Here is a 60948-nt window from a genome sequence, read left to right on the forward strand (position 1 = left end):
GCTGGAAACACTGTTGATAAGAGAGGGATGTTTTTTATTATTGCTCAGCACTGTTACACAGAACTGAGGCCTCCTTGCCCCACCCCACCAGTGAGGAGGCTGGGGGTGTACAGGGGAGAGGACACAGCCTGGACAGCTGACCCCAGATGACTGAAGACATGTCCCACACCATATGGTGTCATGTTCAGCATATAAATCTGGGGAAAGAAAGAGGAGGGATATGTTCGGAGTGATGGCATTTTTCTTAAGTCATCATCCTGGCTGATGGAGTCCTGCTTGCCAGGGGATAGCTCTACACTGCCCATGTGAAGTGGTGAATTAATTCCTAGGTTTGCTTTGCTTGTGCATGTGGCTTTTGCTTTACCTGTTGGACTGTCTTTATCTGAATGCTTGAATTGTCTTTTTTTCCTCTCCTGATTATCTTACCCAGCTCAGCAGGGATCATTAAGCAAGTGGCTGTGTGGGGCTTAGGCTGGGATTAAACCACAACAGGAACTTGGAGTTCCTCTAGGAACTCAAGCGTTGAAGTTGTAGTTTGGGGAAGGATGTTGTGATTCTGTACTGCTCTTGTGCTCTTGGAGCTCAATTCACTAAATATTTTAGGTAATCCCAAGAGCCTGTTTGGGTTATGGAAGCTAATTCCCAGGGATATCTGCAAATCCTGAGGAAGAGTTGTATCTCCTGCTCCTGAAATCACAGTCTGTGCTCAGCCCCTCAAGGAGGGCGTGCAAGAGTTCTGCAAGGAAATCTTCAGTTGCTTACATTATTCTTTATCCTGGTGAAATTATCTCTGGCCTGATCTTGGACTTTTTAATGTTTTAGTCTTTCTAGTTAATATAAAAAGCATAGAAAACTACTGATAAATTTTCTCTATAGATGGAATTAGTCTGTCTAATTAATTAGTTATAGCCAAAAGTACATTTTCAACACAGAGGTGGCAAGGTACAAAAATACAATTTATGAAACTATCCTGACTTTAATCTCTCCTGGATAACAGCATTTTAGTGATCCCTGCTGTATTACTCAGATTTTCTGGGGTTTTAACACTGATTACTTGTGGCTTTTAGCATACCCCTTCCTGTTCATCTGCACCCTATTCCTCTGTTCAGGAATCTTGTGTTCATGGTAGAACTTTTACCATGTATGAATAGTCTGTATTCCTTCTTTCATACTGAAGCAGTTCTCATGTGTGGGTAGCTCTTCTATGAAGAAGTCTTTGTAAATCTGTCCCCTGTGTTGTTAGGATCAATTCTGGATATAGTACAAGGGGAAAAAATGAGACTGGTAAAGATGGGTAAGGCAGATTGGAACCTTGCAGAGCTTTGAAGGATTTCTGGAAGTGAAGCTGTGAATGGCCTATCATTAATAACAAAGGAAATAAGCAAAGTAGTTTTGGGATCTTTTTTTCCCCCAGAGATTAAGCCTTCTGATAAATTTCTTCACATCAATTTCTGCATAGATTTCCAAACGCACAGAAAGATGATAAGGGAAAGCTCATGTCTTGCATAATGCTGCTATATGGCATAATGCCACAATTTTGGTCTCAGTGTTTCAGCTTGGGAACCTTTATCAAGTTAAACATAGGCTATTTTTATGGAGAGAAATTAAATATAGCTGGGATGACTGTCTTCAGTCTGTTGTCTCCCTATGGGAACAGGTTGCATTGTATTGTCATTTCATTGTCTTTGAGAATTTATTTTGTGCAATGTGAGTTTCAAGTTACACTGAGGGTTACACTCAGGTTACGCTTATTGTCTACTCCATCAGCCTTTGTTCTCTTCTGGTTTGAATAGAATTAGCTCCTAATTTTCAGTATTGGATACTTTTGCTTTTGCCTTTTCAAAAATTTAGTAGGAATCGGTGCTGTATGAACTACTTAAAATATCTAGACCTTCTTTTTCATATATAGAAGTCTTCCTTACTGAGGACTAGAAGTTTCAAACAGGACAATACATCTTAATGTAGGTTAGTATACAACTCTTTTATTGATAATATTAAAGTACTAAGGCTACTAGAGCTGTACTATTTTAATCATAGTTATAATAAATCATGGTACAATTTTCTAGTGGAGTGGAACTGTTTAATTGGTGTTTAAACTGAAATGGACAGTGATCATCATGCTATTTGTTTAACTGTGCTTATTTGCCAACGTTGCTACCACTGCTACTAGATGCTTTTTTATTTAGGTGTCTGAGACCTTAATTATAACCTCTCTTTTTGACTTTCCTACAATTAAATAATCTGTTATCATAATGTTTGCTCTTTCCTCTTGTGCTATGGTTGGAGGCTTGATAGCCTGAGCTGTCCCTGAAGTGCTACTGAATGGGTTCTCCTCCCTCAGCTGCTTTTCAGAAACAGCAGCTGCCCTCTTGCTACACCTACACATCTCTTTGTATGCCCATTTATTTTAACCATGGCAAGCAAACATGACAGCATTGGGATTTTTTTGCCTCTTTTTTTTTCCCCTGGTAATTGGATTTCTGGGTTCAAATAACTTACTTATCCAAGCAGAGTAAAAAAGAAAAAGAAACCAATTCTTTTGGGTATCACTACAGCACTCTAGCCATTAGCCAGCCTCTAAGCCTGTTTACCTGGAGGAAGTACCAGGTGGCAAGTATGACAAATTCTTTACTTTGATAATGAGATTCTCCAAATAAAACTTCAAGCATGCACCTGAATTTAAAATGGAAATAGAGAACCTCCAGCCCTAAGTATTAATCTGTTCAGAAACAGCACTGGTATGTGCCTTGATTTTTCATTGCTAATGTACTTTCTTTTGTACTTCTTTCTGCTGAACTCCTACGTGGACACTTCTTTATTTATATACAAGTTGAAAAAAGTACTGCATTAGGAAATCTCATTGGTTTTGCCTATGTTTTTCATAGGTGTAGTCCTGAACCCCTGTTTCTGTGGTGCATGCTATATTTCTGAAGCTATCATAACCTGAAGGGGAGGGTATCAAATAAAATGATGACCCAAGAAGATGCTGCAGCTTGATTTTGAACATGTGACAGAAATTCATAAAAGGAATAGTTTTTTTATTGTATTAATTAAGTTGCAGGGACTGTTAAGTTAAACTTAAAATAACCCTTTTAAAAGTTGTTGAGGATAATGAATTACCCAGGAGGAGTCAGAGCCTGCTGCTGCCAACTAAAGTGCTTGGAGACTTGAGATAGAAGTGAACGATAAGGAGCAGCTTTCATGCATTCAAATAAATTACATGTTGGGCTTGGCCTAATCCTGGCAGCAGAATGATCTCAGGGGTTTTCCCTACATTATCTTGGTCTATGATTATGCAAATATCCTTTTAATGTAGCGACTCCTTAACAGGAAATTAGTCTCATACTTGCTCATATGCTCTTGCAATCAACAGACACTTGCTTGCAAAATCCTAGTGTGTCTGAGATACAAAAGACACATTAACTGTTTTAAGTACCAAAATTTTGCAAACAGACAATAACAGGACATGCCCAGATATGCCAGGGATGTAGCAGATGAATCAGGAAAGAGATGTTTGCAACACAAAAATATTCCTGGGTTTGAAAGTTCAACCAGAATGCAAATGGTACTAAGTTTACATTTGGTTTCAATGATTGTAAGGAAAACACCAGAAGGAAGAAAGTCTTACAGAAAAGCAGGATTAAAACTGAATAAAGCACGGAAATGAGACAAAGCATAAAGACAAAAGAAATGGAATCATTCGTGTTAAGTGCCCAGCAACCTGCAGAGCCCAGGCAATGCGCAGTTGTCATTCACACATATTCCTTCTCACAGTGCTCTCAGGAACTGCCATGCAATGGGGACTGTCAAGGTAACCTGCTTTGTCTGGAGAACAGGAAATAAAAAATGGCATTATAAAACAGAGGTTTCATCTGGAAAGACAGAGAGCTGGTGTCCTTTGGGAAGGGAGAAATTGGAGTCACAAAAATTGTGCTGTGTTACTTTTGGTAGTCTTAATGCACATTCGAGTAAGCAGGACAGCTCAGTTCCTGATTTCTTGGGTTTGTAAATTCCTTCTAGGTGAAATCAAGTTATGTAACCTTTTTCTTAACTACAAGGTTCTAGCATGGGGAAAAAATACCAGTTAGGTATTTGATATCAAACAGGGACACAGCAGTGATTAAGTTGGCAGCTTGTACTCAAGGTGACCTTCTCTGGTTTTTTTCTTTCTTACTCCTGATGGAAATAAAGACAGCTACATCCTTAGAGTTAAGAGGGGAGCCTAACAAAATGAATCCCATAACTTTCCAATGGGATTTAGGGTAGTATCTATTCATTCAAGGTCTTTTGAAACTCCCATCAAAGTGAACTGTTTAAGGCATGACCTTAAGGTAACAGTTCAATCAGCCACAAAATCTAGACATCCAGCTCTTTGTTTTAAATATAAAACCTATTCTTTCTTCTATATCCAGTGTATTCTGTTTGTAATAACCAGAAATTACCATTAGAGAAATTGAAGCTAATCTGAGGCTCATTAAGGAGACAGAATTTATGCTTAACTACTTAAATAAATTCCTGTTGATCTGGTTTCTGGAGATTAACCTGTAATTTTATCTGTCATAGATGGGAGAAATTTGCTAGTCCAACAGCACAGTCTCTTAGAGTTAAAAACCCCAACAGACATATATAAGTACAGAGTGTGTTTGTCAGTGCTACTCAGAGTATGTAAATTTCCTATGAATTTCCACGATTGCCCATCCACACAAACATGCTCAATTTATTTTTTGGACTGAGCATTAGGCAGTCACTGGTTTTCTTTGACTGCTCCAGCAAAAACTAGCAGATGCTAGATTAAGTGTGCAGACTATAGAAAAATTTAAACATTTAATATTTGGAATTGCTTTTGATTCCAATAGATTAAAATCCCAGGAAATAGGCAATGGATGTGGTTCCACCAGAGGTTCCACCTCCAAAATAATTTTGCAATGGTTCACTCAGTATATGCTGAAACTCTGGCACTCATATTTAGCAGAAATACAAGCCCGTGCTAATCAAGTCAACCAAAAGCCAGATTTTATTTACCATCCATTATATGCAGTGAAACCTTTAGCACTACCAGAATAAATGCCTGAGAGCTCTTTTTCAGACTTAGGGACTTAAAAATTCACTCTTAAAAATCAGGTCAGGTAGCATTCTTCTGTAGTAACATTAAGCCTTTAACATTAAGCCGACTTGAAATTTAAGCAAACGTCCAGACCCATGAAGGGTCAGATTAGTTGGTAGCAAAGTGCAATCACAGGCTCCTCTACACACTGTTACAAAAATCTGTCTCAGCTCAGAGGGCTGTCCTTGAAAACTGCCTGGCTCTGTAAGGCACAACTTTCTATTGTACCTAGGAAAACAAAACAAAACCAAAGCCTGCAAGGGTTCACCTCCCCTTAGAACAAACCTGAAATACAAATATGAAGTGGCTTGAAAAATGAAGCATTTTTCAGAGGTTTTTTTAATTATTTTGAAATCAGGAAGGATTAATATCAAACTATATATTTTCTTCTACCCCTCAGTATGGGAGTAATCCATTCAGAGTGTTCCAGGGATCTTTTTTCCCATTTACCATCTTCTGTAAAATATCAAAAAACTGTTACGAACCTCTTTGCCAAAATATGCGGCAAAAAAACAATTTAGAGGAAGGCTACTGGTTTATTTGTAATGCTCCGCTAGTCAGTGGGTTTTTTTAATATTAATTTTTTAATTAAAATTTCAGAGTTGAAGAGGATGCCAATTGTTCAGGCATTACAGCATTTACAACAGAACATACATTGGCATCATAACTGCTTATGGTAAGTTAAGAGTTCTATCTCTTTAACATTTTGAGATCCTGTATTCTGCAGTTTTATTTCCTTCTTGGAAAGCAAGCAGGATGTTTGCTAGGAAGTTACTTTTATTGAGAAACGTTGGAACTTACTTAGCTTTTTGGATGAGCCATTTAAATGGGAATTATGTCATTCTGCCATGAGCCTATCTGTGATACTAAACCTAGATAATCAGCTTTGGTGGAGATCAAGTCTTTGCTGCAAACAGAAAAACACCTAGCTGGCTTAAAAGCCTAATATTCACATCAGGAAAAGAGACAGACTTAAAAATTATGTGAGTCAAGAAGCTTTGAATTGTATGAGACATTTTCCTATTTTTGTTCTACATCAGAGCTGTACTGCCAGAGATTTGTGAGCACTTCAGGAAACAGTAATCATTTCACAGGGTTATGAAGCCACCAGAGTTGTGAAGGCATTAATTTCTTTGATGAGGATTCATATGAGAAGACATGAGATGGGTGCATTTAACTTGTTTCCAAATCACTGAATGGGACTCTGAGCATCTAGGAATCCTGTATGAAAGAACTTAACTACTACTGTAGAAATGTGATTATTTACAGATTTTAGAAAGGCTACAGAGCAAATTGTAGCTGTATGAGAAAGTGAATATTGTAACTAGCACAACTCCAAAGGAATATATTTGGCAAAAAATACCTTTCCTCGCGTGTGTTCTTTGATGATTTGTCTTTACATATGCAAAACAAAAAAACATCAAATGTAAAATTTTCTTCATGCTTATAAAACATCAGTATCATGGAATGATACAATTATCACCTATTCTGAAATCATCATCTGAATACCACACAAAGTTATTTTTTGCAAAAATCAGACACTTTAAATAAATAATTAAAGGCCACAATGAATAGATGGCAACTAGATTTCAAGACTAATCGGATTGTCACATGAAGTGTTTTTATTAGTACATCCACAGGGAAGAAAAGTTAAGAGAATTAGACTCTGCTTTCCCTTAAGGTTCGGCTGCACCTCTCAAGTCTTGAACACACTTCAGAGATATTTTATGCTTAAGTGAAGTAGCCTGTCCGAAGTCACCCTCTGGTCTAAAAAATAGCATTTTCATACAAGTTCTTACTGCAATCCACATACATTCAGAAGATATGGAATCACTGCAAACTATTTGCCACTGACAAATGTCTAATAATGAAAAAAAATCAATAAACATATAGCAAACAACCTGTAGTTACTCAGTGATAACTATTATTTCACCATAACCAAGGTCCCACTAAGGGTTAAATGTTGCACACTGCAGGTACAGAGGTAAAAGAGGGAAGGGCAAACATGCCTAAGGTACACAAAACACTGACCTTAATTGTCATCCCCAGGAAAAGGGGGAAGTGGTGTCTGCCATCTCTGCCATCAGCCATGTCCTCTTGCCCTGGCTCTAGGTTCTCTTTGGGCCCACCTTTGACTTGATTCAGTGTTTTTATCAATGGCTTAGTAGGAAATAATTGAAACAATTTTTCCCCCACTCCCACAGTAGTTTTATTTTAGGCTGAAGAGTTAATTCACCTCATGGAAGCTCCAAAAAAGTGCCAGAGATGATGGAAGGGAAAGTGGTGTGAATGCACAGCCCCTAGCAGAAACCAGGGTCAGCTGGCACTTAGCCTGGCTCAGCTCACCCTTGGGACTGAGGTCTCAATACTCAATTAGAAAATTGGTCAACAGAGCTTACACTGATGCCACCAGGGGGCTATTCCAGAAGATTTTGAAAGAAGACTCTGTCATAATTATGTGAGATTGTGTTTTAATGAGCAGGTTGATTAAATCTACCTTGGGGTGGGGGCTAAGCAGAGGTCATACAAAGCTGTTATTCAAAGTGAAGGAATTTAAAAAGGTAAGACCCAGAGCAGTCCCTCAGTAACAAGTGCAAAATACATGCTATAAAATTTCCTTCTCATTATAATGACAATTAGGAGAGTTTAAAAATACATATGCTACAGGCTTAATTTAAAAAAAGAAAAAAAACTCCCGAAAACATAAACATGGTATGAAGGAATCAACAGTTCAAACAATGCTTTAAACTTTATTAACTTCTAATTAAGGGGTTGTCCTCACTTTTTTCTGGAAGAATAAAAGCTACAGTAACTTTCAGAATTGCAGACTTATTTCAAGTTAAATGATGTAGCATTAGGGCAGGATCAACAAGTGCAGGTTGTTAAAATATGATTTAAGGCACAAAACCAAAATGTGACATTAGTTCTCCAAAGTTTTTCAAAGTATTTTTGCATCTGAATTTTCATTCCTCCTACTGTGGCATTCAACAGGACTTGGAAATTGCAATGATTGTTCAGTAGTTGGGTTTTTTTAAACTCTCCTTTAATTCCTGGGTGCATTTAACAGTTAAAAGTTGCTGCTGACATTTGTCAATCAGCTGAGGATCAGCACCCCCTTCTGGCTTCAATAGTGTGGGGTGAAAGCTGGAACTCCCATCATCATGTAAGAAACCTGTACAGGAGAAATAAAGTAAAAGCAAAAATATTCTAAAACTTGTCACAATAAATAGGCAAAGGAATATTAATTACAGTAGCCCAACTTATCCAATTGCAGGGGCTGAGGAGTAATTTTAGAATGGCCCTTGTGGGCCATGAGATAGCTTTGTGCAGGAGTGGCAGCCAGCCTGTCTTCATCACTGTAGGCAGCAGCAGCACCCTGAATGCCAGCTAAGGCAGAGGCTCACTGACAGCACACCTCCTGCCCCACTGCTTTGGTCAAGAAATTCCTTTATAATCTCAGTACTGGTACCTTTAAATTTGTATTTTCCAACTCTGAAATGTTATGCTACCACTGCATTTTGCCATACCAAGCTGTACGTATGTGAGAATTGTTTCAGGTATCCTTCAGGTAGAGTGCCCTGATCATATTATCTTTGGGCTTTAACTTCAAAAATTTCTTATGAAAACTTTCAAAACTGATCATTGCTACAGTAGAAAACAGAAAGTCAATGTGATTTCCTACATGAGGTAAACAGGTAACACTAATCAGTGAAACTCAACCAGCCACACTGAAGGAAAAAACCAAACCCCCTAAAACCCCCAACCAACCTACCACATAAGTAATATCACTGAGATGGTCTGAAATCAAACCTGATCCTGCAAGCAGAACAAATGTGGGTGTTCAGACATCTCTGTCTACATCAGCTCACTAGGCTCTGGCCTTTTTAGTCCATTGGCTTTTCTGGAAATGCTTGATATTATTTTGTTTTAAAAAGAAATCACACTCCATGCTGTACATTGGCACTAAAGATCCACTGGACTTACCTAACTGTTAATACATATAAATTTTGCTGCATTGTGTGGAAAAGGAGCACTATTTCAGGCATAGAAACAACTGCAGTGATAATGGAGCAGACTGGGGGAAGATGAGCAATACTGAAGTTTCCTGAGTGGGAAAGCAGACTGAAGTGATGGTGTCATCTATAGTCTCTCCCTCCAAACAGATCATCTTTACAGATAAATTCACACCTGAGTATAAATGTTGTTGACATTTACAAGATCCCATTTTCTCCTGCTGGATGTTTTGAAGGATCTAGCCCGTGCTGCTTCATCTGCACTGCGATATCAAACAAGTAGTCATAACATTCACACCTAAAATAAATAGGGAAAAAATGCAATGTAAGTAAAGCTCAAGCCTTATCATGTTTTATGAAAATTAGTATTTTCCTTCCTTAAGATTTTATCACCAATGTGATAGTCTGACTGGACAGCTCTATTATTGTTTATTTCCAATGCTGTGGAATGGAAAGTGCCATTTTCCTACATAATACCGATTTGCTGCATTTCCATCAGCAGATGAGGTAAATTCCAAAAATAGGACTAGGGAGGGCTACACAAACAGTATTGGCAGGTGTCATATAAAAGCAAAGACTGCCTGTGTGTTTCATATGAGAAGGGATTTGTTGACTTGTCTGAAAGGAAAATGTTGGCAATCCTATCAGCCAGCCCTGATATAGAAGGAAAACCAAGCAATGGAATCATGGATGAATCCATTCCCAAAAGCTCCCTATGCATGCAGTGAGGCCTTAATATTCTGAATCATTATCCATGGACTGGAAATATACATGGCATTAAGCTCATTAAGATCTTGAGGCAAGAGACAGCATATTCCTGAACTGTACTCACATAGTTTTGGCTTTTTCCCATGTCTCTCCCCATACATAAACACCGTGACGTCTGACCAGCACAGCACAAGAGTCTGGGTACTTTTCCATTGCACGTGCCATTCTCTCCTTGAGATCCTTCTCTTCTGGTGTATTCTCAATAATAGGAACCACTAGTGTATCATCATATCTAGAAAAAAAAGACATCTTCATGTATTTAAAAAACCCCTGTGCTTGGATGTATGAAACTTTTCCCTAAGAAAGAAATTATCCTCTGACTGTGTAAAAAGTTTAATTCTCATCACTAGATTTTATTCTCTTCTCTTGTGAGTCATGCTGTAGCACAGGAATTCTCAGGAACATCTCTCACTCCCAAACACATATTATGCTGGCAATGCCTGAGCTACACTTGAGGCACAAAAAGAAAATAACACTTTAATCTATTAGGTGTAGCTGTTTATTCCCATATCACTTTGTAGTTGGGTCCCTTTACAACTTTTTCAAACTTTTCATCCTGTACTGGCATCATCTACAAGTTTTACCTCAGATTAAATTATTTAAAAGAATCATATCATATAGAAGGAAATGAAGCTGTTTGCTGGAGAGCAGAAAAAAATAATTTAGGTAGTCCAAAAAGCCCCTGGAAGATTGTCCTGCTAAGGCATATAAATAGAAAGTAAAGTCAACACATGAAAAATAAATTCTCTGTGATGGAGTCATTGGTGGGCTACATGTGATCTTAAGAGAGCCTGAGAAGCCCAGCTCCAAAGACAAGATGATGCACGTTACTCAGTGGAACTTGCCTAAGAGTTTCTTCTGAAGGAGGACTGGGATATTTTGGCATTGTTTGAACCTTAATTAACACTAGCAGAAACTTGTTTAAATAGTTTTAATAAGTCCCCAGTTCAGGTTCAGAGTTATCATTGAGATCACATAGATATTTCATGAGTAGTAGTAGTACTGAGATGCTAGTAGTACTTTCTTTTGTGAAACACAGAAAGAAAGCAGTGGTAAAAAACCCAACACCAACAGCTTATATTTGAAATCAAATATTCAGAAGATAAAGTCTCATCTCTTACGGTTCTCAATGCTGACACTTTCTCAAGGGAGGCTATAAAAACAGTGAATGAAGAAAGTGAGGTGGTATTTGAAGCTCTGACTCTTACAAATTTGGAATGCTAAAATTACACTTGGAGTGTTTGTTACTAATGAGGCCAATTGAGTTAATGGATTGGCTTCCTAGGTTCTGCTTTCTGCTTGAGCTTGGAAGCTGCTATAAATATCATAACTGATTCCTAACCAGGACTATAAGCTTTCTATCAAGAGCTAATACCTAAAAAATGTCAAGAAGACTCTGAATGAGCTAAATACTTGGGCTCTCTTTTTTTTAAAAAATTGAAATATAAGCAGCCTACGTTTAGTCAAACATGGATGTAAAATACCTTGTGACAGTCTGACTTTCAAACCTGTTTACTACTGATCTAATTCTCTTCTATGGAAATCAAAGGTAAAACCAGTGTGGCATCACTGGAGTCATATTTAGGCAAACATATACTTCTGATTATTCTATCTGTAGCATTTTCCTGGACAGCTCCCAGAAAAGATTTATGTAACTAGAAACAACATGCAATCCCTTTTTTGAAAAGTGCCATTTTGTATTTTGAATCCAAGGACCCATTTTTCCATTTTTTTTTGGGGAGGCTTGTGTGAGGCAAGCCAGTGGAATCAGTCTAGTGTGAATGAACACGCGCTTATGAGCCATATAACCTGGAGCTTTGATTTCTTGGATTTTTCTGGTAAATTAATAGAATGACACAGAAAACTTGGAGGCATGGAACCCAATAAATCCAATGTTTCCTGACTAACGTTTAGGAGTGCTTGAGAGCTCAAAATGCATATAAAAAATTGTTGTGGATTTAAAAAAAACAATGTTGTTAGACAATTGAGTACAAGGGTTTGCATTTTACCACATTAAAAATGCACATGCTAATGGTGACAAGAAAGTAAAGTTGGCAAGTCAACCAAAATGGAATAAAATATGCCTGGGCATAAAATCACATATGGCTTTCTCCCTTGCCAAAGGGCAACAGTTAGATACAAAAATTAACATCAAAAAGTGGAAAGAATTTAGCATTTCAATTTCTCATCTCCTTGTCACATGTTATATAAATGTTGTTTGCAGATCCCAATTCAACACTCTGTGGGTGGAGACCTCAAAACAAGCCATCACACATAATTTGGAATAACTCAGCACTTACCTCAGACCTCATCCTTGAAAAGTAATAACATTATCTTTAATGAGCTGTTTATTCTGAATTTTCTTTCAAACTCTGTCAAGTAAATCTGAAATCCTCTACTCTCTTAACATGCCCTAAACTAGCACAGGCAGTGATATGTGAAGTCCACCCAAATGGAGTTTGTACATGCTATCAATCCAACCTGGTGTTGGCTGGCTCCAGTTTCAGCTGAATGTTGTACAGATGTGGTAACATCTCAGGATGTAGCTCTTTATTTGGCTTCTTCCTGTAGCTCAACAGACCACAGCAGCCTTGGCAGTACAAGATCTTATCTCAGATCTCTTACACAGGCTTCAGATCTTACAGAAAGCCAGTGGTGACTCATTCATTCCAGAGGTCTTTTTACTTCTTATTCTTAATACTTTGTATTATACACTTTCAAGTATATAACTCAAATGACTTGTATTGATATTGCTGAAAACAAATGATCAAACACCACACCTCTATTCCTAAATCTAGAGAAGTACCTGTAATAGCCTCCTGAAGTACACTTCTGGATTCCTTTTATCATCTCCTGATGGGTAATAGAGAACTCACTCCCTGGGTAAAGAAGGGTAACCATAACAGCAGCCTTGGAATGTGTGTGGATCACTGCGCCTGCCCCTAGGAGCAGAAAAAGAAAATTTAGAATTAATTTAAAAATGTCTCTATTATGAAAATTTTATTCACATACTTGATTCATTTCCTTTGATTAGGCATCTTAGCAAATGCTGATCTGCTGTATGAGAGGAAAAAATATACAGCAACTTAAATGAAGGTATAAGGTAATTACTCATATAAGGGATAATTATGGATTGTCTTAGGACGCTTGTGTCAACTTTCAGTTTCTGACACATTCCAGGAGAGACACTGCTTGTACAAATTCAAGCAGAAACACTACTTGTACACTTCTTTACATACTACAATGACTGAGACACTCTTAATTTTATCAGAGTTCTGAGGTTATAAGGAAATCCCAAACTTATTTGTTAAATGAAAGTTTAAAGCCTTTTACTTTCTTTTTATGTTTTCCTCAATTATCTGCTGATTCTCTGAAAAAAAAATTCATCATCTTACTGTGTCATGATGGAAAGATAGGTAGAAAATAATTATAATCTACTTATAAAGATGCAATGTTGTTATTCCTTGAGGACACAATGTAAGCTGCTTGTGCAGGAAGACCAGAAAAGACTCCCAAAATCCTTTCTCACATAACAGATGTAAATTCTACACAACATCAAAAGCTCTCTATTACTATCTACCTGTTTTCACCTATTCCTATTTTATAACTGTTAATCTCAGCCAACAGATGCAAAAGGATTTAAACTGTAATAGCTGAATTGGCAAAACCACTGATGTAAAACTGTTGTAATCCTGGGCTTCCCCTGCAACCTACCAATATTCTGCACTAAAATCTGTGCTGAAAACATGATCACAGGCATAGCTACAAGACAAGATTAAATTGCAAATGATGCTGACAGGATGTTACTGTGGATTATATCCCACTGTATATATATACCTTTGCATATCAATTTATTTTATAGTTTCATGTTTATTTCACCCTAACTTCTACGTATAAAGAATATGGTACTGAATAGCAATTTTGTGGATGTACATATACAGTGTTTCAGTCACTGCTGAACTGCAAACATTGCTACATACCTCTCATAGTGTAGGCATTCATAAAAAGAGGTGTGCACTGGCTTTTCTTTAGTTTCTTGTGCAGTGGAGGACCACTGATGTCCTGTTCATTCATGTCACAAACAAACATATCTTCTGGCTGTAAGAAAGAAGAAATTATTTTGATCTGTGATAGTTTTGTTTGATATTTAACCTCAAATAGTTTTGTTTTCCCTCTAAGGAAACAAATATATACAAACCATGTATTTAATAGAGAATGTGATTTGAACTTTGTAAAAGTGCTGTAATGCTCCACATTTATTCCAGCTTCTAACACTACTTACCAACACTGTGTAATGGAAATTAGTATTAGGTACTTTTTCCTCAGACTGATGCCATGCAGATATTTGTAAAACTACAATTTTCTCAGAAAGGAGATAGTGTAGCTCAGTAATAACAACTGACCAAAAGGAAAAGCAGTAACTGATTCAAAATAAGAAATGTAGATGTACTTTTCCTTCCCTACTTAAAAGAACCAACAAACAACACAAGTTAAACTTAAAAAATAATACATTTAACTTATAGAACTATTTATTTTTAAAGTTTGCTTTTAGTAGCTTTACATGAATGTTACCTTTGCATCAATTAACTATTCATAATAGTACAAAGAATTGTTCAGGATAGTAATATAATGTTAATGTTATTTTAGAAATTAGCAGAAAATACAATTACAGGAGATTTCCTCACTGACTGTGCTTAATCCTCTGTTACTGTGAGCACAGACCACAGCATTGTGGTTATCTTACATACCTTTGCCTGCCTTACTTCTCCACATCCGCAGCAAACACTGCTCTAAGAACCCAAGTTTCTATCAGAGAAGAAATTCCTTTCCCTCCTCACTGTATTTATCCTCCGATTTATGAGATGACAAATCCTTTCCATGTATTACTCTATCCTGGGGGAGTTCCTGCTGTCATAAAATAGGTATTGTTTACCGTTCCCCCCTCCTCTTACATTTTGGGTTTTTTTGGAAAACAGAGACAGGTCACCTTTTCATGGGGAGAGCCTAGTTATTTACTGAGAATATCAAGACAAATATTTGCAATCACTCAAACGAAAATAAATAGCAATGAGGTGTTAATGTCTATTTACATGGGTAACTTGAAACTGTAGCCAGACAAGTCCAGCCAACCAAGCCTGACAAAGAATAAAGCTGGACTGGAGTGATGCTCCACTCTCATGCTGCTTTGTGTTAATTTAAAGCAAGGAGAACATCAAGACTAATCTACACTGGCCACTGAAACACATACTGGCTTCCTATGATAGTGGAGTACTGGGAGAAATCAGCAGTTGTTTCAAATGCATAACAAGTTTGTAACTTCACATAAGGAAAAATGAAACTCTAAACAAAGGGACTTTCATCCATCTCAAGATGAGCTCTGAGGTAAAAGCACAGTTTAACACACCTGTATTCTTTCCTTTTGGACTCCTGAAGGAGCGATGTAGATTTCATCCCTAGGAAAAGTTGCAGATGAGAAAAATCAGTAAACACAGCTGAGCAATGACTGTTCCACCAGACAGGCATTCGAGCTCTTGAGCCATTGAAAAGGAAATAGCAAATCTAGACCCTCACAATTAAAAAACTTTCTTGTTCTTTCCATACATTGACAGGCAGATAGTTTTCAAAATAGAACCAAATTGTACAATAAATTGTAAATAACATCTTTAACTTGCAGGGTTACAAAACCCTGCTTTCAACTTGACAGATATCCGAAACACATATAAGAAGTGCATTCTTATTTTTCCAACAAAGAAAAACAGCCTTTCCCTGCAATAACTCAAACTCAAATTCTAGAATTCAGAATAAAAATTAAATGACAAATTGCAAACAGATACAGATCTGTGACAAGGCGGGGGACAAAACCATTACATAAAAATCCATAAACTATCTTAAAACAGTAATCATTATCTGCAACATTTAACATTGTAAATACTTTTTTTTTAAGTGTGCAGGTTAGGTTTCTAGTGCAGTTCCATGTTTAGTTGTGTTGATAAAGAGATAGCACTAATTCAGTGTAATTAAATGACTGAAATTTAAGGAGAAGTGCATCACTTCTTGCAAGGACTACATGAACAAAAAATCATAAAAACTGATTGAAACTAAAATGATTTCAAGATGGCACTGCATTCTTTTCATTATTAGCACAAAATCCCCAACTATATTCTCTCTCTGAACTGCAACCACTATTTGACTTCAGCAGTCACGAACTAAATTCAGGAGCACAGAGACATCTAGTGAATAATTAGTCAAGTTACAGACACATTTCCTATGGACCATGGGATCTTTGTAGTTCTGGACAAGAGTATGGAGCTGGAGAAAGGTCTGGAGCACAAGTCCTGTGAGGAGCAGCTGAGGGAGTTGGGGGTGTTTAGTCTGGAGAAAAGGAGGCTCAGGGGTGACCTCACTGTTCTCTACAACTGCCTGAAAGGAGGCTGTAGTCAGGCGAGGTTGGTCTCCTCTGCCAGGTAACCAGTGACAGGACAAGAGGAAATTATCTCCATTTACATCAGGAGAGGTTTAAATTGGATATTAGGAAAAATTTCTTCTCTGAAAGGGTTACCAAGCATTGCAATAGGCTTCCCAGGAAAGCAGTTGGCTCACCATCTCTGAAGTTTTTAGAAGACCTTTAGGCATGGTGCTTAGGAATGAGGTTTAGTGGAGAACTTGGCAGCGGTAGGTTTATGGTTGGACACTTGATGATATTAAGGATTTTTACCAATCTAAACAATTCTATGATTTTAATTCTTCCAAAAATAAAACTCTTAGGATGATGTACTATTCATAGTGATAAAATGTCCGTGAAGCACAGAAAAATGTGGCTTTATCATATTTGTAATTTTTGACATTCATGAATTAACACTGCTGGTACTGCATTAATTTAGTCTTGATTCATTTGTATGAGCAAGATAAGAAATCAAGCGGTAAACTCAGTTACTTATGACAGACACACAATTTTTCTTGAACCAGATTTATTTTTTAGAACTTAACCAGAAAATCAGATGATAAAATAAAGTCTTCAAATACAAGATACCTCACAAAGAATTCTACATCAATTTTTAACGTGCTATGCCAAGTCCAAATTGGCAATTTTTTTCCTTAATAGTTGATATGAACTGCACAGTGAGTAAGGCTCATTAAGATTACCTGGTAAAAACAGTTGCTATATTTGAATCACATTTCAACTGTTCCTTTACATTTTCCTTTCTAACAATGCCAAGTAAACAAGCTATAGAACTACTAAGGAAAACTATATTACTGTATTAGTGCATTCTCTGATAATGCCATTTGTCTTGCCAAAACCAACAGGAGTTGCACTGGAATGACAAAGAAAATAGGCTACATTTAGGTACTGATGACAAATTAGTGCTAGAAAGGTCTTCCCACAGAATTTACCCTCTTTTAATTCATCTCATTATTATTACTGTTGTGGCTTTGCTTGCAAAATCAAGCAGGGAGGTGAAATGACCTGCACAAAGTCCAAAGAGCACAAGTATGAGCATTTAGGGTCTTTTATTCATATATATAAAATACATCTTTGAATAGCAATGGCTGTTTGTGCATTCATGCAAGTGTATACCAGAAAAATGAGATGTCAGATACTCTCAAGATAGTGTCACAGCCTGGTGACTGGGCACAGAACTGCAGGCACTGTGCAAGGCTCTTTGCAGAATGAGGACTTATCTTTTTTTGCAGTGGCCACTGAGAGGAGCTCTGTTCCCACTAAAAGGATTGGAGATTATGAAAAGGTGGGAGACAGGCAAATAAAAACACAAAGTGGTGCTTCTTCGTAGGAGACACAGACCAAAAATTGTTGTTACCTGTCATGCTTTAATTATATGTAAAGTATTTGTCTCCTTAGAAATTACCTCAGTGAAACAGCAATTTTCCTTCTTAGAGGAAATATCTGGCCTGTAAAATACATCCAGGGTGAGACTGATCTTATTTAACCACAGGCATTTGAAAGCCATGTGCCTGCCTGATGTAACCCACACTAAATTCCATAGTCAGTGAAGTGAAAAAGGGGGAACACGTTGTTCTTTTAAGGCAATTCATCTACTTTAAAAAAAAGGTAGGAAAAGGACAGGATAAGGTCACTCTCTGAAGCTGTCTCTCCCTGTTGAAGGGACTGCAATGATTAATTCAGACTATTCACCTTCCTCCTATATGGTTAATTTTGGCACACTGCTCATTTCATCCTCTAACTTCTTGCCTACTCTCAACTTGCAAACACTTCTCATGGAACTGTAAAGCCCTCACCAAGTACTAAAGACAGCCACCTCTCTCTCACCATCACATTATCTCTCTTTCATCATCACTTACCCATGTTTCAAGCTGATTCCTCCACCAGTTCCTGTTACCCAGCCTAAACCATAAAACAGCCTACAAAGTTCTGGGATAAGATTCCTTGGATGTAACCCATCCTAAAAAGAAAATAAATAAATAAATGAGAAACCATCAGAAACACCTCACACCTAAGAATTCAAGCTCTCAAACTGAGTTTAAAGGATTAGTACTTTCATACTGCAGCAAAATGGTCTAATTTATGCTAATGAACTTCAATTACAAAATAACTGCATGTTTACACAATGCCCTTTATGCTCTGCCCAGGACATCACACCTTGAAACAAACAAAACCCCAAATAAGGTACAAGTCTGACTATCCTTCACAGAAAAGATCTCATCTAAAGTTCATCTGAGTGCAGTGGCCCATCGCCATGATACTATTGCACAAAAAAAAGGAAAAATCAATGCATCTAACATTATAAATTTTTAAAAGCTTGACTAGTGGTTTTCCTATTAAATCAGTTTTTCTGTAGGTTAATTTTGCTTGATTTACAAATTCCAGTAGAACAGACTTTATTAGTCAATACACATTTTTAAACAGCACTCAAAAATACCACAGAAAATACATGCAAATTATTTTATGAACTTTACATTCCTACATTTTTACTACATGAAGTTACTTTACATGCAGTTTAGTCAGAAAGAAAATAGCATTATTTTAAAATTTCATTAGGAGGAAAAAAACCCCATCTTGTATTTTTTCCATATTCCATTGTTTATTACATTAATATCCATATCTATATATTAACCAAAGGTATCTCTGGTAAGGTTTCTACCTACATTACCACAGTAAAACAGCTGCTTTTATGGTGTGCTTTTATATAGGATTCTTTTTTTTTTATTGCAGCAACTAGAAGCATTAAAAGTTTTTCTAAAATAATAAATGATTAGCTGCTCTACTGCTCACTTCAGTCATTAATGCCCACCAAAAACATTTCTAAGAAAAATATTCTGTTTAGCAGCAAGAATCCACCTTGGGGTGGGGAGTAGTTTGTCAACACCAACAGAATAGAGCGACCCAAAGCAAAAGCAGCACACAGCAAAAATGGCAGGCAGTGGTTACTTGGTGCCAATACCTCTGCTGAGATGTTTAGAAAGAAATGCTTCCAGGTGGTGTTGGACTTGCACAACTAAGGGTGGGGATGGAATAGGAGCACAAGGCAGAGGCAGTGGAGAGTGGGAAGGTGAATTCCTGGAGATGGCAGCATGGGGCACGTTTGACAACGTTTGGAATCTCCTGCTCTAACCTCATCTTTACCTCCAGTGACAGTGAGATGTGCTCTCTCTTACCAAAGATGATGGACATGCAGGAGATGGTCTTCCCTCTCACCTACACTGTGACAACGTTTTCTGTATTACAACAACTCAGTCTGCTGCCTTTTTTTGCTTTGCTTTGTTGATAATGAACTGGATTATTTCCCACTTTCCTGGCAGGCCACATTATCTAGGCTGCTGATACCTCTCATCTCCCTGCTGTCAGCTCTGGCTGGTTTTGAAGCTTGGGCTGGTCTCTCCACCAGTGTCACACACAAACTGGAGAGGTGTCTGAGCTTTGTCCAGGCAATGCTTCCATATGCTCAAAGTTTGGTGAAGCACAGCACTGCCAGCTCATGTTCTGGTTGTGATGATACATAAAACCCCAATCAAAGACCAATTAAAAAAAAACAGAAGAAAACCAAATCACAAAACAAACCTAAACAACTCCAGTTAACACAAAAAGAACCATGAGTCCTGTAGATGCCAGACTGACAGCTGGCAACATTCTGGAAACTGGACTAAATTTTACAACACGTTTATATAGGTGCACAGAACAGCCAGGGTTGGAAGAGACCTTTGGAGACAATTCAGTGCAATCCCCCTGCCAAGGCAGGGCCACCCAGAGCAGGTGACACAGGAAAGCCTCCAGCTGGGCTTTGAATGTTTCCAGGGAGGGAGACTCCCCGACTCCCTTGGGCAGCCTATTCCAGTGCTCTGCCAGCCTCAGCGTAAAGAAGTTCACGGCCGCGTTGAGGTGGAACTCGTGTTTTAGCTTATGAACACTGCTCCTGGTGTGCCGGACACTGCCTCTGCCTGGATCCTGCTGCCTGAATTTCCTCTCGGCCGCCAGGGCACGCTGCCAGCTCATACTCAACTTGCCATCCACCAGTACTCCCAGGGCCTCTCTCCTAATTAGCAGCTGCAAGGCTGCTGGCCAGTTAGCGAGGTTCAGGAGCAGCCCAGCCTCGCGCTGGCGGGGGCTCTCGGAGCGGTGGCGCGGCCCCGCCGCCCCCCGGCCCCGTTACCTGCGCCGCGTCCCCGCCGGCGGCCGCCATGGCGCGGCCAGCGCGGGGTCCTTGCTCGGGGGCTTCTTTGGGGCGCCGCGCGGGCGCCTGCGGAGCGCTGGGCATGCCCAGCAGCGGGCACCGAGCCGAGCCGCGGCGGGCGGGATGGAGAGGCCGCTGCTCTCCCCCCGGGCCGGGAGCCGGCAGGGACCAGAGGAGATGCGGGTGCGCCCCAGGGACGAACCGCCAGGCTGGACGCGGGTGTCCGCGCGATTAGATTTGCCCACGCCTGAGGCGATCGAGGCGGCCAATGCTACGGCAGGTGCCGCGGGCGGGGCACAGGGGCTCGCTGAAGCCGCCCCCCGGCGCCGGGGGCGTGCCCGGTTGTTTCTGCTCAGGCAGGCGGCGGGGCAGCCCCGGCGCGGTCGGGGGGCGGGGGAAGATGGCGGCGTCCCTGTGGCTGAGCGGCGGTGGCGGCGAGCGGCTGCTGCTGCGGCTGCTGCGGGCCGGGCGCTCGGCGCTGGGTGCGGGGCTCTCCCTGCCCGCCCGGCCAGGATGGAGGCACCTGCATGGCACCTGGGAGTTGCTGGGTGAGTGGCGGGCTGGTGCCCTGCTCTAGGTGTATCTGCGAGGACATGCGGCGGAGAGAAGGTTGAGAGTGGTTGCGGCGGGTTGACCCTGGCTGGATGTCGGGCACTCAGCGGAGCTCCTCTACAGCTCCCCTCCGCAAATGGGCAGGGCAGAGAAAATACAGCAAAAGGTTCAGGTGCTGAGATAAGGACAGGGAGACACCATTGCTCCATTACTGTCATGGGTAGAGCAGACTCGACTTGGAGATATTAATTGAGTTTATTGCCAATCAAGGCAGAGCAGGATAATGCAAAGGGGGGAACAAAAACCCAATACCAATACACCTTCACCCTGCTCTGCCCTCTCCCTTCCGGCTGCGCAGGGAGACGGGGACGAGGGTTACGGTCACTTCATCGCATGCTGTTAATGCCGCTGCTGGGGGAGCGGAGCCGGAGCCCCTGCCCTGCTCCAGCGTGGGCTCCGTCTCCCGGGACACAGCGCTCCGTGAGCTGCTCCGGCGTGGGCTCCCTCCCCGGGACACAAACCTCTGCCCGTGAGCTGGGCAGAGGCACAGGGAGCTGCGGTGCCCGGAGGGTTCCCGGCGTGGGGAGGCGAGCTGGGCACAGCTGGGCAGGGCCCCGGGGAGCTGGGTGAGCCGCCCAGCGCGGGGCTGTGTTCGCCTTGGTCTCTGGAGGGACTGAAAGCACATTGGCATGTGTAGGAGATGAGCTGGTAGGAGAACTCGGAGAGACATGTGGGAATTGTTAAAGGTCTAGAAGGGAAGAAAGTGAAATCTACAGAGGAAAATAAAATTAAGCCTTCAAATATGAAAATATTTTGTTGGGGATGAGGAAAAGTTCTCATCATTGAAAACAGGAATGTGTTTTCTAAGTGGATGTATAGCTAAGCACTGAAAAAGAAAGTTTTTTCTACTTGGTTATTTTCGTCCATGTTTGGTAATTCCACCACATTTTTGTCTTTTTATCTTACTCTCCTGATAATGTTTCAGGTAACTGGAGAAGGGTGTGTGATGTATTTTTTATGCAATTCTATTTGGTTCTTTAAGGGAAAAATAGAATTTATTAATTGCATGTCTAGCATACTTTCCTACATAGAAGTCAAGGTGTGAGGTTATGACAACACCCTTTCAAGATGTATTTTTCAGGAGTTTGTTGTTACACGAATATCAGGCAGGTCATTTACCCTTCCATGTTTTCCTCTGTCTCTAAGGGATGTGGGAAATGACAGATTCTGAAATGAAATGTGATCTTTCCCTGCTTGCTCTGTAAATTACAACTTGTCAAACACTTAAACAATGATCAGGTGCATTGTCATGAAGTCCTGGTGTGAAGTACCTGAACTCTTTGAGGTTTAAGTGTACTTACACAAAAGTGAGCTTTCGTTAACCTTTTGTAATAAAACTCAGTAGTAGTTCAGAGCCACTTTCCTCGTTGTGGTTTAGACCTCAACATCCCCTTCTTTCCAGCACTGGTTGCCTTTGCTACTTTGCAGTATGAAAATCTTTTCCGTTGTAAAACCTGCTTTGTGTGATGCGGGGAAGTCTGCTCCTTTCTTGAAATAAATGTTATTTGTTTCCAGATTTTATTAGAAAAAGCTTGCTTCTTTCTTTATATAATAGTATGCAAATATGATATAATGCATGATAAACTGCTTCTAAATTGGTCTTATTATTTAACTCCTTAAATAACTTTTGTCTACAGTTCTCCCAGACAATCTATTGTGTTTTTTATGTTGAGAGTACTTAACATACAGCTGGACTTAAATTTCTAAATTTGGATAGGCGAGTGACTAATATATTTTAATTCCTTATAGTAAGCTTTGAAGTGTTAGGGTGGGTAGATCACACCTTTAACTCATTCAGGCTTTCCTCATTCAACCCTTCTTAGTGTACTTACAGCTTTCTAAGGTGGTGTGTATTTTAGTGATACCATTTTGCTTAACTTCATTGTTGCTTCTAAAATTAAAGATGAGAAGTCATAAATTCCCTGGTAAAATACAACTCATTTGGACATAAAACTCACCTTTGATTCCTAGTTTGACAATGTAAGTTTAAGTAAATTTTATTTTAGCATTGCTTTTATTTCTCTGCTTTTCTGTTTCTGAAAAAGCCACTATTTGAAGTATTGGTTAATGTGGATCTAGTTTTTCAAGTCACATGAATTTTTTTTCTTTCTACGTTTCTGTCCTTGTTTGTGGTGCTGGTAAAGGAAAAGTTGTTTTGCATAATTAAAACAATTAATTCAGAATGTAATTCCTAGTTGTTGGTCACAGAGAAATAGGAAAAAGAGAAAATAGAGTAGCGTGACCTCTTTATTAAAGTGTGTCAATTTTTCTTTGTTTTTAATGTTTCATAATCTTATCATTGGTGTTAAGTTGCAGTACATTTTTCAATTCTCTACTGACTGCAGTGTGTGTGTAGGAAGTTATGAAATCTCTTTCTGGTGGGACAGGTTAAATTTGCATTGAATCCCTTCACGGAGAGAGAAGGCAGCAGAAACGTTGCCAGACTCGACTTGATGTTTAAAACGTGTCACCAGGAACAAATTCTCTTGGATACACAGAGAGCTGTCTTTAAAATAACAATCTCTGGTTTGTGTGAGGTTTGTTTGGGTTCTTTTTAAGTCTTCCTCCTTTTATATTCACATAATTGAAGTGTAATAACACAGCTGCTGTTGATAGAAGTAAAAATCAGTGGGTGGTGACTGGAAGTTCAGAAGTTTTACTTGCTTATGGTTCTAAATTTTGATCTGCTCATGAGCTTAGCCTTTGAGATTCTGTGCAAATTGCCAGAACTTTTTGCTGACCCACAATTGCAAAGCAATAATATTTACTTCCCAAAGTGCTTGTAAGGGCTGCCTCTACAGTGCAACTAACTTATGGAAATGCAGTGATTCCTTTCACTATCCCCTTTTTTAATTTAATGAAGGCAAATAATATTTGGTGAAGGTAATTCGACATTGTAAGGTTGCTTTTCTTTGAGGAGGCATATTGAAGCCTGGTTTGTGTATGGTCATTAACTCAAAAGTAACTAAAACAGCTCTTAATTGCAACAGCACTGAACTTCTCTGAGCATGAGTCTCTGGACATAAGCATTAAATGGGCGCACAAGGTCCTGTCTTCTACTTTGTATCCAGCTTTATTTATTTGTCCATTTCCTAGCTACTTGCTGCTGGAATTCCTCTCCTAACCAGAATGGATTGTATGTTTTGTGGTAGTTGCTCATAACATTGAAGGGAAAATGTTACAGTGGCACAAATTTGTTGCTCAGTTTTTGTATTTGTGCCAAAGTACAAGGCATATTCTGGGAAGTGGATCAAGTAGCTCTTCATGGAAGAGAAATGTAAACCACTGTGTTTAAAAATTAATTTTTCCTCATTAAAAATGTGGATTATTTTCACTTTTTAAAATGAGGTCTGTCCACTAGTTCTCAATAAACCTAGATATTTGTGGGATATGACTTCAAAATAATGTTTTGATTGTCAAAGTCAGATTTGTCAAGTTTGACTAATGAAACAGAGAACACCTCTTTGCATCCTATAATGTATCATATAATGTATAATGTTTTCTACTTACTGTTATTGAGAAATATTATTTTAGGGTAAATATGTATAGTACAAGGCAATTGTTAACTCATACTTTAATTTGTCAGTCCTACTTCAAATACTACAAAACTTTATTTGGTAAATGAACACAGATAAGCATTCACATACAGAACATAGTTCATTTTTCTGTTTATTAGTCCTAGATGAGAAGTTGCAGAAAATTTTTTAAAGAAAGTGCATGGAGATAATTCAGATGGAAATTGTGAGTGTTACAAGGAACATTGTCTGGATACATTTCTAAACATGACAGTCATGAGTAATATTAACTGAAACTACCATGGAAAGACTGAGAAAAAAAATGTGCATCAGCTCATGCAGTCTTCTGGGAGCATCAGCCATGCAATTGAGCTCATTTCCGCAAAACTCAAGTGGTTTTGGTAGCATTATCCTGATTGTGTTGCTGTCTTGGGGACTTTAGGGAATAACTAGCATTCTGCTCTTGGTGCATTTTGAAATGTAAGGATCATTGATGGCTGCTTAGGTCATTAGAGGTTTGCTACAATGTTTCCATCACATTTAAAAAAAATTTTGGAGTGGTTTGGATTGGAAGAGACCTTTAAAGGTCATCTAGTCCATCTCCCCTGCAATGAGCAGGGACATCTTCGAATAGACCATATTACTCAGATCCTCATCCAACCTACCAGTGATGGGGGCATCCACCACCACTCTGGGCAGCCTGTTTCTATGTTTCACCTCTGTCATTGAAAAAATCTTCCTTACAGCCAGTCTAAAATTCAAACCACTACCCCTTGTTCCATTGCTGCAGGCCCAATTAAAAAATCTGTCTCTGTCTCTCTTAAAAGCCCCTTTATTTATTATTGAAATACTGCAGTAAGGTCTCCCTGGAACCTTCTCTTCTCCAGACTGAACAACCTTGACTTTCTTGATGTTTCTTCATATAAGAGGAGCTTCCTCCCTCATCATTTTTGTGCATGTCCCCTGGACCCCCTCCAACAGATCCATGCCTTTCCTGTGCTGAGTATTCAGGAGCTGGATGCATTTCCCCAGGTGGGATCTCACCAGAGCAGAGTAGACAGGCAGAATCACTGCCCTTGACCTGCTGGCCACACTGATTTTTGTATCCCAGGCTATATTTGCCTTCTGGGCTGTGAGCCACAACCTGCCACATCACAATTTTTCATGTGCAAGTACCTTTAACAGATTTGTCACCAGTGTCTGTGGGGGCATTGAGATGATGACCACTACCCTGTGGATCCAACCCATTCCTCACCCATGAAACAGTCCACCCATCAAATCCCTATTTCATCAATTTACAGAGAACAATGCTGTAGGTCCAGAGAGGTGACATCCATAGACCTTCTCTGTGCACTGGTGGAGTCATTCTATCCTATGAAGCCACTAGTTTGGTCAGGCAGGACTTGCCCTTGGTGAAGCTGTTCTGGCTGTCCTGAATCACCTCCCTGTTCTCCACGTGCCTTAGCACAGCTTTTGGAAAATAAAGGGGCAAGGAAAAAAAAAACAACTTAGAAGAATTTTGAGCTGAAAAGCAGATGATAAGGAAAAACCTGAAAAATTATTAATTTCTAAGTTTGTTTTTTTTTTTTTTTAGCTGTTTCTAACTACTCCAAGCAATACAGCAACTAGGAGAAATGTGGTGTTGTTTCCTATAGAATGATAACAATCCTTAATGCTGGGTATTAGAGAAAAGGGAATATGAAGCAGAAATAAGCCTTGCCATTGTATACAATGTACCTTCTATGTGTCTATTTCTGTTCTGTAACTGAACACAAATTCAGACATAGTAGTTCAAGAAAGCTTCAAAAGTCAGGTAGTGGAAAGCTGCTTTTACAAAACGGATCTAGAAAGATTCTTCTTTTTGGCCTCATAAGTATATTTAAAAGTTCAGAAAGGTAGTATCTCTCATATTAATGTCCCCTTTGGTGTAGAGGATCAGGTGACAAGAGGTGTAATTTGCTGTGAAGCCAAGCTCTGTGCTGTATCCTGAGCTCTGCCGTCAGAAGAATCCCACTAACATGGCACACAATTGCTGTTGCACAGTGCTGCTGCATGTGGGTTTACTGAGCCAAGACAAAATCACTGAAACTTAAAATCAAGCAAGTTTTGCAAAGTAGATATAATTTTATAGTAAAAAGGATAAATAAACATTACCAAACTTTATCAGTGAAAGATAAAGTGAAAGTGTCATCAGCATCTGCAATGCTAGGATCACAAAGACTTTATTAATTTAAAAGATATGCTTTAATCTGGAAAAAATTCCACAGCCTGAGTCAAGGAGGAGAAGCATGACAGGAGAATGAGGATGTATTTTGATATGATCAACAAAACTTCAGGTCTAGGAATTCAGGGTTTGTGAATTTCCCTTTCTCTTGTAATGTGCCTTTTTTTCTTTGAGCTCTTTGGTGGACTTGCTTGTATGTAAGCTTAGAAAGAGCATGATAGTGAATCCCCCTTTGTTCAATTATCTTTCAGATACATGCGCTTTTAATTTCTTTTGTGTTAAGCAGTTAACTGAGGAAAGAATTATACTGAAAAAGTTCTCAGTTGAGATAACCACATGCTTGTTTTGCAGGTACACCTGGTATTAAAGTTCTTATGCCTGCACTTTCTCCAACAATGGAAGAAGGAAACATCGTGAAATGGTTAAAAAAGGAAGGTAAGATAGCATTTTCTGTGGTCACATTTCTTTGTAATTTTTCAGCAATGTAAATCTACTCTGTAAAAATAAGATAATTCTTAATAAAGAAGACAAAAATAAGAGAAATAAAAAATAAAATAAGATAATTCTTCCTGGTTATAGATCAGTATAGTGATCAATAGTATAAATCAGTATTTTGAAGCAAAGTATTTGGTGTGGGGATGCTGTCATCATACCTGCTTTGAAATTGTTCATTCTTGAAATGTTTTTTTTGCTTCATTGTCTTCCAAAAGGTTGCATTGGTCATATTTTTGAAAAATTTCCATTAGGCTCCTCCAGGGTTTGAGTGTGTGTGTGCTGTTTTTAATTCCCAGTTTTGTCATGCTGCTCAGTAGCTTTGGAAGTCTGAGAGCCATTGACTTTGGGGAGGGTCTCTTTCATTATTCTGCTGTGTTATGGAATACCATGAAAGATATGCTATTTTTGGAATATCTTTTCTAATATCTTAATTATAGTCTACAGTTGAAACTGAGAAAAATTTAAATTCCTTTCATAACCCTAATACCAAATGGGGAAATTTTTTCCTAAAAGAACCCAAACTGAAAACCAAACTCCTCATCCAAAAAAAGCCTGAACTCTGTGCTCTGACAACTATGTGCTTCTGCTAAAATATTTTGGAACAACTGGATAAAAAGTCTGTATAAAAGTCAAGTTTTGCCTTCATGTAGGTTGTATGTAAATGAAAAATGATCTGTAGAAGAATCAGCTGTTCCTGTTCTGTCAGGAGACCTTTGTCCTGTTTACTCCTGTCCTGTCCCTTCTTCAATTTAATATTAAACCTGAATTTTGACTGTAGATTTGGATTCCAGATAGGTATTGTTCATTGTGCATTGTAGGCTTTTGGATAGCAGTAGGAATGTATTTTGTTCACAGGCATTTTTAGATTTCCTGAAAAGATGAATACATCTGGAGAAAAAAAATATGTTAAAGCTTATTATCTTTGACAGACACAATTTGGATAGCTAAACGTGTTTTGACTATTGTGCCTAGATAAACCTTTTCCTTTGGCTTATCCTTGGAAGTGTTGATACAGCTCCCATTGTTGTGTTACTGGAGAGCTTTGCTTTCCTGCATTTCGAATACATTTTGAGAGGTGGCTGGAAGACAGCTTCTTGCTCCGGTAGTGGACTTGGCCTTTTGCTCATGAAACTTTTAGTAAGAATTTTGCAGAATTTACTGGGAACAATTCAGAAGTTTATGTCAATAAAAAAAATTGCACCAGTGTTCTTGAAAATTGAAGCTTTAGTTAATAAAGTCCAAGATGATGCAGAGAGGAAAGAATGATCCAAAGTCCTTTTTATATTTGTTAGTTGTCAATAGCTGTAAAATTTAAATATCAACAGTAACCTGTTTTGCAGTAATTATAGCATTCAAAATTGCAAGAGAAAGCAAAGAGAGCATGGTAGGAGTTGAAGTAGATTCCAGTTTGCTCCCAGCATGAATGAGTCCACTTTTCTCATAAAAAAAGTGTTACAATGTAAAAGCTGTACAATTTTTTTCTCAGTCTTTCCACTAGCCTTCCACCCTAATACAAAAGAAATAAAAGCTTCACACCTATTTTAATTAAATTACAACCAAGTCTTAATTGATATTAGACTTTGAAGAAAACGATGTTAGTATTTTTATTGCTCGATTTTCTATTTAGAAAGAAGACCAAACCCAAATAGAGTATTTTGTCTTATTGGCCACATCTATGACCATAATTAATTCCTATCAATACTTTTGTTTCCTGTAACAGTCTGGAGAATAAACATAAAGACAATATTAAGATGAATTTTGAAGAAAATAGTGAAGCGATTTAATGTTTACACACCTCTCTGTAAGGAATGCTCTTAACTACTTAATTCTCTAGAGCGTTTGCCATGTGAAAGCAGTGTTAATGCTTAATATGGATGTTTGACAATCTCATGTCCAAGAAAATAAATATTTTTAAGCAGTTGACAGAAGCAAGCTTGCATACGAAATGTTTTTCCCACTGTATAACCAGAAGGGGTCAGTATAATACTATGTTGATAGTCTTTCTGTTCTTTGTGTAAGTCTCAAATGTATTCATCTCATGGTTTCACAGGATGGACAGATAATTTCACTACTACAGAAGGGAAGGTACTGAATTTAATTGATAGCTTTACTTTTCCTTCTCATGGTTAATGCAGTTTCATGTTGATTCCTGTGGGTAATAAAGTCATTCTCACAATGATAAAACTATGTTTCTAAAAACTTGTATTTATTATGTATGAATTTAATGTTGATGAAAGCTGGTAGACTGACAGCCCAGGAGACCAAAATCCTCTTGTTAATGTGGGCAGAAAACAGAAGATACAACAGTGCTGGCAGCATCCACATGCAGTGTAACTCTGCCACCTTTTGAGACATCAGCTCCAGGGACTTCAGTATCTGTGTTCAGTCAACTCTGATTTTATGCTCAACATTAAGAAATGCTGTTTGTATCTTGTGATTTGGATACTTGTCTGTCAGTAATTGAACAGAGCACCAAGGCTATTGGATGCCAATTGGATCTCCTGGAAGGAAACTCTGCTTCAGTAGAGATCCTAACCATTCAGCTTAGCTATGGGAATTTAATAATTAAAACCAAATAAAAAAACAAATGAAGAAACAAAAAAAAAAAACCCAAAAACAAATAAACAGAAAACCTGAACCCCACACAAAATTTTTCAAGGGTATTATATAGATAATTTCAGAGAGCTTTGGTTCAGGCAACTTTTGTTGCAAATACTGCTTGGTTTAAAGTGTAAAAGCAAAGGTATGGTTTGCAAAAGTGTTCTTTCAAATCCTAATTATTGGGGAAGCTGATTTGTAATTGACATCAACCTGGACATTGATTAGGAGCTATCACAAATATTGTAATCTCTAATGAAAGTAACTGTGATCCTATCTATTGCACTTGGGTACTGAAACAGGCCCAGGACTTGAATGCTGCACTGAAGTGAATTCTTACACTGCATTTATTCAATTGCCTTTCAATTTTGTGGTAACTTTGTCTGCAGCAATGAAAGGAAAATTTAAAAAAAGGTAGTGGAAAAGTGGTCTATCCAGTCCTCTGAAGATTCCTTGCCCTCCCTGTGCAAGATGTAGTTTTCTGGGAACATCTTCAGGTACCCAAGTTGAGGTGTGACATGTGACAAACACATGATGAAGGTATTTGCTTGGCTGGCTCACCCTGCTGGAGGTACTGCTGTTGGTCTCTGAGCACTGAGATTTCTTTTTAATGGTGCAGAACACTTAGAGTCGGATGGCAGATTAAGATACAGAGTTAACCTCCTTTCTGCTTGCCAGTCTTAGCTCTGTAAATTGCAGAATTTGCCCAACAATTTGATTTCTTAACAACTAAGAAGTACTTGCCTAATGATCTGATATATGGCCTACTTGAATTAATGATCCAGTGAAATTAAAACACTTATAGAGCCTAGAGTTTTGACTTCCTCTTATAAACTGTTCATGCTCTAGTTATTGCAAAGTGGAATGTGGCTGTTAGATTATTACATTAAAAAGATGAAGTATATTTCTCTACCAATTTCTGTAATAGGAACATTTATGACTTATAAAACTATGTAGGTAACTGAGCTTTTGATGTTTTTATTCAACACAAATGAGGTACAACACCTCATTTTCCCTTTCTAATTCATGTAGTCCTGAAACAGGAGATGTTTTTTGTATTGTTGTGTTTTTTATATTTATATATTTTTTTAAAATATTTTTATATTTTTGTTTTTTATGGTGTTGTCTCTTACCTAAATGTAGGTGGTAACCTGCATTAGGTTTTAATTCTGCTCCTTAAGCACAACGGAGTGATATCTGTAGTTCAGCTAAATGCTTAGACAGGTAATGCTGTTGCAGCATTTCTGGTAATGGGGAAATATGAGAATTTTACTTTATGTGAAATTGTAGGCATTTTTAGGCTTGGATGTCTCTCTAAGGAAAAAAAGCTGTATTTTGTTGGAAGGCAAAACATTCAACTACCTAACAGTTTTTAATGTAATTTCAGTTTTAATGTTGGACATCTAGTCAGTATTGATTTGTTAAAATAATCCAGACACATAATATCTTTATCATCTGCTAGCAGATACAGATATTCTTCAAAAACAGAGGAAGAGTATGCTTCAGAATTAATCTTGGATTTGTGTAATGTAGCAAAAGCAATTTCTAGCACTTGTGCATATTTTTATTTCACAAAGTGTGAATGAATGCTTGAAAAGACCTTTCTGAACTATATAGGAGATTAAGCAAGCTTGCAGCTGTGCTTTCCCAAAGACATTAAAATTCCTGAGGTTTATTTGAATTTCTCTAATAGCGTAGACACCAGTTACTGAACTATGATACCATTGTCCTAAGCAGTTTTAGATAGCTTGCTCTGACTGGTGGCTAGCAGTGAGTATGGAAGGCTCAGTATTTTATTCATGGCAGTGCTACTGAGTATGGGGTTCTGAAAATAAATTTTGGGGTGATGATTACTTATTGAAAAGATTGTACTTCCCCTTGGAAAGTCTGCTGAAAACATCAGTACTGGAAACATGTCAGTGTTCTGTCACAGCAGCTTGTGATTCTTGAATCTTGGTGATTTTATTTGGAAAGGAAAGATACAATATGATAAGTAATGATGGGGGATCTACTAGCTATAAAATTTATTAAGGAATACAAAATAACTGTATTCTATGGTGAATATCTATCTTCCATTGTTGAACAAATCTGAAAGGAAGTTTAGGGTAAGTATTCTCAAGTTCTGTTGTATTTTGCAGGTGACACAGTGAATGTTGGAGATGCATTGTGTGAAATTGAAACGGACAAAGCAGTGGTTACCATGGAATCAAGTGATGATGGCATATTGGCTAAAATACTGGTAGGAATCCTGCATTTCTCAGTAGGGTGTTATAACTTCAGACTGTTGTTTAGCATATTGCCTCAAAAACTAGTTTAGATAGCTGAATTTCTGCTCAGCCTTCAGAAAAATGCACTTGCTTGTATTCCTGGGGAGAAATAATTGCCCCATTTGTGCCACGTGTGTACCAAACTACTGGTACATGGTACATGATTCTGTATATATTTAATGGATTTTCACTTAAGCTGTTGTTTTGTATGTTTTACACCTGGTCAATTATGTCCAGGAAATGTTGTAGCTTATGACACCTTTTAGTCTGAGTTATAGGAAAACAGTTAACAATCAGTTGGAATCTGGAATTTTGGGTGGTACTTTACCACAGGATGTGTCATCTCTCTGCTAGGTTGTCTTGTGCTAGTCATTCAAGGTGGCATGTTATACAACATGGGCTGACCCAGAGAACAGTTCTTGGAGTTAATAATTTCCTCTATCAAAATTAGTTTGATTAAGCTTAATAGAAAGAACAAGAACTGGGATGAGTAGGAAATTTTCTGAAGCAGTCTCAGCTGGTGGTGTCTTGCAGCTGTTTCTTCTCTCCCTCCACAATAATTAAACAACATGGTGAATTGCAAGAATTTGGGAAAAAATGAATAAAAATGAGAGATGAGTACTTTCAGTAAATACTATGTCATTTGGTTAGGGAGGTCTCATCTAGGGCACATCTACCCATGAGGTGTGGATCACATAATCATACAAATTGGGCATGCTGGTATTAATTGCAGTCCAGCTACTTAGGAAACAGCAGAATGGGAACAGGTACAAACTGGTTCCTGGAACCATGAGAAAATTCTACCCTATGCTCAGTCAGACATTTGTTTGGGCTACTATTACAAAAGCTTTTTGGATTGGTGTATTAGACTTCCTATCTCTGTTACAGCTGCCTTTTCTTACATCAGCATGTATTTGCACAGTTATCCTTTGCAAAAACAGAAAAGGGAGAGTAGTTTGCTCTGTGGCAGCATTTGAAAAGCAATGTTCTGTTTGGTATCTTCCTTTTTTGTATAAGCAAAGGCAACATCCTTTGCAAAAGTGAAAGTCTTGGGATAGATGGGGGGCTGGGGTAGGGAGGAGAGGGGATGAAAGATAGAACTCAGCTGGAAATGAAGTCTATTAGGGCTTACAAAAACTCATTAGTCTTCAATTCTACAGGATAACTTGGATTTAAGCACAACTGTATATAGAGTTTTTAAAATATTTTTCCTTCTTTTAATTGTGTTGCTAAATTGGTGTTCAACTATGGAACAACACATTTAATAGGTTTCAGAGGATATGTTCTGCCATGCCAGGATGAAATCTCACATCAGACATATTTTTCAATCTGTGTTTAGTCTCCATGTAGTTATTTAAATAATTGCTGGGCAATGCTTTCACTATTTTTAAATCTCTCTTCAGTTTTGAATGTTTCTGATAATCAGTTCGCCTCTGCATTTGCAGACACTGCTTTGTTAGATAGTGTGAGGGGGAGATATGGGGATTCTCTCTGTCAAAAGTATTAAAGAATTAATCCTAGAGAGATTAAACTGAAATTTGCTTAGTTTCTTTAATAGTAATTCATTATGGCTACAAGTAACGTTAGTATTTCAGAAGCTGTGGGAGTTTTTTGTTTCCTGTCTTGTATTTCAAATGCATTGCAAATTTCAAAATTTCTCTGTGTATTGCTCTTGTGGCACATTTTTGATAGATCAAAGCCAGACTCTCCAGCAGCTAGATGATATCAGTGTCATGGAGCAGTGACATTCAGCCTTAGTTATATCTATATGATCCAGTAACAATCCAATGCCAAGAGCTGAACCTGAGAAGGAGATAGCAGGAGGTAGAAAATAACTATAACATCTTTCAGAATAAGGGAAGAGAGACAGCTTTGTTGGGGTAACACGAACAGATCATTATGCAAACCCAATTTTTAATGGATTCTTTTAATCCTTGAAATCTAGAAATGGTGGGCCTAAGAGTTAGAGTACATGATGGACAGGCTTTTGTTCCAGTCTCCTAAAAAGTACAGAGAAAACCTGATGTTTCAGAAACTAAAATAATAAGAGAGCAATAAGGTCAGAAATTTTCAGACTTTTTTTTTTTTCTAGTGTGTGATCCTTGGTTGTCTTTCTGCACTATCTGGTGGACATTTCTGCTCTGTATTAAGTGTTCAGTAGATATTTGTGTAAGGCTTATAGAATGAGCTATGTCAGGTTTGTGGATGGGGTGATGATTACTTACTGAAAAGATTGTGCTTCCAAGGGCCACTCAGAAGTTTCACATGTGATGTAGTTAATGGGAATTTAAAAATGTTTTGTGCCTCTGAGCTATCATCTGGCTGGATTTCACTCACTTCCTAAAGAAATGAGACAAAAGTGTGTGCCTTTGATGCCAGCTACAATTCTGAACCATCTTGACCGAGTTCAGAATGGCAAACTTGAGTCAGATGAGCATGCTGTCTGCTTAATGCTTTGGGTTTTGCATTTAAGGATAAGAGGTTCATCAGGTTAAATTAATTCAACTTCTGTAACTCTTCTTGGTTTTTCTTGACTGTAGAATCTATGTATGGTTTAGGAAGAGCAGTCTAACAGTAGAATAGAAACTCGTGCATATATATTTCTTCTCTGTCTGAATAGTTCTTTTAATGATCACATCTGATTCAGTGTAAAATGCAATAAAAGATTAAATAACTGAATGAAATATTAGAAGGGTAATTTCAGAATGATGACTATTCTTGCAGTAGAGTTGCATCTTAAATGAACACTGATTTTTTTTTTTTTTTCTTAAAATATGGTTCAATTTGGAACAAAACAGATGATGAATGATTGTTTTAGAACTGTAATTAATTGTTGAGGAATAGACTTAGAGCAGGTAGTGGGTGTGCAGCTGCAGGTTTTTCCCTGGGTGGGGGTGTGGTGGGAGCACCAGAAAAGGGGCCTTGACCTGATGCTGACCCTTTGCACAGCAGAGGGCACAGGGACCTGTGGCAGTGGCCAAGTGACTGGACACTGGGACACAGCAGGAGCCAAGGACTCAGTAGGAAAACCCCAGACTATTGGCAGCACAGACTGAGGGTATGAAAGCACAGGAATTCCTTTGTTTGTGGTCCTTCCCTAGAGGCACCAGCTTGAGCTGGTTTTGTGCTACTGGGCTACAATTAAAATTGCTTTGGGGATCCAGGTGTCTGAGATTGTGCTTTGGGAAACCCAGGGTCAATCTGGTGAGGAAACCCTGTCTGAATGCGTGGGCAGGGTGTGCAGGGAGCCACATGAGGCACCCATGGGGTTACTGGAGCCTCCCACTGTAAAGGGGCTCTGGCCCCCCCTTCACGTGCTGGGACTGTGGCTGCCAGGGTTGCTCCTGGATGGTCAGACAGGAAAGTTTCCCTAACATTAGTATCTGTTACCATTTTCTCATTCATGACCTAAATGAGAATTGGTATGGAAACTACTTTGTATAAAAGTTCCACTGCAGAATGAGCCAGCATAAGTTCAGTCTCTTTTTCTTTCCAGTGGAGGAAATAAACATTTCAGTATCTATTTGTTAGTGACTAAAGCACTATGCTGCAGTGGCAAAAGCCCCAAGGGAATTTTACTTCTCTGTTTGCTTTATCTCCAATTTTTTCTCCTTGTCATGGTCACCTGTGCTTTGTTGGTTTGGTAGCAAAGCTAGGATTCTTTTGACTCTTCTTGGCTACATAGAATCATTAAATGTTTTGGCTTGTAAGGGTCCTTAAAAATCATCTTGTGCCAGGGATGCCATTCACTAAATTAGGTTGTGCAGGGCCCCATCCAACCCGGCCCTGAATGCTTCCAGGAATAGGTCATCCACCACCCTTATAGGCAACCTGTTCCAGTGCTTTTCCACCTTTGAGTAAAGCATTTTTTTCTAATCTAAACCTGCCCTCTCTGATTGTAAAACCATTGCCCCTTGTCCTGCCTGTATAAAAAGGCCCTCTCCCTCCCTTTTACAAGACCCTCTTAAGCACTGGAAGGTTGCTCGAATGTCTCTCCAAAGCCTTCTCTTCTCCAGGCTCAGCAGCCCCATCTCCCTCAGCCTGTCTTTGTAGGAGAGGTGCTTCAGCCCTCCGGTCATCTTTGTGCCCCTCCTCTGGACCCACTCTGAACAGGTCCATGTCTTGTTGAGGAACCCAGACCTGGAAAAAGCACTCCAGGTGGGGTCTCACAAAAGTGGAGTAGAGGGGCAGAATCATCTCCCTTGCTCTGCTGGCCACAATCCCATGTTTGTCTCATCCCAGCACCCTAAAGTCCTTCTATTTATTTCAGCTCTTTCCACATCTGAGATTCTAGGGTTCATTGAGGTTTATGTAGAGGTTTTCTTATTGTGAGTAAAGAAAATGTAGTAGTGACTCAAAAATCCAGGAGATGAAAAGTTAAGCAGAATTGTAATAATTTTTCTTTTTCTATTCTAGTTCTGAGCTGCAAAGGCTGTGTGTATAAAAAGTTACTTTGATTTCTGAGTGCTAACTTTAGGTGTATGGGATTTGTGGCATAATGGATTGTTCCTCTCCTTATCATAGCAATTATAATTAATTTCAGTCTTGAAATATCTTATTAATAGTAGCAATAAAATGGGATATATCTTACTGATGAATTGTCATTAATATGCCTGAAACTTTGATGTCTACTGGTTTTAGTCATATCAGAGCAGACAGTGTAATATGTAACTTAATGTTCTTAATTTAGGTGGAAGAAGGAAGCAAAAATGTTCGCTTGGGTTCACTCATTGGTCTGCTGGTAGAGGAAGGCCAGGACTGGAAGCAAGTTGAAATACCAGCTGATGCTGGAAGTCCATCTTCTGTGGCTCCACCAGCACCTGCACCTGCCTCAGCTCCTGCAGCCCCTTCAGTTTCAGCTCCTCCTCAACTGCAACATCAACCTGGGAAATTGCAGTAAGTTTCTGTGTTTGTTATGAAATGGAACTCTTCATTAGATCAGTAGAACTGAACCAAGAAATATTTTTTGTCACTTTTTACCTTGATGTAGGCTGTTTTTTGAGAGTATTTCAGTATGAGTGAGGTGATAAACCTTGCAGGCCTAGACTATGTCTTTGCTCATAAGCCCAGTAAGTCAATTCAAACAGCATAATGTTATTAGAATTAAATGTACTTATATTCTGTCCTGCAATTAAATTATGAAGGATACTAAGCTTAGAGTTGGAAAGAAGTTGTGCTAATACAGGATGGACAGTAGTGTTTATGTGTCAGATGCCAGATGTACCTGTGACTTGTTTTCTATTTGTTTGAGGAGAAAAAAATAAAGAAATGGCACACTCCAAAGTCCTTACAAGCTCTTTCATTTTCGATATTAGAAAAAAATTATTCTAATATTTTCATAACAGTGGAGTGCAAAAAACTTAAACCAGTCAGTTTATGTGCTCTTTGTTAGTTTGGTTTGGATCTGTTGGTATTCTAAGCATTGCAAACACCTTGGAGGAGGGGTCAGCTCCAGAGTGTTAGTCAGGTAGCAATAATGCATAATCACTTTGTGTCCCAGGATATATCTTGTTTGGAGGTATCACTTGTTATTTGTGCTTATTTTTTTTCCCCCCAAACCTCATTATCTTTTCTGTCTGCTGGTTTGCTGTGTTCTAAATGCTGCCAGCATTTAGGCTTCCCTCATGCAAGTGGATGGCAGCTGAGGTCATTGCCCAGGCATTACCTGCAGCAGGAGGATGATCCACAAAAGGATCCTTGAAAGGATTATGTCTTTCATTTTAGTACCAAAGAACAGAAGTGCTGTTTCACTGCAACTGTTAGAGATGTATCAGCATGTTTGGAACCAAATGATCACTTATGACATGGGGTTTTTTTGGCAAGGGCTTAATGGACCATTCTTAAAATTCAATGAGCTGCAAATATAATCTCCTTTGGGAAATAATGAATAGGGGATTTTTGTGGAAAGACTTGAAACCAAGTATTTATTCTTTTATGAGTGTGTTGTTGCTTTGTATCTAAGAATTCTAAAATATTTTCTCTAGATGTTGGCTTTTCTCTTCATTTCAGAAAGTAAATAATATTAAGATGCACTAGGTACTTTGTACCAGTGTGCTGTGCTTTGTAGTTGACCAGAGAGAAATGTAGTTTCTCGTGATGTGCATTAATGAAATAAGTTAATCTTGCAATTTAAATAATTTAAATTTTCCCCTTCATTTCTTTAGGGTTCGCTTAAGTCCTGCAGCTCGTAACATTCTGGAGACACATGGACTAGATCCAAGCAATGTTACACCTACTGGGCCTCGAGGAATCTTCACTAAAGAGTATGTAGAGAATTTGGTAAACCTACAACTTTTGATATTAGACTAACCTCCATTAGATTAAAGTTTGCTTATTAAAAAAGCCATGTCTTTTTTCCATTTTTTGCTGTGGATGGGTATAGTTAAATTTGAAAAATCTGTTGAAAAGATAGGGAGAATGAGTTAGGCAGTATTTGAAGGAGGCCTTAATTAGAAAAAAACAGAACGCATATTTGTATTTTTTAAGTCCCATCTTAGCTGTGTGGTACTGCTGTCACATTTCCTGCAGCTCAGCCTAATGGTGCCTATTGCCTCCTAAGCACCACTATAAGCTACCACTGTGGATCTCAAGAATTTTACTTCCCAAGATGCATACAGAGCCCAAATAAAAAACAGTTTTCTGGTATTTTCTTCAACTCCTTTTCTTCAGGGAGTTCAGATCTTTTGCTTTTTTTCCTGTAGTTCTGTTCTGTAATCTGTCAGAATTTTAATTTTTTTCCTATTTTTATTAGGCTGGGGAGAGCAATGAAGTGTAATGATAAGAAATTCCAGAATTGTGTTTTTCTCCCATTTTTCTTTCCTCTCTATGATTTAAAGAATGTTTGTTTACCAAGCTATGGTTTGTTATGAACTAGTAGTTTTTTATACCCTTTTGAGTATTGCAATATAATGATTGGCACTCAAGCCTTTGAGTGAGAAAGTTGAGTATAAAAAATGTGGTAGATTCGGTGCATTTAGCCTTGAAATGATGCATTCTCTTCACATGAGTATGTATGTTATTGGAAGTGAGGATTTTGGCAGAAATAAATAATTTTGTTCTCAGTAAAATTATTTCTTTTGACAAGTACCATCATTCACTTACACAGACTTTGCTGGCTACTGTTATTTTAGTTCCATTCAGAGACAACCAGGACCAGGTCAGTGTAACTTGGAGCTGGAGCCAGAAGAGTGGCAGACAGTTTTTCAAAGCTTTTTTTTCCTTATGACCTTTGGCTGAGTTGAGATGTAATAAGGAATTGAATAGGTAGAATATGCTATGTAACAGCAAATCATCAGAGAGAGTTCTTCCTTAATTATGTAAGTGTAATGGTAATTTATGGTGTGTAATGAGGCTATGGCAGGTGGAAACCCTCTAGGACTTTGAGCTAACAAATTAACACTTCCTAGCTGTCATGGAGATCTAGCAAAGATTTTTCTGTAGTTATGACAATTGTCTAGCAAAATAATTTATTTTTAAAACTGGTTTTTTTCATGCAAAAGATTTGACTATGAAATGTCAGCTGAAGATGAACAATGTCTGGGGCTTTTTAACCATTCTTTTGAAATGGGGTTAATCTTTCAGATGCCTACAGACTATTATTATATTCAGTTTGAAATGAAATTTGCAGATTTTTATAGAGAGCTGCTGCAGATATTCAGGGAAATATTTCCTTTGCTGCACTCACCAGACTACAATAAAGAAAGATAGCGAGTTATGTAAGCAAGCAAGATTCTTTCCCTCAACTTTCTATCTTTAAATTCAGTTCACTGTAAAACTTGCAGCAGCAGTTGGAACTTCCACTCTACTGGTGTTCTCTGTCATGACTTTCTCCCTCAGTAGGCCAATACTTTATTTTATTTATCTGGATACTTTTATTTATTGATATTTCTCTTATGTGTCTGTTCAAGGTTGAATTACTGTTGTTTTTTTCCTGCCTGTTTTGTTGTTGGTTTTGTGTGTGTTTTTTTTTTAAGGAGCGGCAGGGTTTTTTTTTCTTTGTTATTTCTAAGTAATATCCTCTTATTTCACTTAATATAATTTTCTTCCAAAACGTCCTAGAAATGTCCTAGAAAATTGGTGTGCCAGTACAAAGTAACTCAAATATTCTGTCTAAGATTGTACCATGTTTCTACTCATCAGCTCAGACACTGTTTGGGAGGGCTATATTAAAATGGATTGTTTCAGCCACCACTGCCCTTTCCCATTTTGTTTCATAGTGGTCTAGGGATTTATAAATGCAGCCATGAAAAGGCTGGCTATTGAGAACTGTGTTTTTCTGAAGCCCTGTTGCTCCCAGCTGTTAAGTCAGTGTGTCTTGGGATCTCTGAGCTGCTCAGGCATTTTCAGCTTGCAGAGAACGCATAGCACACCCATGGAGTGCTGTTTTTCTGGAGATGAAATTCATGTGCATGTATGGAGTATGAACTGACTCTGGGATCTCTGCTGTGTGCAATTTGTTAGCTGCTATGTGGGAGGAATGAGTTCCTTCTACAATGATAGTGCAGTAGCTGTGATACCTGGAAGTTTCTGATGTGCTCTGAATCTTTTCTAACCATTTGCCTTCTTGCAGGGAATCTATGAATGAGTAAACAGGTGTAAACATGTGGAAAGGGAATCTGAAATATATGAAAGGGGTTGGGTGCAATTTAGTAACAGTAACTGCACCACAGGAAGCTTGTGTCAATCTAGGCATCTCTTGTTGCACTGTTGGATCCTCGGTGATCCTTAGGTGTCTGGGTAACCTAACTTGTATCAAGAAAAGTATTTTGAACACAAAATACTCAGTTTGCTTTCACCATTCTTTGGGTTTTGGGTAACATGAAGTAAAAAGACTACATGCTTCTGTACTAGTGGTAAACTGAAGTGTAACAAAGTTGCCAGAATTTGCATATTTCTAATAATAACAGTTTGGTAAGACATATTTTTGTTTAAGAAATGTTTAATAAACATTCGTATCTTTTCTGCAAAGTAGGCTGCTCTTTCATGTTTGTTGCCTCTCTTCTCTTCCTCTGTTACTGATCCATGTTGATAGAAGTCTATAGAGTTGTTGGAAAGATGTGACCAACCCTTCCTTTTCCAGTTGTAATAAAATATCTATTTACCTGACTTTAACTTAAAGCTGTTTAATTTTATGTGCTTAGATGACTCTTCTAACTCTGCTTATATTCAGGCTTGCAGTGTTGCAACCATGACAGTCAAAACACTCCTGTACCTCTTTTTCTTAACCAGTTAAATAATTTGGAATTGATGGAGGGATCTCTATTCATATGTATGTATAACGAATACATGTGAACTTTGATTTTTATATACGTGCCTTTTGTACAAGTTAGTTTCAGAAAGTATCGAGTGAATCTTTTAATCTAAAAATAAGCTTAATTTTGGCAATGTTTTCCAATTAACACACTAAAAACCACCAAAACCAGATGGTCTCTCCTATGACTGCCGAGTGCAAGCCCTTAAGAAATTTTTGGTAGCTTCTAAATGTTAACCAAAAAGCTTGTATTATGTCATGCAGTTACTTTTTATGGCTCAAATTGTCATGCTCAGGAATGATTTTCATTCTATCAAATCTAATATTTTTCCCTGATACAGTAGTTGTGTCAAATAATAAACACTTAATTTGAAAACAAATCTTGGCCAGCATATTAATTTGGGAAAACAAGTAACAAGTTTTAATTAGGAAAAAAATTATCTTGTGCTCATTTGCTTTTTTTGTTTTCAATATTGTGTGTTGAAGGTAAGAATAAATTGAAGCAAGTCAGCAATGGTAAGAGGCATTCTGCAGAGGTTGGCAATTTTTAATTCTTGTTTCTGGAGTGCTACTTTTTAGGAGGAATGAAAAATGCATAATGTTCTGAGATTTTGTTCTTTCTATAAAGATTTAATAACAAACTCTTGGCTGTCACTCAAGAATAGTCTCTCAAGCAGTACTGAAATTAGATTGCTTTGTTTAGTATTTATGGCTTGTGTTTCAAAACCTTGGAAATGTTGTAAGGAGTCTGATTTTTAATTTATTTTAATTTCCTCTGCCAATTTGTGCAATTGAACTTTTGTGTACATGCTGTGTCTTGGTGAAATAGTGTGGCCAGCAGGAGCAAGGAGGTCATTCTTCCCCTGTACTGGGCACTGGTGAGGTCACACCTTGAGTATTGCGTCCAGTTCTGGCCCCTCAGTTTAGGAGGGACGTTGAGATGCTTGAGCGTGTCCAAAGGAGAGCAACGAGGCTGGTGAGGGGCTTGGAACACAAGCCATATGAAGAGCGACTGAGGGAGCTGGGGTTGTTCAGCCTGGAGAAAAGGAGACTCAGGGGTGACCTTATCACTCTCTCCAACTTCCTGAAGGGTGACTGTGGTGAGCTGGGGGTCGGTCTCTTTCTCCGGGCAACAACAGACAGAACAAGAGGACACAGTCTCAAAATGCACCAAGGGAGATACAGGCTAGAATTAAGGAGGAAGTTTTTCACATAAAAAGTGGTCAAATACTGGAATCATCTACCCAGGGAGATGGTGGAGTCACCATCCCTCAATGTGTTTAAAAAAAGACTGGATGTGGCACTTGGTGCCATGATCTAGTTGAGGTGTTAGAGCATGGGTTGGACTCAATGATCTTAAAGGTCTCTTCCAACCTAGAAATTCTGTGATTCTGTGAAATGATAGAGATTTGTCTAGGGTATATTATAGAGGCTTCTGTTAGCAGATCTGGAGAATAAAGAGAGATCTACAATTGGCAGGGATGGTGGAAATGCAGTTATTGCTGTTCAGCCTCATAGGTGCTGGTTTTTAGTTTGTTGCTTTATGAATGCAGTGCACCTGGAGCAAGACACAGCGTCATGGCTTGGAGATAGGAATCTCTCCTTTCTCTCATACTGTGCCCACAACAGGAAAATTTTGTCTTGGTAGCTGTATCAGTAAAAAATCCTTGCAGAACGCTTTGGCTTTGGTTCTCCAGTGTGGTATTAGGAAGTATGGGCCTGTATAACATCTGTGCCTCCCTCTGCAAATTTGCCAGAAAGGTGCAGAGAAATGAGTGATAAATGTATTACTCAATTTTCTCTTAGCACTAAGTAATTACATTAAATTAATATTATTACAAATACAACAGATGAAACAGCTTTTACTTTAGACTTTGTAGCCTGAATAAATGGATTCTTTCATTCAGAAGAATTGTTAGTGCAATTCAGAAATCACTTTGCATGCTTACAGTTAGTGATGATGATTGTTATGCTTCTCTAACACAAATGTTTTCTGTTACTGCATATTCAGGCCCTTTTATTCATAGAAATTAATGAGAATTTACTAAAAAGATACCACAAAGGCAACACAAAATTAATATAATTTAATAATAATCACCTTCTTAATGTTTGGTTTGACAGCAGGAATTTAAATGTACAGAAGTGGCTAATTAAATAGAATAAGTGATGGAATAGAAATACTTAAGTAATTGTTAAGTAGTTTCTTTGTTGTCAGTATTTCACTGTGTTTAATCACCAGGGATGCTCTCAAACTTCTGCAAGAGAAGCAGAAGGGTAAACCCAGTGAATTGAAACCTGTGGTTTCTCCAGCTCCTGCTGCAGTGCCTTCTCCTTCACAAGCAACAGCTGTGACTTCTTATCCAAGGCCAGCAATTCCACCAGTTTCCACACCAGGACAACCTGCTGCACTGGTAACACTTCTGCTAAGATTTCAGCATTGCTACAGCTGAATAGTGCAAAAGCTGCTTCAGTAGCCCTGAGATCTCTAGATCTAGAGACAGGAAGGAAACTAAGGCCACCCAGATGCCAAGCTCAGGGATGTGCAGTTTTTAGTATGTTTCAGTGATTCTAAGGAAATGTAATTAAAACTGTGAAATCCTTGAAATGATGGTCTGCATACTATTTTGTGAAGCTTGCAAATTGAAGTGATGGGAAAATTTATATTGCAGGCCTTGGAGAAACTAGAATGATGATTTATTTTTACTGTACTTGATTTGTTTGCTTTCCTGCAAGATATAAGTGTCCATTAATGAGTTGTCAAGAGGTGAGGAAGGAAAAGTCGTCTTGGTGGTTGCCTTGGAGAGTAATTGTGCAAACTCTAGGACTTACTTAAGTTTCTGAGTTAAATTGAAATGTTAGAAATACCAGAAAATATTTTTTTTTAAAGAATAAATGCCCTTGATGAAATAGACATCAGTGGAAATTGAAAAGCTTTTATGAAAAACATTTTCTGTCTCTAGAACTAAATTTGATGTATCTTTTTAGTCTGAAGTTTACAATGTAGCTACAATTCATAATATTCAGAAAATGCTGCCCTTTTTTTTGCACTGTACAAAGAGCCAAACAACTCAAAAGCTCAGACTTATATCCATTACAGAATAAAACATTTCTATGATTGCACCGGAACATGCATATTGTAATTTATTGTATGTTGAGTAGTATTGAATATGTACTAAGGATTCTATGAATCCTTATAAGTTCAAGAGATATGTGCTAAAGATTACAGAATAATGTTTTACAAAATCGTTTATCTTCTTGCTTTCTGTAGTCACTAATATTTTAAGAGATTTCTTGCAAGTTGACCTGCTTCTAGGAAGAACTTGGGAATTAAAACATTATTGGATATATCTGGAAGGAGAGAGAAGAATAACTGAAAAGATGCTGTAAAGCCTGTCTTAAGGGAATTGAAAAAGCAGTAGTTTACTGAGGAAGTGTTCTTTTATAATTTAAATGGAGCAAAGCATAATCTGAGCAATATGCCAAACCTGGAAGATGGAACAGTGCTTGTATACTCTGGCTGAAAACAAATGCCTTAATATTTGGATTATTTTTTTTAAAGCAAGGTTAATTCTGAACAGTAAAATGTAATTGTTATGTAAAACCTGTTGTGTTGATCTTAGTTAATAGAAATAGACTAGAACACTCAATGGTCTTTGTCATGTTAATTTCAGTAGTTGGAATGTATCACTTTTGGATACCTAGGGGATAGTTGACATGGGCAGGAGTCACTGATGGTCATGTGTAAATGCTGGAGTACTTTCAGCAAAGGGGAACTGTTGGCTGTCCTGATATTTAATATGCAGCATATGATTTCTTTCAGGGCACATTCACAGAAATCCCAGCTAGCAACATCCGAAGAGTTATTGCTAAGAGATTAACAGAATCTAAAACCACCATACCTCATGCATATGCTGCTGCTGACTGTGCCATTGATGCTGTTTTGAAATTAAGAAAAGAATTGGCCAAAGGTAAGTAGTCTGATTTACTTTAACATGTGGTAATACTAATGTGGTTATACTATAGTTTAATTTTTCCTGTTTACATAAACTTCCCCAGGAGGTGTAGATTTTGTCTAGGTAGACCACTATGCATTCAAATAGATTTTTTTCAATATGTTGGACTCAAGCTGTAGTTCCTGTTAGTTATTGAATTGGACAACTTGTCAGGATACAGGAAGACAGAGGTGTTACTTTGCCAACTCACACATCACTCTGAAGTCTTATTTTCCACAATAACCAGACTGCATAAGCACTAGTGATGCTCTGTTTGGTGATGGAGACATGCACCTCCTAGACTGGTGCTAAGTTTTTGACTTGGGTAAAATAATTTTAGGTCTAAGACACTTAAAATGTTGATCTGAAGCTTCACAGTTGCTGTCATGGTTTGAAAGCTTTTAGGTTCAAATGGTAGCTTTACTAAGCCATTGAGCTCTGCATTCAGAATAATGCAGCAGAATATTTTAATTTACATTTTTATTGCTCTACTGATTGAGAAACTGAGGCCAACTGTTCTGTACTAGTGACTAGCCCATGCTTGTTTATCTGTTTGTGGGGTCTAAAATTAAATTTGACAGGTATATTCAAGTTTCCTACATGATCATAGGGAGGGGCTTGTCCTTCTACTGGAGTTTTGAGTGACTAATTTTTAATGCAACAGTACCCAGGTCATTTTTCTACCTGTTATTTTTCCTAATGGTATCTTATTCACAATTGAATGTCAAAGACATTTTCTAATGCTGATATTTTCTTTAAACAGCAGCAGTTCATAAGGAATGAACCAAAAAAAGGATCTTAGTTAGGAATACTCACTTGATATTTTTCACACCTCTCCTGCTGTTGTTGATTCTTAATGAGTATTTCCTTTAAATGCAGAGGTGGAAAAGCCATATGTCTTTGCATGAAATTGAATTACAGAGCTTGTCCTGGTAGATTTTTATGTTTCCTCTGATGGAAATTGTGGAGTTTTTTACTATTATAAACTTAAGTGATGCAGGGTAAAATATTACCAGATGTGGATGATTTAACTGTATCGCTGCTCTACTACACTGGACAGTGACATTTTTGCCAGGGATTAGGAATGTAGTATGTAAACAGAAACCAGTGTATATTTGATGATGAAGGTACAGGTTTGTCTGATGTGAAATTCTGCCAGTGCAGCATAGAATTGAAAGTTCCATTATGTTCCGTTGGAATGCTGTCTCTCTTCTTATACATAGATTACTAATCATGGCAAATGTTGCAGGACAGTTATATGGTAAGCGAATACTTGGTTCACTCCTCTAAATTTGTGATGACTTAAGAATGTTTCACTTGATATAATTATCTATAAATTATTTTCCCCTGCAAAAATATTTCGAAAGATGTGTATGTTATGTGCTGTGGAATAATAATCCCAATATTTCCGGGTGGGAGTGCCTGGCCTCGTCTGGCCCTTGCTGCTGGGCCAAAGGCGGCAGCTGTGGCGTTTTACCCCAGAGATACCTTTGGCCGGCTGGATGCTGCAGCTGGGCACTCGGAACAAATCCAGGCATAGTAGGAACTCAGTTTACCTCTGGTGGAAAAGGTTCAGGTGACACTGAAGAGAAAGGAGAGGATTCCATCGTAGAGTCTTAATCCAGAGTTTTATTGCAGGATGGTAGACTTCTGAAACAGCTCCCAATAGAATCTTGACCGCATGGTCTTGTGTCCTTTTAAGCCCTGGGGACAGGGGGAGGGAAGGGACAGGTGAGGGCCAACGAGGTGTGAGGAGGGGAAGGCTCAAGGGATACAGACACTTGGACAGGCCAATGAGCCCGGACCTGAGGGGCATCTTTTGAACTTCTGCCAACCACACAACGCCCTTGCTGGAATGTTAAGATTGATGGACAGCTCTTAGCAGGAGGGCAAAGGGGAAAGGAAAGGCTGGCACACCTGAGGGGTTGGGATAGGTGAAACAGGAAATGGCATCACACTGCAACAATACGCCATAAACCGGATTTGAAAATTGGGCGGTTTTGCTACTTGATCAGTTTTGCTGACAGTGGTGATGGTGGTGGAAGGGTAATGTAGTTTTTTTGTATTGTGAGAATGATGAGTTTAATATTGTGTAAATGTCATGCATTTCAGAGTAATTTTATGGCCTAATCTGCTTTGTATCTATTATCCCTGCTTCTGATGCCACTCCTGATTTTAGTTACCAGTTTTAGTCTCCTGAAACTCTGAGTGTCTTTGTATGAGATTTTTCTTGATGGATATGCCTTTTGTCCCAAGGGGGGGGGGAAAGTTTTTCCTCTTCTATTGTTGGATTTTGAAGATAAGTGACTTTCTGTTAATGCTTCAAAGAAATAAACCTGCTGAATCACTAGAATCTTGTCATCAAATGCTGATAAAGCAAATCTTACGAACAATGATTGTTATCCTTTTTTAAAATTTTTCTGTTTCCCTTTGCAGATGACATTAAAGTATCTGTAAATGATTTTATTATCAAGGCAACAGCAGTTACTCTGAAGGTAAGCAAATAATTGACTTTAAAAATATATTTTAGTAGTAAACTGCCAAGGAGACAAGAATAGTATTTTGTGAGTATGTGGAGATATGAGTGGGATCACAGTAAAGCTGGTAATTCTGTATTACTTATTGTCAGGTTTTTTTAGGTTTCCAGGTAAAATTCTCTTCACTGTCTACGCTGTGAACTATAAAAATGAGAACTTCTTAGTGAAGATCCACTTACTGCAGTTAACATCTGCAAATCACAGTAGTTGCTTAGTCAGCAGACTAAAGCCATTGCCAAGATCATTAATTTAATGATTAGATCTTACCTCTTTTAGTTATAAGCAAGTCTTTATCTAAGTCTTACACAAACCTTGTTATTACCTCAGGTGTATTCTGACGGCACATTGAGTGATACCTGCTTTGAAATAAAAATTCTTCTGGCAACCGCTCTGCTCATTGCTAGGAATTCTCATGGCCTGGATTACCTCACAAGAATATAAAAACATTGGAAAGGATGTGAGAGCTGGTTTTCTCATTTGTGAGGATAATTCAAAGTGTTTAAAGGTTGAGAGGAATTTATGTTTAAGTTGGGGGAGTATTCCTGTGGATGTATGGAATTGATAGAACACCGGACTGGAAAAGATGTAACAGATTTCTAGCTGAACATGTACTAAATATTAATGTATAATTTGAAGAGGTATAGCTTAATGTGTAATTTGGACAGAAAATAGACAGGATTCTACACAGTTTCATAAGCAAGTGCCTGAGAGAAATTTGAGGCCTTATTTAGACTGGAAAAAAAAAATCTGCAAGTTAATACCAAAACCAAAAGGAGGGGCTAAATATGTGTGCTGTGCTTTTGTTAGATGTGTATGTAACGAGAAGTTTTTTTTAGTGGTCTAATGAAACCTTTTGTGAGGAAATAGTGACACTCAAAGTTTACCATGAACTGCTGTGAGTGTTGGATTACTTATCTCTGCACCAGAGAGCAGGTTAAAGGAACAGGAGACAGAGAGCAAGAGGTTTTGTGTTTTGTCTTCTGAGGGGGCTCTTAGCTTTTGAGCTGATAATATTATGTTGATATGGAAGTAATCAATAAAATTATTCTATCCTATTGCTTTGTTAGAAATCTATGCTAGCATTTGTTTGACTATTAAAATAATACATTAAACAAGACCCAACAGATTTAACTCAGTATATCAGGAAACAAGTTCATGATCAAGCTCACATCTCATCTACTTTGTGTCAGCATTTTAGGGAAAGATGTGGGCAACTGCTTTAAAAAAAGAAAACCCACTTCCACCTGTACCTCTCTTCCCTGAAACTGGGTGGTGTGAATACATCTTCAAGTTTCAATTCAAGGCAGTTTCATTGACTTTTCTGAGTGCTCTTCAGGGAGTATTTTGTTGTTATTTTATTTCTGAACAATGAAAAATGTGTTCTTCTAGCTCTAATGAGCTGACTGCAGCTGGTTTGACAGTTTGACACACCTCAAGATACTGCTTGTATTGGTTCCTGAACATGTGAAATTTCTCCTTCACTTAGGATATCACAACTCCAGTTATGGCTTCTGTGTTTCAGCTTGGTCTTGACATTTGACAGCCAAGATTTTGTGAATGTGCCAGTGGGCTCAGCAGGTGACAGCCCAGTAGAACCATTCTTCTTTCTGGTACAAGGAGGGAGAAGGGTGCAGGAAGGAAGTAAAACTTCCAGGCTGATATCCTCAAGTGGCTGGGCTTTGTAGCAACACCTCCTATAGCAGCTGTCCTTTAAAAAGAAATCTTTCATTGTTGAAGTGACAAATTCTGTCTCTACCATCTCTTTTGAATACCTTTATATAAAGAGTTTGAGTTGCACAGCACCTGCTTGAGAGCATCTTAAAACTGTGTAAACTGTAGGACTTCTAGAAGTTTATTTAGCTTGCAAAGAAGAATACTACATACTTTTTTCTTCTTTTCTCTCTTTCCTTCTTTTTTTTTTTCCCACTATACATGCTGGTGTTGAAGAATAGGAACACAGAGTACTGTCATACCACTTCTTCCTAGGAGTGCAGTTACTTTAGATAGACAGTCACTTTTGATATTGTGTCCCTCCCATAATTTTTCTGGAATACCCTCTTCATTTCATTAAACTCAAAAATCTAAATGAAATTATCAGTGAACATCTCAATTTTAACTTAGTCCACCCACAAAAAAAAAAAAATCTGGTGCGTTTTGGGAGAACATCTGAATAACAGTGAGTGTACCTGCAACATATTTTATTTGTTGGGAATCATGCTTGAGACATCAGTGAAAAACAACATGTGGGTATAGTAGGATGTCCATTTCCATGCTTTAAGGTCCAGCATCCTGTGATTTATTTTGTGGGAGAAGTTGCACTGCTTTGAGGCTTTACATGCTGACCATCATAAGGTGGTATCAGTGAATAAATTTACATTACATTTGAAGTAATGTGGGGTTTTTTTCCTAGCAACACCAAACAAACTTCTGTCTGTCCTGCCATTTTTAATTTCTGGTGCATACATTTCCTTCTTTTTGATGAAGTAAAAATGAATAAAATCAGCAAGCTAATTCACTTGGTGGATGCCTGTAGGTAGCTATGTGTCTTAAAGGAATTTCCTTTTTCTTAATAACTGATTGCACTGTTATTCTTCTAACAGCTGTCTTTTTTTTATTGTCTGTGTTTTAGCAAATGCCAGATGTGAATGTAACGTGGGATGGGGAAGCCTGCAGGCGGCTGCAGTCCATTGACATCTCCATTGCCGTGGCAACGGACAGAGGGCTCATTACACCGATCATAAAAGATGTTGCTGCCAAGGGAATAAAGGAAATTGCTGCCTCTGCAAAGGTGGGTCTGAAATGTGCAGCAGGCTGAGGAATGGAGCAGCTGTATGGTTTTCTGTAGCAGAAAATGTAGCGTGACCCAGATACACATCAGTAATAACAAAGGCAGTGGAACTAAAGCGGTTTCAGCATTACTTACACTTCAAAATTCTTATTAATTTTGCAACTCCATTTTTCATCAACAATAATATCGTGTTATTTAGTTGAATGGTGGCTAGACTGCTTGAAAAATAAACCTGTGCAGACTTTTGCAATTTAATATAATTGAAATTCTTTAATCCTCAAGAGAATGCTACTTAGTGCTAGTTTCATTAGTATTTCCAGTCTTGGGGTTTGAGATTTTGGGTTTTTTGTGTTTTTTCCCTTTCCCAGAAAATTTCTTGTCTGCTTTTTCTCTCTTTGCAGTTATATTATGGAACATATTTCTGTCTGCATTTTTTTCAATATGCAGTTCAATTAAGGCTGTAACATTAAACTCCTCAGACTAATGAGCAGTACTTTGCATAGACCAGGTGCCAGTCAGAGTGATATGTGGCAGTTGTTGCCAGATAAAGGAGTGGTTTTTGGCAGGCAAAAGTAGACTGAATGATGTCCCAAGACAGGCCATTTTTTGTCATTTAACGACTGCTAATCAAAGGCCTACAGCATCTGAGGAATGCAATGGAAGCAGATCCTAGGACATAAAAGTGTCCCCAAACTAGACACTACTGCACTTCGTAAATTCTTGCCTTTTGTGTGAAACTATAGAAGCCATAATAGTCTGTGTTGATGGACGGGAACAGCCAAAAAGTTGTGGCAGAAAAAGATGGATCATACCACAAAACATTCATCAATGGCTGTTTTTAAGATTTTTTTTCCAGTCCATATTGCTTACTTTATACTGAATGTGTTGTGAAAGCAATTCCTTACACTAGTAACCAGTTGAGGAGGAAGGTCAGTTGAGGTGGTTGTGGGGTTAGTGATAGAATGACAAGAAGAGAAGCATTGTTCAGTGTTGTACTTTCATTATAATTCCCAATACCTGTAATAGTGTGCAGCATTGTAAACCTCTTTTACCACAGATCAATGTCCTGCAGTTCCCATGATGGAAATGCAGCTTGTGTTATGTCCAATGGGGCCATGATAGTGAGCATTCCCCTTGCCTTTCAAGGGGAATGTGTGTGACATAGGTGTCCACACCAACATCATTTTGCTTTTCAACTTCTTCACTGAATTACTGAAATAAACACGTACCTGATATGCACACACTGGAACTGCAGATGCTTCTCTGTCAGTCTCCCTTGTAGTTTGGCAGGCACTGTCTTTGTGTAATTGCTTATCTGTCCCCTTCTGCTGCATGTTAATGTTGACTTCTTTCCAGGTCATATGCATCCTGGCACTGGATTGTCATCATTCAAATAATGCAATTGCACAAACGCATCACGCTTCTATTGATCCTGTTGTGTGAATGCTGTTCCCATGGCTATTGTCTTCACCAGTTATTCAGAGATGAGAAAAAGCCTAAACTGAAGCTTAGTGTATCTTTGTAACTTGACATGCTTATTATGAATTTTAGAATTTTTTACAACTCTGTGATCTTATCGTGGAACATAGCATGACCTTCTTGGGCTGTATTTGAAGCTTTCTTCTGTTGTATTTTAAAGAAAAGTCTCACAAATGAAATGGAGATCACAGAAGGAGTGGCCTTAAAGGCAGCCTTCAAAAGGTGGTTTAGCTGGGAGAAATATATTCATTCAATCTGATAGAAAGTTCTGAAATGGTACATGTCAGTTTCTTTAAACAACTATGTTAAGAATACTGTAAATTTATCTCATCAGTATTTTGCTAGATAGTCTAAAACCACCAGAGAGAATGGTGGTTTCATTGTAAAAACTGGATCAATATTTGTAGGGTGAGAGAACAGCTTTTATTGAACAGCCAATATTGGTGGGAAAATGAAGTTTTGTGTTCTAGTCTCTTTGCCAAATCATTGCTGATGGAACAACAGTGTTGCTGAGGTGCTTCCCTAAATCCAAAAGCAAGTGATTTTTGCTTACTTAATGTCTGTATGGTACTTAAAATGTCTTACTGAAATAAAAAGAATTAGTCTATTGCAACATAATAATTTTTTACTTTTCTCTGCCTGCTTTCTTTCATTTTCTGTAGGCTCTAGCAAAGAAGGCCAGAGATGGAAAACTGTTACCAGAAGAGTACCAGGGAGGATCTTTTAGGTAAAACTCTAGCAGCATTTAATACATGCACCATGGGTTCAGAACTGTTTTATCCTCAGCTATTCCATTGTCTTTTAATGCATTGCTTTTAAAATGTTGCTCTGTTTAGGATGAAACTCCTTCTGATGATTCTGAGGGTCAAACCTAGACTGGGTGTCTTGTATCAGGGGGAAACAATTACCCTGCTACGGGTTCATTTCATCTGGTGAGGCCACACCTTGAGATCTGTGTTCAGTTTTGGTTCCATCCCCACAAGAAAGACATTGAGGCCTGGAGTGTGTCCAGAGTAGGGCAGTGGAGCTGGTGAAGGGTCTGGAGCACAAGTCTTGTAAGGAACTGGGATTGTTAAGTCAGGAGGGACCATAATCACTCTGCATTCTTTCTACCTAAAAGGAGTGTAGTTGTAGTGAGGTGTGGGTTGGCCTCTTCTCCCAGGTTGTAACAGGAGGAGAGGAAATGGCCTCAAGGGACACCAGGGGAAGTTTAGATTGGATATTAGGAAAAAATTCTTCATTAAATGGATTGTCAAGCATTGCAACAGGTTGTCCAGGGAAGTGGTTGAACCACCATCCCTGGAAGTGTTCAAAAAGCAGGTGGATGTGATATTTAAGGACCTGGTGTATGGTGAACATGGCAGTGGTGCCATTTGATCATTGGACTGTACCATTTAATCCTTTTTCCACTCTTTGCTGTAACTGTAACTAGATAGGAGGAGATGGTGGGCCACCTTTCTCCATAGACAACTTGTCACAGAAGAATCCAAGCCTTTCCTAATATACCACTTGACAGGTGGTGACACAGACAGAAATGTTTTCATGTGATACCTGGATGCCCAAATTTTATTGCTTAGTGGATACCAGCAGCCATTGTAACTTGCAGCTGTGAGGTTCAGTCTAAAAGACGTTTGGCTTGGAACAGGGACAGGCAAATATATATTTAAAGACATTGCTTTGCTGGTTTACTTTCTGGTTTCATTGTGTGCAGTGCAAGAATATATTGCTGTAAAGAAATGTGACTTTTTAAAAGGTGCATAATTTTTAATTGCAAAAATTCCAAACCCTTAAGAGTCTGAATGTGCTCAACTGAAAACTGTTCAGATCTATTTTTAACTTAATGGGTTTTGCCTTGGAGGAAATTTAAATCATAGCAGTTCTTGTATATAGATTATTTCCTGGAGGGGTTATGTAATTTCTGATGTTACTGGAACTCTTTTCTGTTTTATTCAGTATCTCCAATCTGGGCATGTTTGGCATCAGTGATTTCACAGCAGTCATAAACCCTCCCCAGGCCTGCATCCTCGCTGTGGGCCGAGCAAGACCAGCGCTCAAGATTGTGGAAGATGAAGAAGGGAATGAGAAACTTGAGCATCATCAGCTCATGACAGTGACTCTCTCGAGTGATGGTCGGGTGGTGGATGATGAACTGGCTTCAAAGTTTCTGGAGACCTTGAAAGCCAATATAGAGAATCCAATGCGACTGGCCTTAAATTAAACTCAGTGGAGATTGCTTCCTGTTTTGACAACATAGATAACTATTATATACTTAGGGTTGTTTTTCTGTATAGAGGAGTAAATAGCTGAAGACGGACAGTTAAAAATATTTAATTTATGAATTAATGTGAAATACTCATGATTTTAGTCTTCTATGATAACCAGGTTTCGTACTGTAAAGCTAAAAGACTTTGAAGTTAACATACCATATTTCTTTAAACACATAGTACCAATGGCACGTGTTTGCATAGGAAAGTCAATCTCATCTGTAAAAAAAACTCAATAAAACTTCATGAAATATAAAAGGGAATAATAGAATAATTTGGGTTGCAAGAAACTTTTAAAGGTTGTCTAGTCCAGCTTCTCCTACAATGACCAGGGATGCCTTCTGAGCCCCACCCATCCTAACCTTGAATGTTTCCAGAGATAGGGGATCTTCTGCCTCTCTGGGCAACCTGTACTGTCTTTTACCACCCTTGCTGTAAAAATCTTCCTTATATCTAGTTTGAATCTACCTGCTTTCAGTTTAAAACTATCACCCCTTCTCCTATTGCAACAGGCCCTGCTAAAAATTTGTTCCAGTCTTTCTTAAAAGCCTCCTTTAAGTATTGAAAAAAACAGAACTTAATTGTGCAAACAGTGTTCTCATAGAGGTCCCAGTATAAAAGGTCAAATTTTGCACACTGAATAGTTGTTGATTAATGCTGTTCTTTGCATGGATGGAATGTAGATGTAAGTAGAAAGTGTTTCATCATCAGTGTATATTGAAATGTAACTCGGAGGCTCAAGTGCAGTGGCCTGATCTTTAACAGAATTAGATTGGTAACTTTCTTACATATAAATATGGAATCACATATTGCATGTAAATGTTATGAAATAACTGTGTTTACAGGACCTCATGAGAATATAAATTGTCAATAGAATTATGGGAGTTTGTCTTATTCTGGTTTGTGCAATTGCTTTTTTCTAATGATTTGTAGGAATTAATTATGGCAGCAACTCAACAAGTAAACAGCTACTTGCAAGACAGCCTTTACTTTAAACTGAGGTGAGAGTTTTTGATAAATGAGTTTGCCTCTTTAGCTTCTTCTATCATAAATTTCACAAACTATTGGTTTGGAGAGATTTTTGATTACCAGATATATTTTACTGTGCAGGAATGGACATAGCCATTCTGTATTTCCAAGAGTTTTTTACTGATAAACCATGTTAAAGATTGGTTTCTGAGGATTAATTTGCAATTTGAAACTATTGACTTCCAGTTTTTCCAAAGCTGTTTGTTAACCTTGTATTACCGTGGGGAAAAAAAAAAAGGATCAATTTCTATATTGTCTTTAATGTACAAGATCTCATTATTTGCTGAATCTGCTCTGCTCAGGAGATTTTTCAGGCCGATTATAAAACTGATTTCCTGCTTTTCACTTGTGCACGTGTTGCTGCAGGGGTGCTGTGTTTTCCCCGGCCCCCCAGGTGGTGCTCCCGCAGGTGAGGGCTGCACGGCTGCTCTGTGTTGCTGCAGTTCTGCATGCGCTGCGATCCCTTCTTGCGAACCAGGGCTTTTCCTGCGCCCTCGGAGCCACTGGAAGGCGCTGTTGCATGCAAGGATGGGATGGGATGTGACTTGTGTCCCGTCTCACCAGCTCTCATCCCCTGTGCTGTCCCAGCAGGCAAGGCAACTTCTGCAGGTTAAATAAACCTTTGGAGCTTCGGAACTGGGCAAGGCTAACGAGGTTGAATTGCAGTTTTTGCACCTGCCGGCTTTGCCAGCATTGTTATTTGAAGCAGATGTAATTTGTCAGTCATCAGCCTGTGAAGGAAATGTGTGGAGTTCAGATGGGTGATAGCAGTCAGATCTTAATTCAGAGGAAGTGTACCCTTTGGCAACATTTAGCACTTCAGCAGAAGTGAGGCAGCAAATATGTGCCCATACAGATTAAATATTCAATATCTTCTTGATGATTTGGGATAGGAATAAGGGGTAAATTGCCAGAAAGTGAATAAGTAGTAATGGGTATGCTTGCTTTTGAAGCAAATTTTCCTCAAAGTAAAATTTTCACAGATTAAAAATTTAGCTTTCTGTATTTTATTCTTTCAAATGTCTTCTGACAGCCTATTCTTTACATACCAAAGCAAGACGTACAATGAAGACATCTACTTTTGTGAGTAATTTTTTAAAAAAACATTGAAATGGAGTATACTAATATGTGCTGGAAATGTGTGCCTTTAGGATACATACTATCTTTGTATCATTTTCCATTGCAGGAGGCATGATTGAAAAAAAAAAGCTATTTTGGACTTCATGATTGTTGGCAAATATTGAATTGTGTGTCACACTTTAATCCCTAATTGCAATGTCGGAATGTTTGACTTATGGGCATTTTTTTTCCCTGCAATCTACTCATAAAATAAAATTTCTGTAATTCCTGCTTGATGCTGTATCCTGCACCTCAGGATACACTTGGCTCTTCTGGCTGCCAGAGCCCTCTGCTGACTCATATGCAGTGATGTTCTATTCTGTTTGTCCCTAAAATGTTGAAGGTATAGAAAGCAGATTCCTCTGATATAGCAGTTACATCCATAATAGATTAATCACGAAAAAAAAACCTGATAAGCTGAAAGTATCTTTCAGCATGTTCTTTAGTTAAGCATAAGTTTTGAACTTTAAACTTGGGATTTCTTTCTGTGTAGTCATGCTTGAGTGAATCAGGAGGATGTTCATGGTAGCAGATGTGTAGAAACATGTCCAAGAAACACAAACTTAGGATCTGGGTGAAATCACGTGTTGATTGAACTGGGGTGAAAATCACTTACTGGAAGCTACAGGCTGCTCTGCATGTTTACTTTACAAAATCTGCATCTTTCATCTTTATCAGTGAAAAGCCATCACTGTTTGCCTGAACTCCATTTGCGCTCCTTCACTTTTACGTCAATTTTGTTTCAGCTTGTAGGTGTTGTGGTACGTAATTATTCAGCTACAATACCCATACTGTTCTTCCCTTTCTCCATAATAATGGCCCTACCTGGCAAGTTAAACATTTGTGTCATTATGAGAAAATAAGTAGCTGGAAAATGATGGACATTTCTGTTTGTTCAGTACCTGTACCAAGGAAAGTGATTCATGCTACGTTAATGAATGCCACTCTTTATCTCCTTAAAAGATAAGAGAACAATAGAAGATTCCCTTTTATACTTTGGAAGGTTTTCTTGTGTCCTAGACCTAGACAGGAAGAAAGGGCAGCTGTGAACATTTTTATTTCTGCTCACTGTTGTATAAGGAGTGAAGTGAATTGTTAAAGCAACAGATCTCTCCTGCAGTTTCATGATTTTTGCATTGTCTGTGTGATGTGCATTACAGCACACTCTTCCATTTGCAGGGATCTGATTAATTGAAGGATACTCTCCATTGACCTAGCCATCAATTAATTCGCGTTTCAGTTTCCTATTTTAAAAAATAATTATGTTTCATTTTGCAGCTTTGGTACACTTTTAATTTCTTCTCTGCCAAATAAATGATAAGCTTACATATCTGAGGAGGCTGTTTGTTTCTGCAGATGCTTATACTAGCTGTGTCACGTCCCAGTCTGCATTAGCAGCATGCGCTGACTTTCTGGAGGTTTCTGCAGACAGCAACATGCTGTTTCTTCCTTCTTGCCTGGAGAACAGGAACTGATCCCTGGGTTGATCAGAAAAAGAACTCTTCTTACACTCTTCTGAAGTTTGAAACTTTTGACTTACAGTGTGAATTTCAACCCAGTATTCTGAGTGCAATATGTTACTTGGTCATTCTAGGATAGTAGGAAAGAATTCTACAGCACCTTTACTATTCTTTTAAAGTACAAACAATGCACAGATTCAAATAAAAGTAACATTCAAATTCCAGTCCCACCCCCAAGAGTATTTAGAGAGAGAACTAATTTGCAGTTATATTGGAGCCAATTCAGAAGTTAATTGGTTGTGCCCAGGGAAATTCATCAGATGTTTTAACACCTTGCATTTCCCTGTTGACAAATATAGAGGAAATACAGCTTTTTCAGGTAGATTTAGAGTCTTTTTTTTCTGTCCATTCATATTTTGAACCTACTATAACTATCACTGTCTTCAGAGCAGGTGGTGTCTTACTCAAGCTCATAATGAGGGCTAACGATTCTGAGTGACTCCCAGGCTGGAGCAGAAGAAACATTTCTGGATATGTGAAGTTATCTGAAACAATGCTCTAAGGTACCTCCTTGGCTGCTATCCATATGCATTTGTGTCCTCTCTGACAGCTGCAAACAGATGCCACAGAGGGTCGAGGCCCTCTTACTGAAGTCGATAATACTCATAGAAGAGAAGTGATTATTGAAATTCACCTGTCAGGGCTGTCTCAAATATTCACATGGCTTAAATTTTAAGTGTAGTCTGAGCTGAGAGAGGCACTTTAGCCAAAGACTAGATTTAAGCAATTGCAGAAGACATCTTTAATTTCGAAGACAATCCCTATTGTAGAGGGTAGAAGAGATGAAAGGAAGTCAAAAGAAAAGGGTCTTTTTCACCTGTATTTGAATAGCATTCTTTGTGTAGCATTATCTCTATTTTATTCATTATCAAGAAGTGCCTAGATTTCTTTAAGCCATAAAGTATAAGCAGATGATCTCTGACTGTGTAATTGTCATGGACAAACTCTAAAGGAAATAATGTTTCAAAACTTTAATATTCCATAATGCATTTAGAAAGGGAATTTTACTTCTTGGACCTCCTTTTAAAGGAAATGCATAATTCGTGTGTGTGAGGGCCCATGTACAATCTCTGTGTGTGCAGAGACAGGTAAAGACCATGTGCTGCTTTTTAAACAGTGTTTGTTAAAGCCTTTCAGATTTCGGCTACAGGATGAACAGGGGCGGGCTTCTGAATTCCCCTGCTGAGACTTCAACATTTCTGCTTTAATGTTCGTGTTTCGATGTGTGTGTGCAGGTACAACCCTGGGGGAGGCCTGAGAGAAACCTGCCCTGATTACATTTGAAGAGAGTAATTGCAACATTGCATCTGTTGCTCAAACAGGAGTGATGAGACAGGTGCAATGATAGCTGGGAGCAAATACTCTTGGCTAAGAGAGACACCCTGAAGAATCTGTGAAGCAATCTTTGGGTGAGAAAGCAGCCTTCCCTTGTACCTACCTCACCACAGTATTTTGGAGCTGTGGAGGGACAAAGAGTTGTCTTTTGTGAGAATAATTTGTCCAATTGAAGAGGTTTTAAACTTCTTTTTTTTTTGTTAAATAATAGAAAGACATCTAACCAAGTAAAACCTGCAATAGTTGTGTAATACTCAACTTACAGAGAAATCTAACATATCTCATCTGAGAAAACATAGGGTATTGGGACTGATTTAGGTATAGGCTAAGCTATTATTTTTCTCTGTCCTTTTCTAAGCATGAGTCCAGTTTAATTTTTAAGCTGCCTAATGTGGTAATTGTCCTCCTGTGGATGTGCACTATGTACAGCTCAGTAGTGTGTGTCTGTGTATACCATTCAAATCAAACTGGTCATGGATGGTAATTGATTATTTACTTTTAATTTCAGAATTGTGACATCAATGCCAAAGGAAAAGACATCTCTAAAATAGCAACAGGCAAAACAAACAAAAAACCAACCAACCAAAACCCCCCTCCTGAATAGTTATAATGCTCCACTGAGACAATAGTTTGCCTAACTGGTGGCAGAAAGTGACATTAGGACAGGAAAATGGAGAACTCAGTGACATAAGAACTCTGGATTCTTGCATACCTAAACACTGAGAGGGTGGGGAGTGTTTGTTTTGAGGTTTTTATTTTCAGTTTTTAGATTAATTAAATACAGAAAGATGTGGCTTTGTTGTAAGTGACAATTTTTTCCCCATAGCAACCACAAGTTCTAATTAAAAGTTCTAGAATGCGTTCTTTTGACTCTGGAAGTTTTAGGGATTTCTTCTGAAGTTCTTGTGGTATTAAAAAAAATTGTTTTCATGTGGTTTGCCATTATTTTTGTGGTAATTTAGAATGCTTGGCTGTAGTTTCATAAGCGAAGAACAGATTAAACAACTAGAGATTGCAATTTTCTTTGCTTGAAGTATGTAACTGCTAGGTAGGTTTTCTGGAGTAGGTGCCCCTGTCAACAACAGTGGGAAATGTAAAGATGGCCTTTTTGTAGGCTTTCAACCATGTGAGAACAATATCTAATTTCTTCTTGCTCAATTTCCTTTTTTTTTTCCAGTTAAAATTAGTTTCAATGTACTGAAAGAAGTAGTGACCTAGTTTACCAAAACATTTATAAACACAATGATGTTTTTACAAAATTTTGAATTATATCTGCACATAAAAATGTTTTCATTAGAATTCTGAAGGACATTCCAAAGATGCTCAATTGCACAAGTTTTGTTTCAGATGTAGATTTATGTCAGCAGCAAAGTGTATGCATAAAGATTATTTT

At 38.3% G+C, this 60948-nt stretch overlaps 2 protein-coding genes across 2 annotated transcripts; one reads left to right on the forward strand and one right to left on the reverse strand.

Moving 5' to 3' along the window:
• Window positions 1–6708: 6708 nt before the first annotated feature.
• On the reverse strand, window positions 6709–20630 carry APIP (APAF1 interacting protein). The gene is made up of 8 exons (XM_066552286.1): window positions 20511–20630; window positions 18205–18305; window positions 15290–15338; window positions 13866–13983; window positions 12692–12827; window positions 9950–10117; window positions 9293–9415; window positions 6709–8276 (listed from the first exon to the last, which is right to left on the reverse strand). Exons 1-7 carry the CDS (start codon window positions 20613–20615, stop codon window positions 9316–9318), a joined length of 777 nt encoding a protein of 258 aa, XP_066408383.1. The 5' UTR covers window positions 20616–20630; the 3' UTR covers window positions 6709–8276; window positions 9293–9315.
• A 291-nt stretch (window positions 20631–20921) lies between these two features.
• Window positions 20922–58035, forward strand: PDHX (pyruvate dehydrogenase complex component X). Its single transcript, XM_066552366.1, has 11 exons — window positions 20922–21079; window positions 27234–27317; window positions 32114–32214; window positions 36933–37138; window positions 38407–38505; window positions 43732–43903; window positions 45313–45460; window positions 47921–47979; window positions 50651–50809; window positions 52951–53015; window positions 54242–58035. Exons 1-11 carry the CDS (start codon window positions 20932–20934, stop codon window positions 54504–54506), a joined length of 1506 nt encoding a protein of 501 aa, XP_066408463.1. The 5' UTR covers window positions 20922–20931; the 3' UTR covers window positions 54507–58035.
• Window positions 58036–60948: the final 2913 nt, after the last annotated feature.

This window comes from Molothrus aeneus, chromosome 6 (assembly GCF_037042795.1).
Source record: "Molothrus aeneus isolate 106 chromosome 6, BPBGC_Maene_1.0, whole genome shotgun sequence".
Taxonomy (NCBI): Eukaryota; Metazoa; Chordata; class Aves; order Passeriformes; family Icteridae; genus Molothrus; species Molothrus aeneus.

Bases quoted from the DNA above. Each gene is read 5' to 3' on its own strand.
- APIP (XM_066552286.1), bottom strand. From the start codon at position 20,615: ATGCCCAGCGCTCCGCAGGCGCCCGCGCGGCGCCCCAAAGAAGCCCCC. The intron at 12,828-13,865 runs GTATGTAGCAAT...TTCTGCTCCTAG, and splicing joins GAATGCCTACACTATGAGAG to GGGCAGGCGCAGTGATCCAC. The intron at 9,416-9,949 runs GTGAGTACAGTT...TATTTATTTTAG, and splicing joins TGGGAAAAAGCCAAAACTAT to GTGTGAATGTTATGACTACT.
- PDHX (XM_066552366.1), top strand. From the start codon at position 20,932: ATGGCGGCGTCCCTGTGGCTGAGCGGCGGTGGCGGCGAGCGGCTGCTG. The intron at 21,080-27,233 runs GTGAGTGGCGGG...CTTGTTTTGCAG, and splicing joins TGGCACCTGGGAGTTGCTGG to GTACACCTGGTATTAAAGTT. The intron at 53,016-54,241 runs GTAAAACTCTAG...TGTTTTATTCAG, and splicing joins TACCAGGGAGGATCTTTTAG to TATCTCCAATCTGGGCATGT.